The 67614-nt window shown below is 37.3% G+C and overlaps 3 protein-coding genes across 3 annotated transcripts; 2 read left to right on the forward strand and 1 right to left on the reverse strand.

Annotated features, from left to right (window-relative positions):
- On the forward strand, positions 16363-51851 carry LOC109849431 (probable protein arginine N-methyltransferase 6). The gene is made up of 13 exons (XM_020419266.1): positions 16363-16780; positions 31083-31148; positions 31271-31339; positions 31720-31755; positions 33252-33317; positions 35296-35364; positions 35535-35612; positions 46480-46558; positions 47990-48084; positions 50071-50155; positions 50965-51134; positions 51215-51333; positions 51427-51851. The coding sequence occupies exons 1-13, from the start codon at positions 16523-16525 to the stop codon at positions 51467-51469; spliced, it is 1233 nt and encodes a 410-aa protein (XP_020274855.1). The 5' UTR covers positions 16363-16522; the 3' UTR covers positions 51470-51851.
- LOC109850834 (LRR receptor-like serine/threonine-protein kinase FLS2) lies at positions 54814-56814 on the forward strand. Its single transcript, XM_020420898.1, has one exon. It carries the CDS (start codon positions 54938-54940, stop codon positions 56684-56686), a length of 1749 nt encoding a protein of 582 aa, XP_020276487.1. The 5' UTR covers positions 54814-54937; the 3' UTR covers positions 56687-56814.
- LOC109850922 (pentatricopeptide repeat-containing protein At2g45350, chloroplastic) lies at positions 57018-58966 on the reverse strand. The gene has a single exon (XM_020421006.1). The coding sequence runs from the start codon at positions 58945-58947 to the stop codon at positions 57043-57045; it is 1905 nt and encodes a 634-aa protein (XP_020276595.1). The 5' UTR covers positions 58948-58966; the 3' UTR covers positions 57018-57042.

Consider the following 67614-nt stretch of genomic DNA (forward strand, 5'->3'; position numbering starts at 1 on the left):
GGTTTGGGTTTTACCTAAATGGGTTTGGGTATCAACTCTTAATGGATACAAGTTGATGAGATGTGGGTTTGATATTATGAACTGGAGGGTATAATTATCCATTTAAGAAAAAGTTAAAGAAAATGAAATACTTCCTTACACAATTTAACACCAATTAGAGGATTAGTCTTAACATATTAAAGTGATTGGAGAGACTAATATCAAAATGTGAAGATTTGAGGGACTAATATCAAAATACCTATGATTTAAGGGACTAATACTAAAAATCCCTTAAAATTTCATTTTTTGAAATCATATGATTTGATAAGTTGTCTATCTTTTGTCCAAAATGCATATATCAATATTTGATGAGATTGAAGAGCATATAAATAAGAGTATTGCTGAGATTACTGATCCAAATCATTATTGGTGTTCGACAAGATCGAACATATGATTGTCATTCTCTTCTATAGGAATCATATAAATGATTATGCAGGGCATGAGGACAGAACACATCAACACATGAAGGTAGTGTATGAGCAATGAAGACGTAGGTAGAGATCTTCTACTATGCTTGATGATGAAGCCGACACTTCTCACCACACGCTTGATGATGGAGCTAGCACTTCTCAGCATGCTCATTCTAGGGAGAAGGATCCACATGCACAACCACCATCTACATAGTAAGATAGTGAGATCATTGAGGCTCATGCTAGAAGTCAGGGACAATCTCCAAGATGGGGTAGGGGTAAAGGAGTGAGAGCAAGGAGGGGAGACATGCTTGGACTTATGTGACTTTTTTCATATTTGGATTATGTATTATATAAGATTTGAATTATGTATCATAATTGGTTTGCGTGTTTCTAGTTTGTGGTTAGATTGATATAAGGGGGTTATTAATTATGATTGTGTATATTCTTGTATTGTGTATGTTTTTGATGATATTATGGATTGTGAAAGATTTCAATGCAAATACAATGTATATATAACAAGGTGAAGCCTCATCTACAAAGTTATGGTCTATGGCTAAGTATAACTCCACGAGATTGTCAATCCCGTAGAGTTTTTATATAAGAAGCAAACTCTATGGGATTGCCAATTCTATAGAATTTAACTACACAAATAAAGTTGATGGCATTGTAAATCCCATGGATTTTATTTGAGTAGTAATCTCCACGGGATTGGCAATCTCGTAAAGATTAATTGAATAGTTAATCTTTACGAGATTGGCATTCAATTAATCTTTACGAGATTAGCAATCCCCTAGAGTTTGTGAACATCTTTTTTCAAATCGACTTAGCTTCAATGCACGAAGCTAGCTAAAACTAGGTCAAAAGTGGTAATTATTTTGACAATAGGTCGAAATTGATAATTAATTTTGTGAAAGAGTCTATTCCAAAAGAATTTCCTTTTAAATATTAATTCCCCTAAATCTGACATGGGTTATTTAGATATTGGTCCCTTATATATTCAATATTTCCATATTAGTCCCAAAAATCTAGATTCGAATGCTCTACACTACTAAAAATATTAAGGAATAATACAAAGTTGCAATTGCATAACTATCAAGTTATAGTATAGTATAGATGTTGAACTCAAAGAAGTGCAGAGATATAGAGAGGGATTTATCCCAAATATCAAAAAAGATAGAACAAGATGGAAGAAGGATGAAACAAATAAAAAACAAAACAAAGATACAACTAAAAAGAAATGAAAAGAAATGAAAATAAGAAAAGAGGAAGAAGTAGAAAGAAGAGAAAAATCAACAAAATATAATTAAAACGAAGAAAACAAAGAGACGAAGAGAAAAATCAAATCAGGAAAGATTGAGGAAAAACAAATGGAGAACTTAGGCATCTAGAATTGAATTCACTAGTTAATCTCAATTAGAATTTATAAACTATTCTCTTTTTATCATATTTTACTTTAAATTTACTAATCGTAGACTATCAAATCACTTAAAGAAAGTATAACCTAGCAAATTATCATCCAAGCACAATCACCATTCATAAAAAGAACAAGCATCTAGAATTCATAAGTATAACATGTCTAATCACTCAAGATAAATATAGATTATCAAATCATTCTTCTACTAATTAAGTTTCTTGTTGATTATCCTAAACATGATCATTTTAAACATAAAGAGAGCAATCTATAAATATAAAAAAAATTAAACTAGTTTCATACAATCCTAGATTTCCTAAAGAGATTAGTTACTCATTTTGAAAAATAAAAATAAGAAAATAAAATGTATACTAATAAGCATAAAAGAAAAAGAAGTAAATTTGAAAATAAAATGTATACTAATAAGCATAAAAGAAAAAGAAGTAAATTTAAACTATAAGCAATAAAAAAGAAATAAAAAATCAAATCATAAAAGAACAAGAATATAAGTCTACTCCATAAAGCATGAAAAAAAATTATACTACAAGCATGAAAATAAACTAATCTACAAAACATAAAATAAAAATAAGAAAATAAAATTTTTAAAATATGTAATTCTAAAATAACAAAATTAAAAAGAAACATAAAAACTTACAAAATTAAAATATGTAATTCTAAAATAAAAACTTACATTGCAAGGAGTTGGTTCCTTGAAGGAAAATCTTTATTTTTATCGTTAAAGAAGAAGAAAAGAAATTTAAAAGGAGGAAATCTTTTTATTTATTGCGAACAAAACATTCATAATTTTTAGATGATCTTCTCAATTAAAAATAACTCTCCTCTCTAAATGGAGCTTACAAAATTATTCACTCCTAAATCCCTCACTCTCTACCCCTATTTACAGCCTACTGCAATCAATAAGAGCCCTTGGATTTATCTTGAGCTCCAAGAAATAAATCTTGACCATTCACTGTTCAATTTCAATTATGTTAGGAACTAATCGGTTGGCCAATTGGTTTGTCAATTAGTCAATCTATTGGCCAATCAATTAGAATCTCTCAAATCTACCACTCCAAATAGTTTCGTCTCGTTGAGATATTCATATATAATATACTAGATTCCCCAATCAATTAGAATATCTCAAATTTACCAATTCAGATAGCTCTATATCATTGGGATAGACAATTTTAATATATAATATGTTAGATTCTACTTTCTGAATTGGGAGATAATGCCATTTGTTTACTGTTACCATCATGGATATGACTTTGACTTGATTTTTTCATATTGGATTTCTTTTCATATTGGATCCTTGTCTCTTGGGCTTCTTCTGCGCTTCAATTAAGGGGCATTAGTCAATTGGAATATTTTCATAAGAAATAAGATAATTGTTAAAGTGTGATAATATTTTGAAAGTGAGATATTTTAGTGGGATAATTGAGAATAATTTTTTGAAGTGAGATATTTTGATAAAACAATATGGAATAATTTTTAATAATCAACAAGTATATAATTTATGCATTTTGATGATATAACTACTATTTTATATTTTCTAACTTACTATTATTTATTAGCAATTATTTAATATAATGTTAGTTGTTGTTGAATAACTTTTTGTTAGAATAGTATATATATATATATATGCTAATAATTATTATAATCATTATTTTTTATTTTTATTAATTATTATAGTACTAGTCTAAAAAATTATTTTTTTCTATTTCTCTCTTTTTTTTACTATTCTAAATCTCTTTCTATAATATCTTACACTGGTGATCTCTTTCACTATATTGGGTAGATCTTGCTTGTATTTTTGACCCCTATAAGGGTCACAAAACAGTGACAAATAACAAAAAATAGTCATAAGATTACAATAAATATGTCACTTACTGCAATTTCATAAATCTCACAAACTAAACTAAGTGTCACATCTATTGGTGATGTGTGGTACTCACTGATTAAGTGTCACCTTAATCGGAGTTATGTTGTTGCTTGATGTTACACATTTATTTGTTACGTGTATTATTTGTTGATTTATTTATTACTATTTTCGTTTTGTCACTTCTTACCCATTGAACTATAGACTAGATATCTTGAAAAACTAAGATTAGATCTCTGGTATCATCAAATTGTCAAAATAATTGGAAATGTATGATCAACATATTTTCAGATAGATAATTTGTGGATACCAATTATTTTTTGCACCCTTACTTAACTGTCAAAATGACAATCAATAAAACTTTGGGATATTAAAGTGCAAAAAACCCAAGGGGAAAAAAGAATATAAAATTACTATATGAAATTTTACATGTACATAATTTGAAGCGTACATAAACTATATCGTATTAAGATGCGTATTTAGGGGCGACCGAACTATGGTTTGCACCGACCGAACCGACTGAACCGTCTGATTTTGTACAATTCAGTTTGGATTTTGTTATGTCATCGGTTCGGTTCGGGTTGCAGTTTTTCACATAGGTATATAACCGAACCGACTGCTTAGCCCATTAAAGTCATCAAAGTTATACCTCTTTGTTGATAGTAAAAAATATATGCCTCTTCTCCACTTTATGTGGGCCCACATCTACCCTACGTGATCTTGATTAAAACAATAAAAGTTGTCATCAATTAATAATGATTTTATGAAATTCAATCAGATGAGAATCCATTCATCTTTTTCTCCTTGTAGCTAAGCTTCTCCTAAATATCCAAAGAAAGACATTAACATAACTCTATTTTTCAATCGACTCTTTCATTTCTATTCTTCTCCAGTGGTGGATCTCCACGCTTGCCTTACTTTATATATATTTCAACTAGGGGTGTCCAAAAAGCCCACGGCCCGGAGCCCAGCCGAGCCGGAACCCGACCCGGGCTCGGGTCAGCGCAAAGTCGCCCGGTTCGGAATCGGGCCCAGCCCGAAACGTGTCGCGCGTCGCACCGGGCCGGGCTGGGCCGGCCGCCAACGATCACAATTGTGACCGTTAGCCGAAAATCATCGGGCGCGCCAGCCCGGCCGCGCCGGTCGACGCCACGCGTCACAATTTGGTCCGTTGGCCGGATATGGCCCAAGCCGGGCTGGCCCACACCGGCCGCGTCATTTTTTGACACGTTTGGCCGGCCTAGTCATATTTGGCCATTTGACAGATTTGCCCCTTAAAATGGTCAAAAAACGGCTAGAATATGAGTTTTTTTGGTCATTTGCCTCTGGGGCTGCCTCTATAAATAGAGGGGGATTTTCACTTCTTCTCCTCACACCAAAACTCTTTTACTTCTCTCTAATACTCTCTTATACAATATTATACTCTCTTATAATCTCTTATATTTTCTAATACTTCTATCAAATGGCTTCTGGATCTGATTATGAAGAGCAACACATATCTCCTACCGATCCAGAAATGAGTCCTCCTACAACAACTACTCCTCCTCTTACCGGTGTTAATCCTGAATCTGGTGGCGACTAATCTACTACCCCAAGAGCTCCTAAAAGGCCGAGATCCGATGTGTGGAATTTTTTTGAGAAGATAGACATCACCAAGGATGAACACGGTAGGATCATCTCCCAGAAGGCAAAATGTGCGTTGTGCGGCCAGGTTTTCCAAGCTCGTCATAAGAGCGGCACCAACCATCTCAAACGCCATATAGAAAAACACAACAAATGCTAGAATCTTCAAGGTGATATCTGACAGTCTATGATTTCCCAATCCTCCTCTTCTGGTACACTCGGTAGTTAGAATTATGACGCTGTCCGAGGTAGGAAATACGTAATCAGGTTTATTGTTCTTAAAAACCTGCCTTTTAAATTAGTAGAAGATGATGGATTTAAAGATTTGTTTAGAGATGGTTTTTATCCTGCATTTACAAAATTTTCTCGTCAAATCTGTCAACATGATATTTTAAAATATTATCAGGGGGAACAAGAAAAAATAATTTTTTATTTTAAAAATTTAAACTGTAAATTTTCTTTAACTTCTGATATTTGGACATCTAGAGTACAAATTGGTTATTTATGTATCACAGCACACTGGATTGATGAAAATTGGCAAATGTTTAAATGAGTTGTTTCTTTTATAGCAATTGAAGAGTCACACACTGGAATTAATATTGTAAATTTAATAATTGAAGAACTTATGAAACTAGAAATTGATCAAAGAATATTTTCTCTTTCACTAGATAATGCAAGTAATAACAATATAGTTGTTGATTTTATTAAAACAACTCTGTCATTGCCATGTCATGGTGACCTTTTTTATGTTAGATGTATCTGCCATATTTTAAATTTAATTGTTCAAAGTGTATTTTCTGAAATTAAACCCATGATAGAAAATGTTAGAACAGTTGTTAATATGCATAATGCTTCTGAAATGAGAATTAAAAGATGGAAACAATATTATAAAAGGAAAAATTATAAGCCTAGACTAATTCCAAAAGATGTTGACTATAGGTGGAATTCCACATATGCAATGTTAAGTGTAGCAATAGAATATAAAGAAATTATAAATGATTTTATAAATTTTTATGCTTCTAGTTCTAGCTCTGGTAGCACTTATGAAATAAGTGAAGATGAATGGACAATTATATGTAAATTAAATAAGATGTTAAAAGTTTTTTTATGATGCTACTATGTTATTATCTGGTTGTTATTATCCAACTAATACTTTAGCTGCTTTACAAATTTTAAATATTTAAAATTTTTTGCCAAATATCGTATGGATGATATTTTTGGAAATATAATTTTTCAAATGGAGAGCAAACTTAATAAGTATTTTAGGCCTATTCCTCATATTTTTGATCCATGTTTGAAGGATATTGGTCTTCAAAGTTTGTTACAGTCATTGTTGTTAGACCCTAGAGAGGGGTGATTAGGGTCTTATGCTAATCTAATCCGATTTTATATCAATTAAAACTAATAACAAGTTATCCTAGTAAGTATGAAATACAACGAGATATATGAGCTAGGATAAGCAATATGAACAAAGAGATATACTATGAGATATATGCAAGGATATACAAATTAACACAAGAATGAAATATGTTAGACCCTAGAGGGGGGGTGATTAGGGTCTTATGCTAATCTAATCTGATTAAATGCCAATTAAAATTATATTGATTAATTTGATCTTGTAAGATATGAATATGAACAATAATGATGAATAAGAGTGCGCTAAGCAAAACACAAACACACGATATGTTTACGAGGTTCGGTCCCCACGACCTACGTCCCCGCTCCTCACCACGAGGAGATATCCACTATCACAATCCGGTTTGAAAGCCGAAACTTCTACACACTCGGTTTACAAGTTCACCGAAAACTCTCACACTACACAATCACTCAACAATCACACTTTACACACTAAGTGTAGGAACCTAGCTCGTGTCCTCCTCCTCAAGTGCTCGATTACAACCTCTCCCTAGGTTCGTCAATCGACGCCACTCCTATTGGATTTGACCCCGTCTCTCTCTCCTCACACTTCTCTCGGTGTACAAGTGTATTACAAGTGATTCTCACAAATAAAAGTTAAATACAATGATTTGTTCTCAATTAACAAGTGAGAACACAATGAAGCTCACACTCACTAAAATCACACCCCACAACCCACAATATATAATATGGAAATATCAAGCTCAATAAGTGTGTGTGATAATAGTGAATCAAACTCAATAAATAACTCAATGAATATAGCTAATCAAATGAAAGTGAAATAATAAGCTATATGGAAAGAGTTTAGAAAAACTTCTCAATGAACAAGAGGAGCTGAAGAAATGATGATCCCAATAGGATATGAGAGCCTCTTCTTGTTGTAGAAAAACTTTCTCTTGAAAACTGATTAACGAAACAACTCTTAAACAACTCTTAAACGCGATTAATATCTTGTTAAACAACAAACTTGGATTTCTTAGTACTTTTGAAGAAGAGCAGCAATGGGGTATATATAGCACCCCAAAACAACAGCTAGAAATAAGTAAAAGACCAAAAGACCCATTTGAAAAAACTAGTCGTTACACACTATCTGACAACTCGGCGGTCGACCAGTCCGGTCGACCGGTCCGGTCGGCTCAAAAACCTCAGAAAACACGAGTTCAAGGCTGGCGGTCGACCGACGAAATTTTCGGTCGACCGGAAGGCTCTCTGGAAATTTGCTCAGAAAAAGAACAACTTTTTTGAAAACTGCTTAGAAAACCTGTTTTTATATGAAAGTGAAAGTCAATATAGAACTTGTAAATATGTTTATATATGTTATGCATATATTCTATGTATACAATGAAATATTAAAGAGCTGTAAGCATGAGAGAAGAGTTATTGTAACAACGTTTGATGAGAAATCATTTATATGATAGAAAACATCAAAAATCGTGTTAAGTGTACATATATTGAGCTTAGATATAATCATACAATATATGTAAGTAAACTAAACAATATACCTAGGTAAAACCACACAATAGAACTTGAATCTTTAACGCTTGACTGACTTGTGTTGAAATACCTGAAAAGAAACCATAAACACAAAAACACTAGAAAACTTATTAGTAATAAATTGTTTGCCAAATCATCATCAAAACTATAGGGTCAACAAAATAAACATAAACAAAACAAGATAAGTGTGATAGTGTAAATAAACAATGCAAACACACAATATGATCACGGGGTTCGGACCTTCCGTCCTACGTCTCTGCTCCCCACTCTCGGAGAGAAATCCACTATCACAACCGGGTTTTCTACGCTCACCCGAATAACGTTTACACCTTACAGTATTGGTTTTCAACGGTCACCGATCAACGTCTACACTCCACACCTTACAATACGGTTTTCTAGCTAACCGAAAACTCTACAACACTCTCAAATAATAATAAATGATTTGTTCTCTAATACAAGGCGAGAACTCAATTAAAGCACACACTCAATTGTTACAACTCTCACCAACCCAAATATACTATGTATGAAAATACAATAAGCTCAAGTGGGTGTGTGTAAATAATGAGTAAAATAAGATCTAACTTAATTAGCAAACTAGCAATAATAAGAATATGAAAATCAATAATAAAATTGCTAGAGAAAAGAGTTAGAAAAACTTCTCTATAAACACAAAGGAGAGGATGAAGAAGGTTGATGATGAATCCCTCAATTGACAACGCAAGCTTTCTCCTTTGTAAACAAAAACCCCAAACTTAAAACAAACTAAACAAACTTTTAATCTCTTTTAAAACTTGTTTAAAACTCTCTCTCTTGGTTATCTAAAATAATTATGGCAAAGGGTATATATAGGCTTGAATAAAACAACTCAAAAAACCTCAAAAACCCATTAAAAACAAAAAAATAGATATTACCGTTACTGTGCAACGGTCGACTGCTACAGTAATGTCTGCCGACTATACTGTAGCATGGTCGACCGTACTGTTCACAGACGGTTTCTGTTTTTGACAGATTCTGGAATTTCACGTATCTAATTTTGTAAAATTAATTAAAAATAGTAAATCATCTCCAAAAATCATGAAATTTTGAGAGAAGGTTCTAGACATGTAGATAAACATGTTAGAGAAAGAATTTATGAAATATCACTTCCCAGTTGAGAGAAATAAATGTTTAAATACAGATATACAGTTTCTAAAAAAAACTGCTGAAAACTCGGTTTTGTAAATTCAATTAAAAATAACAAAACAACTCCAAAATTAGTAAAACTTGGGAAATATTTGTATATATGATGATAAACATGTAAACGAAGAAAATTTTCAAATCGCATTTCCCAATTGTGAAAACGCATCTGTTTTGCAAAAACATGCACGAACATGTGCACGAACATGAGCTTATTAAAAACTTGATTTTGTAAATTCAAATAAACATAACAAATTAATTCCAAAATTGATAAAACTTTGGAAAACATTTATAAATATAAAGTTGAACATGTTAGAAAAAGAATTTCTCAAATTGAGTTTCCTATTTGTGAAAACTCATGTATTTTGCAAGTATGTCCAAAACATGAAAATGTGATATACATAAAACTTGATGTTTTGACATAAACAATGTTTTGAAACCCTATGAAATAATTTTATAGACTTAATAAAATATGTATATAATGATTGTTAAGTCCATAAATCAAAACTTGTGTATATATATAACTATATATATAAAAACCAAATATGTGTGTGTATATATGATTGAGCTTAAAGTACTAACACATATAATATAAAACCTAAACTAAATATACCCAAGCTTGATAGATCTTCGATGAGCTTGACTTGGTACACTTTGTGGATGAAGCTTGAACTTAAATCTTTAACTTTGAATTGCGTAGGCTTCATACCATAATTCCGCCAACCTCCATTGGATATGATCGTGAATGCGCAATTCCATCCATCCTCCAACGCGTTGTTTGTCTACAATAAATAGAAAACTACAAACACTAGACAAACAACATTAGTAGTAAATTGTTTGTTAAACATCATTAAAACAAAGAGGCCAACAATCTGCCCCTTTTTTATGATGACAAACAATTTACAAAAAGGATATATGCATGAAAAAGAAATGAAATACAATATTATAATTATTATGCATATAAACAAAAAAGAATATACTCACAATATTTCTCCCCCTTTGACAACATCAAAAAGGGGAAAACAAAAGAAGGAAGAGAGCGAAAGCTCCCCCTATTAATATGCATGGGTGAGTATAAAAAAATATATATGGGGATTGCTCCCCCTATCAAAATATCATATAAAATATATGCAATAAAAGATCATGGCAAATATGTGAGCAAACATAAAAAAATATGCTAAATATCACTCACATACAAGAGGATAATGAGAACACATATAAATATATCAATATGAAAAAGTATCTCAAATGTACAAACATAAAAACAATGTATAAAATAGATTTATGAAATCACAAGAAAGAAGACATGAGAATCATGTAAAAAGTTTTTAAATGAAAACAAATCAACCAATGAAATCATAAATCACAAGTAAATCATATAAGAACATAAAACCAAATCATCATTGATTTTCAAAAATCAAGAGAGGCAATTATATCTAGCTCTTGATCTAGTATCAACCCATATAAACATTTTAGTATCCGGTAAATAAGATTTGGGAATAAACACCCAATAAACCCGGAGGGTATATAACTACAAACCTCTCATTTAAAATTGAAACTAATAGTCATGAAAATAAAATAATTAATCAAAGAAAAATTGTTTTCATATTCAAAGATTTCAAAGCATAATTTTCAAAACCAAGGCAAAGAAAAATAAAAATCACTAAAATACTTGGTTTAAAAAATCAATTTTATTTTGGTACCCAAGAATTCTTGGTACCAAGAGGTTTAGGGACATGACTCCTATCATTTAAGCTCAAAACCCTAGGGTTGTGAACCCTCATGGGCGCATGTAGTGCACTAACACGGTCAAAGTAATAATCACTCAAATGACCCTTTCGATTGCAATATGTACAATGAAAGAGATCCATTTGCTTTTGTGGACCATTAGCTCGTGCACGGGAATAATTTGAAAATAAAGATTGTCTTTTAAAATTATTTTACAAAGAAGAAACATTATTAAACAAAGGTGGTTTCTTTGGAGCATTTTGCAAAATATGAACTTTTTGCGCATCAAAACAAAATTTAGCAAGATGTTCAAACCTACCATAAACATCACATTTAAAAATATGTGGTCTACTAGAAACATTTGACAAATTTGATTTTCTTTTTAAATCAAAATAATATTCAGCCAAATGACCAAAACGACCACAATGATCACATTTAAACACATGAGCATGCTTATGATGAACTTTATGAGTGTGTGCATGTACACGTGTGTGTGATGAAGAAGCCTTATGAGATGCATAAAAAGCATTAACCTTAGAATATTTGTGTGCATCATAACAAAATTTAGCAATGTGACCTTTACGACCGCAAATTGAGCATTTGTAAATTTTGTTATACAAGTGTGCATAGTGTGTAGGTGATTTTGTAGCACTAAGTTTAGCACACTTGTCCATAATTTTCTTATGGTTATCAATGCATGTATTAAGAGTTGAGTCTAAAGATGAAATACGATTTTTAACAACATTCAACTCATCATTTGGCACATATGTATTTTTATTAGAAGTAGAACATAAATAGTCATTTATAAAAGAAGCAGTATCATTTTTTATGTTTTTTTACTTCTAACATGACATTATTTTTGTCATGAGTCAAGTTAGCAATATCTAATTTCAAATTATTATTTTTTAAATTTAACATATCATTGTTTTCTTGAAGAGCAATACTTTCTTGAGAAATGATATCAAATTTGGAAGCTAACTTCTCATGATCGGATTTTAAATCTTCATGCTTGCTTTGCAAATCAATAAAAATTTTATGCAATTTGTTATAGGCATACAATAATTTTTCACTAGCACAAGCAAGTTCATCACTAGATAAATCATTATCAGGTTCGGAACCGCATACCACACTAGGGCTATCGCCTAGTGGCCATGTGCATGATGAAACTCCAATATTACTTGAGGAAGAATCCGTCGGAATCCTTTGAATCTCCTCCAACTTACCATGATGTGCTTCTATGAATATCCACAATTTGTAAGCACTATCAAAATGAGCAAGCTTGTTAGAAATAGAAGAATCAAGTGCATTAAGTATATATTCTCACACAATCTTGTTCATGGTAAACAATCTTTTGTTATTTTTACTCCACTTGGATTTCTCTATAGTGGGTAACACAATCTTGTTCATGGTAAACAATCTTTTGTTATTTTTACTCCACTTGGATTTCTCTATAGTGGGTATAATATAAGCATTATCAATAACTCCCTATAAATCAATATTTTTAGATTGCACAAATAGTTTAAATCTAGAAGCCCATTGTGCATAGGAAAAATTAATGAATTTAGGAGCAACATTTGATTCATAGCCTAACAAAGGTGCACAATTCATGTCCATGATAAATATATATATGTGCAAGCAAGACAAATAAAATCTAAACAAGATTAGCAAAAAAAGATGACTTGGATCTTTAACTCAAGGCGATTAGACCTTAAATCAAAGAGCACCAAGCTCTGATACCAATTGTTAGACCCTAGAAGGGGGGGGTGATTAGGGTCTTATACTAATCTAATCTGATTTTATATCAATTAAAACTAATAACAAGTTATCCTAGCAAGTATAAAATACAACAAGATATATGAGCTAGGATAAGCAATATGAACAAAAAGATATGTCCTAACAATGAGATATACTATGAGATATATGCAAGGATATACAAATTAACACAAGAGTGAAATAAACATAAACAAAATAAGATAAGAGTGATAGTGTAAATAAACAATGCAAACACACAATATGATCACGGAGTTCGGACCTTAAAGATAAGAGTGATAGTGTAAATAAACAATGCAAACACACAATATGATCACGGAGTTCGGACCTTCCGTTCTACGTCTCCGCTCCCCACTCCCGGAGAGAAATCCACTATCACAACCGGGTTTTCTACGCTCACCCGAATAACGTTTACACCTCACGGTATCAGTTTTCAACGGTTACCGATTAACGTCTACACTCCACACCTCACAATACGGTTTTCTAGCTAACCGAAAACTCTACAACACTCTCAGATAACAACAAATGATTTGTTCTCTAATACAAGGCGAGAACTCAATTAAAGCACAAACTCAATTGTTACAACTCTCACCAACCCAAATATACTATGTATGAAAATACAATAAGCTCAAGTGGGTGTGTGTAAACAATAAGTGAAATAAGATCTAACTCAATTTGCAAACTAGCAATAATAAGAATATGAAAATCAATAATAAAATTGCTAGAGAAAAAAGTTAGAAAAACTTCTCTATAAACACAAAGGAGGGGATGAAGAAGGTTGATGATGAATCCCTCAATTGACAACGCAAGCTTTCTCCTTTGTAAACAAAAACCCCAAACTTAAAACAAACTAAACAAACTTTTAATCTCTTTTAAAACTTGTTTAAAACTCTCTCTTGGTTATCTAAAATAGTTATGGCAAATGGGTATATATAGGCTTGAAGAAAACAACTCAAAAAACCTTAAAAACCCATTAAAAACAAAAAAACAGATGTTACCTTTACTGTGCAACGGTCGACTACTACAGTAACAGCGGTCGACCATACTGTAGCACGGTCGACTGCACTGTTCACAGACAGTTTTTGTTTTTGACAGATTCTAGAATTTTACGTATCTAATTTTGTAAAATCAATTAAAAATAGTAAATTAACTTCAAAAATCATAAAATTTTGAGGGAAGGTTCTAGACACGTAGATAAACATGTTAAAAAAAGAATTTCTGAAATATCACTTTCCAGTTGAGATAAATAAATGTTTGAACATAGATATACAGTTTCTAAAAAAAACTGCTGAAAACTCGGTTTTGTAAATTCAATTGAAAATAACAAAACAACTCCAAAATTAGTAAAACTTGGGGAAATATTTTTATATATGATGATAAACATGTAAACGAAGAAATTTTTTAAATCGCATTTCCCAATTATGAAAACGTATTTGTTTTGCAAAAACATGCACGAACATGTGCACGAACATGAGCTTATTAAAAATTTAATTTTGTAAATTCAAATAAACATAACAAATTAATTCCAAAATTGATAAAACTTTGGAAAACATTTATAAACATGAATTGAACATGTTAGAAAAAGAATTTCTTAAATTGAGTTTCCCATTTGTGAAAACTCATGTATTTTGCAAGTATGTCCAAAACATGAAAATGTGATATACATAAAATTTGATGTTTTGACATAAATAATATTTTGAAACCCTATGAAATAATTTTATAGACTTAATGAAATATGTATACAATGATTGTTAAGTCCATAAACCAAAACTTGTGTATATATATAACTATATATATAAAAACCAAATGTGTGTGTGTATATATGATTGAGCTTAAAGTACTAACACACATAATATAAAACCTAAACTAAATACACCCAAGCTTGATAGATCTTCGATGAGCTTGACTTGGTACACTTTACGGATGAAGGTTGAACTTGAATCTTTAACTTTGAATTACGTAGACTTCATACCACAATTCCGCCAACCTCCATTGGATATGATCGTGAATGCGTAATTCCATCCATCCTCCAACGCGTTGTTTGTCTATAATAAATAGAAAATCACAAACACTAGACAAACAACATTAGTAGTAAATTATTTGTTAAACATTATCAAAACAAAGAGGCTAACAATTGTATGGTGGACATATTATAGACTTAGATGATGGTTCCACCCTTACTGCTACTTCTCATCATTTATCTATTAGAAATTATTTTCAAACATTATATGATGAGTATGCAGCTAGACATGGTGTAGCTGCACAACAGTCTACAGCTTCAATGCCTTCGGCTTCGAGCACAGGTCGAGGTAAAAGTGTAAGTTTTAATAGGTATGCAATGGTAGCTGAACTAACTGGTGGATCTGGAATTGGTTCAGGATTAGCGGTTTCTGAATTAGATGAATATTTTTCTGCTTTCTTAGTTAAATGTCAAGGAAATGCTTTAGATATTTTGCAATGGTGGACAGTATATGGATCAGTTTTATATCCTATACTTTTCACAATGGTTCGTGACTTACTATCAGTGCAGGTTTCGACGGTAGCTTCAGAATCTGCCTTCAGCACAGCAGGACGTTTGATCGACGACCACAGGACATGCTTAGATCCGTATATTGTACAAGCGGTGATGTGCTTACATGATTGGTGGAGGTACGAGAAGCGAACACAAGGTATCGATCGGATTGCTATAATTGAAGATAAATTTAAAGAGTTGGGACTAGCAGATAGATATAAAGATTAGATAATATTCATCAAATTGTAATTTTTATTTCTTAGCTTTAAATTTGTAATGGATTATTTCGAAAAAAGTTACAAATGATAGCGATATGGGTGAGTAGGTGCCAACCTAGTTGAGATTTACTCATCTATTGTGATGCGACGAATTTCGAAATAAATTTATAATTGTAAAGGATTTACTGATTATTAATAAAGAAATTATTTTTATCATCTTTTATTTTTATAATTTTTTGTACTTGTAATTTATGTCATTTCAAGTTATTAAAAAAATTTATGTCATTTTCTGTAATTTTTATGTATATTTTATAATTTATTGTTTTTTTAAAAATTTAAAAAAAATTAAAAATAGGAAAAAAACCAGGCCGGCCCGGAGCCCGGCCCGCTCAGGCCCCGGCCTGGGCCCGGACCCGGCCCGGGTCACCCGGGCCCGGGTCCGGGCTTCGGGCCGATCCGGATGGACACCCCTAATTTCAACCATGGGAGAGTATCTAATATGGGTTTCTAGATTTCGTTCTTGCTCCTATAGCAACCAAAAAACCGACCGAACCGAACCGTGTTTTTTCGGTTCGGTTCAGCTTGGCTCAGCTTATGGTTCGGTTCCGGTTCGGTTTGCTTGAATTTGCTTAAACGGTTAAACCCCACCGAAGCGACCGTTTGCGCTCACCTGTGCTCATTAAGCTAGCCATACTTGGGAATTAGTAGCTCACCAGTCGAAGGAAAGTAGACGAGAAGCCGCTCCCCAACAAAATAAAATACAAAACAAAACCCAAGCCCCAAATCAAGAAACTCCTCCTCTCTTCAAAGTTTCCCCCATTTCTTCTCCCCTCTCAGCTCAAAATGATGCCCGGAGACGGATCGGGTACCGTAACGGGCACGGCCATTACCCGCCACAAAGGAGGGCCGAATCCGGCGAGGCCGCGGCGGCGGCGGCGGCGTGCGGCGGGCCGTGGAGGTTCGCTTAGGGTTCTCTTCACCTCCTCGTCGTCTTCGTCGATGCCCGTCGATAGGGTTTCAGCGTCTCCTCAGTGGGCGGCGTTCGACGCGGCCTATTTCCAGTCTTACTCTCATGTGGGGATTCATGAGGAGATGATCAAGGTATTGGTTCTCACCTTTTTGGAGCTTTGTTTTTTAGGGTTTAGGGTTTTGGATGCTGAATGCGGTTGGCTTGTGATGTAGTTGGTAGTACTGGTGAAATTTCTGAAATGTGTTTTTTACTATATTCAGGATGTAATTAGGGTTTAGGGTTTTTGAAGTTGATTGAATGCAACACAGTGTTTGATTTTTGGTACATTTTTTGAAATTAGCTGGGTTCTTGATGCACTGCGGTCTACAAGACTTGAAGAACCCCCATTAGCTGTTTTCCCTTCATTGGTACAAACTGAACTTACAAGGAAACACCTTAAAAGCTTGTAAAATTGCAGAATCAGACGAATACATTAGCTTCATTACATAAAGACAGCAGACCTGAGCTTTCTTACCCAGTATAAAATAAAGAACGTGCAAGAACTGCCAGTGTACTCATAAGAACGTGCAAGAACTGCCAGTGTACTCATAAGAACCCATTACAATATGGATCTACACAGCTACCCACAACTTCTCTAAAATAAAGGTACTGATCTACAGAAGAAACAAGCGTGAACATTTAAATCTGAACTATCATCTTAGCTACAAAAGGGCAAGCATCAACTATCTAAATACCTCATCAATATTTGGTTCTACTAGTATTAAAAGCATTGACTATCTATCTATATCTATCATGGAAAATGGAAGTTACCCGTCACCATCATGTAATCTACTGTAATATTATTGTCTACCCCTGATAAAATGCATACTAGATGAAAGAGTAGCGATCATAAAGAGTAGTACTCTACTTATACTTTCCCTAACGATAGCCATGAAGAAAGGTGAAGAAGGGAACAGATGCAGTAAAGTAAAGCAGAGGATAACTAAAGACTGCATGATGAAAGTGATGGTTCTTGTCTGGAAAAAGAAAAAACCCTAGGGTTTTGAATATTTATGAGGGAACTGATGGATGTAATCAGAATTGGATTGAGATAGTGGGCTGATTAAGCTAGATATATGCAAACTTACTTCGACAACTGCAAATGAAACATAACAAATGGATTCATCTCACACTTCTCTAAATAGTTTGGTTGGACTTGTATCAACTGCTCCATCCTTCAAAACCGACCTTGCACCACTGTATAACAAGAAAATCATCAAAACAGACTTAATGGATCACATATGAGATCTCTCTAGTCTTACTAGCACAATTGATCACCTCAGCAATAGGGAGACACCGAGAAAAACAATATTTGAACAAAAAATAAAAAAGCAATATACTGCAGAAAAGTGAACAAGGTGCAAAGACAAGAGGATTTAAAAGCTTCGGCAATCGTCTACGTCCATGGGGAGAGATTTATTAGTTTAGTCCTTTTTGTATCAAAGATTACAAAGTTATAACCTTTCTTGAGTTCCTCAAGGAACCTGTAAGAAATCCTCTCTCAATCTCACCTAAAGATCCTCACGAACCTATTCACCTTTGTATTTTATATACAACTTTTTTACAATATGCAACTCTCTCTTTCTGATGACTTTTATATGACTTAATTACAATGAATCACTCAAGAGGCATTGAAAGAGTTTTCCCCTATCTTAAAATTTAAATTCATGTAGGATTCCTTCATTGATTTAGATTATCAAATCCTAACCCTCTTTCAATTGAACTTTAATTTCATTTGAAATTATTTTTCCAATCAAATTCAAATCCAATTTAAGTCCACCTAGGTTTACCTAAAATACCAGGGTTAATCCTAACAATTTTGTGTGTACTATCTTTGAAAGCAGTCAGTTATGATGCGTGTTGCATTGGTGAGTAAGATGCTGTAGCCAACTAAGGCATAGGTGAAACCAGCGTTGTGATTGAAGAAGTTGACGTGGTCAAAGAAGGTGTTGGATTTGAGTGATGCAATGGTTCAGTTCCTCCCATTTCTTTCGACGACACCCACACTTTATTGAGCTAGAAGGAGAGTTTGAGAGGTCGCCAGTCATTTGTTGAACCAACACGGTTAAGAGATTCATTTGTGAGCTAATCCCCTGCAATTGGCCACCATCAACAACATATTGTCTTTAATAAATCCAATCTAATTTGCAAGGAAGAGGATTTACTGACAACATATTTTCATGTGAGTGGAATACCCTAATGGAATCAATATCTTAACTGTGTACTTATCAGTGTTTGTTTCTACAACTATTACAAGCATTAACTATTGATATATATTAAGCTATAAAAAGAAAGAGAGAGCTACCATCACCATTATATTAGTTTATTTCCACTATTTTCTAGCCTTGTCAAAGTGCTTACTAGATGAAAGAAAACTCATCATAAAGAGCAGTACCATTTCTTATACTTTTGTAAAGATAGTCATAAAGAAAGATGGAGGGAAGAGATGTAGTAAAATAGAGCAAAGGATAACTAGTCATAAAGAAAGTAGGAGGATTTCATAATATTTTTGGTGTTATTATACGAGTTTAATTGTTTAGATGTTTTTGTTAGGTTCCATTTTGAGAAAATAGTTTCAGTTATCTATATCTATATTTATCAACCATTAGCCTCTTAAATATCCTGCCTAAACTAGAAAAGCAGTTGAGGCATAGAGCTGTAGTTTGCGAATTTACAAAATTTGTAATAGTGGTTTTGCTGTAAAATATCTCAATATGCTAACAGATAACCTTCACGTGAGGTTCTCTATCTTGCAAAATAAAAGAACAAACTGAAATCCAAAATTTTGGCAGCAAGACAACCGTACCGATGTCTAAATTCCAACCTAATACAATCCTCATTACAAGTTGGATAGCATGAAATTTCACAATGAGTTAGCTTCACACTTCCAAAATCCCTCTATGCATCATCATTAATAAACAATTACATAATTAGTGGGAAATCATACAAATTAATAAGAACTTAGGCCATGTTTGTTTTTTATCCCCGGATTAGGGGGTGTCATAACCTTAAGACTATAGTCCTATGATTGTATAATTCTGGGACTATCTTGCTCTAGTCTAGTGTTTGTTTTTACACGAACTAACAAATCTGACTAACTTAAAATAGTCTGTGTTTATTTTCAGAAAAATAAATCGTTAGGACTAATATTATAACCAACTTGACATTTTTACCCTCCAACCAATTTAATATTGCTTTAATGGGTTTGTTTGGCAAAAAAGAAATCAAAAGACAGGCATATGGTTTGCACTTGAAAATAGACATACGTCTCTATACCTTTCATAATGCAATAAATAAACTTATTCATTTAACAAAACACAATCATAGAAAACTAGATTCTAGTTAAACATAGGATTCTTCTAATAAAATATCAAATAGTATATGAATATAAAAAATGCACCCATCAAGTAGAAGACAAAAAGATAATATTAAAATGGTGATGAGCTTTTCGCCACCTAAATGGAGAAACGATGTAGGGACGTTTTTAAGCTATCGTCATTTGATTTGAGGGGTGTTTGAGGGTAGTCCTTATTATTAAGTTATATGTTTCTATGCATTGCATATTTTTGCGTTGACATTATTAAAATGTTGAGCGTCTACATGAATTGGGAGTATGGTAATTTGCTAATTTGGGAAGACTTTTCCATGTCCGAAATTATAACCAATGTTTTAAATATCGAATATCGGGTTCATGTCGGACGCCTGAAATCCTTGTCGGATAGCGAAAATCGAGGATATATCGAGGGACATAGACTAAATATCGGATTGACATATCAGGTGATACACATATGTATAATATCATATCCTAAATGTAATCTAAGCATTCCTAAATTCAATATAAGCATACTTTATAAGTCCTAAATGTAATCTAAGCATTCCTAAATTCAATATAAGCATACTTTATAAATTCTATAGACTAAACATATAAAAAACTAAATCTGCAAAGTTATAAGCATACTTTATAAATTCTATAGACTAAACATATAAAAAACTAAATCTGCAAAGTCCTCTTACTCAGCATACTTTATAAATTCTATAAAAAGTAAAGACTCATCACCCTCAAACAGATACAACTAGAATTTTCTCTCCTTTGTGATTATCCACAGAGTTGCTACCAGACTGTCACATGAAGAAGAAAAACAGAAACTCTTTGAGTATTACATGTTTATATCATTAGATGATAAACATGGATTATTACGAGAAACTAGGGATTATTATTAAATGATAAACAAGGATCATTACGAGAAATCAGCCAGATGTCTTGTTTTCCCAGCATGCTGCCCAAAACATGTGCCAAACATTAAATTCTACAAATGAATAATTTACAGCAACAAAAAGCATAGAGCTATTTGAATAATAATATAATGTAATGTAACAAAAAATAATAAAAACAAGGGGAAACAACAATTAAGACATTGAATAAGATAAACAAGATGAAATCAACACCAAAATCCAGACGATGTGAAAATCTTCTAAATCTAAAGGTTCTGAAGAAGAAGAAGAGAGAGAGAGAGTCAGACGATGAGAAAGGGTCTCTCATACCTGACGGCTGAAGAAGTTGAGGAAAGCTGCAACTTCTACTTCCCGCAGGGAAGAAAGAGAGGAGAATGTGACGCCGGAGATGATGAACTTCGATGTCGCAAGGAGGAAAGAGAGGAGAAGCCAGCGATGTGAGAAGAACGAACACAGGACGAAGAAGACGAAGGCGGCTGGTGGGTTCCCAGTCGTAGCCCTAGGTTTTTTTTGTTTTTTCTTTTGAACGGGTTCGTTTCTGTCTATCGGGTTCAAAAACAGACCCTTAACATCATAACAGGTCATATGGGTTTGGGTTTTCAAACCTAAACCTAAACCCAATAAGTAAAAACGTTTTAAACCGATAATAGAGCATATCGGCCGATTTTTCGAAGTTAAAAAGTTGGTCGATATGCCCGATATATCGCCGACATATCCGATTTCCTCCTGAAAAATAACATGCGACATAAAATTGCTCGATTCGTGTCGTTCGAACTCTAATTCGGACACGTCGGCCGACATGTCGGACACGTCGGCCGACATTTAAAACACGTCGGCCAACATTTAAAACACTAATTATAACTCTTTCGAGAGAGCTATCGAGAGTTGGAAATTTGCTAATTTGGGAAGACGTTACCATGTCTGAAATTATAACCCTTTCGAGAGAGCTATCGAGAGGTTTCTTTTGGAATTGTCAAGTTCTCTGTTGCTCATCTTCGAAATTCATATAAAACAACATGTCAGCATATGCAATTTCATCATGAAGAAGCACAATATGGATATTAACACTACCAATGTAGGTTGTCTTGTTCAATTCAAGTTAACCATACTTTGTTATATTTAAATATTTCTAAAGTTTAATAATTGGTTCAGTTTTTGGTGCTCGCTGAAAAAGTGAATTTTACTGGAACAAAGAATGTGTATGATACCTCAAGATTTACTTCCACATCGAATATTGATTGAGTGATTAAATGGTTTATAATGTAAGTCCAAAGAATCAGTGCAATATTGACTAGTTAATTTTGACAGTGGATTGAGCCAAACCACATGTTGCATTCAGTGGTTTCCAAGGCTTATATCGCACCAATGCGCTTGTAGGCTTGGAGTGTGATAAATGTTACTAGAGCAGTTAGCCAGCCGGAAATATAAAGCTAAGTGCTATATAGGATTAATTGTTACAGTGTGTGAGGCGGTGAGAGCCATCTCTAGAAGCTAGTAGGAGCCACCTCTATTGTCCACTTCACCTGATGATGATATTAGGGCAGACCATTTGTCATGCTCTAATGAGGACATCGCGTAATTAAGGTGGGATGATTGTGATACCCTAAGATTTAGTACCATATTAGATATCAATTGAGTGATTGAATGATTTATAATGTAAGTCCAAGAAGTTGAGTGCAACATTGACCAGTCAATATTTGCAGTGGATTGAGCCAAACCATGTGCTGCATTTAGTGGGTTACAGGACTTACATCGCACCAACAGGCTTGCGGGCTTAGAGGGTGACAATATGTTCGTTCTTTTTTTCTGCTCACCGAGAAGAAACCTATGGGTAAAAGACATACGGAAAAAGAGACTCGATAAAACTTAACGAGAATGTAAGGGCAATGTTGTCTCTAAATCTTAGTCCCTCTAGTTAAGTAATACATGGAGTGTAAAGGTGGGTGTGTGATGTGTTTAACATAGTCCCCTTGTTAGGGATTACTTAGTCCCTCTTTGAAAATATTCCAGACCAGATAAAAAAATAAACATTAGATAAAATGATGGGTCCAAGCTACTTTAAAACTTTACCCGGACTATTGAAAAAACAAACATGCCCTTAGATATATTTCGGCATATGAAGTCGAGACAACGAGCATGAACAAGTAAGAAGACACAAGAAATGATACGGGTGTATCTTCTCTTCGGAACTTAGCGATCCTCATGGGAGCTTGAGGATAGATGATTCTCATGATAACATGAGAATATAGGTGTCAAATAGTACAAGGGAACACAGGAGGAAGTGTGGAACGAGACGACGAGCAGAAGAATCGAAGTATCCAGTTTTCAGCCTGTGAGTCGACTCATAACAGTCATGAGTCGACTCATCAGGTTGAGTCGACTCATGACTGTCATGAGTCGACTCATCGCTGGTTTTTGAGTTTTGTCCAGTTTCTGACGAGTCGCCTCATCTCAGTCATGAGTCGACTCATCGATGGTTTTCTGATTCGTTTGGGTTTCTGTTCACACGAATTCTTGTTGGTTTTGGGTCTGGTTATTTACCAAATTACCATCCACGTTTGTACATCTATATAAAGGATTGTTTTAGGGTTTCTAAACAATCAGAGAGAGAATCAGATAGATTCAGAGAGAGATTCTAATCTTTGTATTAGGGTTTAGTGAGAATTGAGAGTTTGTTCTCGATTCTAGTGAGATTGTGAGAGAGGGATTGTAATATTTTCATACTCATAATCTAAAGAAGGTATTTTCCTTCGTCATATACTGAATTGTGCTTGTATTTCTGTCATCCTCTTCTCAACCCACCTTTGATAATTTCGCGATCAAAGGTGCTCGCACGGTAACTCCTATCAAGTTGGTATCAGAGCAATCAGATCCGGTGAAGGGGCATCCTGTGTATGATCCTGACTCGATCGTAATACAAAAAGCTTAGCGAGATCCTTTTCTTTGGAAGGAGTTCAGAGAAGAAGGAAGAAGAAGATGATTGAAGTCAACAAAGAAGGAGGGACTCGAGAGTTTCCTTAGCTGAAGTTCTAACTTGAATGAGACTTCAAGTTTCTAAAGGGGGGACCCATGATACGGGTGTATCTTCTCTTTAGAAAAACGATCCTCATGGGAGCTTGAGGATAGGTGATTCTCATGATATCTTGAGAATAGTGGTGTGAAGCGACACGACGGAGCACAGGATGGAGCGTGAAGCGAGTCGGAAGAACGAAGAATCAAAGATTTTAATTCTCAGCCTGATGAGTCGACTGACGGGTTGATGAGTCGACTGACGGGTTGATGAGTCGACTCAAGAAAACGCCTCCAGATAGTAAAATGCTTCTGCTAAGTCGACTCATAAAAATCATGAGTCGACTCGTGCAGGTCAGCACAGTTTGTGCACATTTTGAGTCGATCATGAGTCGACTGGTGATCATGAGTCGACTCATCTCAGTCATGAGTCGACTCATCGAGGTTTCCTGGGCAGACTTGGTTTCTGTTTTGAAGGAATTCTAGTTGGGTTTGGTTTTGGTTATTTACCAGATTATCACCACGTTGTAAACCCTATAAATAGGGACTGTTTAGGGTTCTAAACAGGGGGTGAGAGGTCAAGATGTAGATCTAAAAGATTTTAGGTCTAAGTGAGATACTGATCAAAAGGATTAGGATTTAGATTGTGAGGATCTATGAGATCTTAGATCAAAGAGAGAATCAAATAGATTCAGAGAGAGATTCTAATCTTTGTATTAGGGTTTAGTAAAAATTAAGAGTTTGTTCTCGATTCGAGTGAGATTGTGAGAGAGTGATTGTAATCTTTTCATACTCATAATCTAAAAAAGGTATTTTCCTTCGTCATATACTGAATTGTGCTTGTGTTTCTGTTATCCTCTTCTCAACCCACCTTTGATAATTTCGCGATCAAAGGTGCTCGTACGGCAACTCGTATCAAGTTGGTATCAGAACAATCAGATCCGGTGAAGGGGCATCTTGTGTATGGTCTTGACTCGATCGTAATACAAGAAGCTTAGCGAGATCCTTTTCTTTGGAAGGAGTTCAGAGAAGAAGGAAGAAGATGACTGAAGTCAACAAAGATGGAGGGGCTCGAGAGTTTTCTCAGCTGAAGTTCTAACTTGAATGAGACTTCAAGTTTCTAAAGGGGGGATCCATGATACGGGTGTATCTTCTCTTCAGAAAAGCGATCCTCATGGGAGCTTGAGGATAGGTGGTTCTCATGATATCTTGAGAATAGTGGTGTGAAGCGACATGACGGAGCACAGGATGGAGCGTGAAGCGAGTCGGAAGAACGAAGAATCAAAGATTTTAGTTCTCAGCCTGATGAGTCGACTGACGGAATCAAAGATTTCAGTTCTCAGCCTGATGAGTCGACTGACGGGTTGATGAGTCGACTCAAGAAAACGCCTCCAGATAGCAAAATGCTTCTGCTGAGTCGACTCATAAAAATCATGAGTCGACTCATGCAGGTCAACACAGTTTGTGCACATTTTGAGTCGACCATGAGTTGACTGGTGATCATGAGTCGACTCATCTCAGTCATGAGTCGACTCATCGAGGTTTCCTGGGCAGACTTGGTTTCTGTTTTGAAGGAATTCTAGTTGGGTTTGGTTTTTGTTATTTACCAGATTGCCATCACATTGTAAACCCTATAAATATGGACTGTTTAGGGTTCTAAACAGGGGGTGAGAGGTCAAGATGTAGATCTAAAGGGTTTTAGGTCTAAGTGAGATACTGATCAAAAGGATTAGGGTTTAAATTGTGAGGATCTATGAGATCTTAGATCAGAGAGAGAATCAAATAGATTCAGAGAGAGATTCTAATCTTTGTATTAGGGTTTAGTAAAAATTAAGAGTTTGTTCTCGATTCTAGTGAGATTGTGAGAGAGAGATTATAATCTTTTCATACTCATAATCTAGAGAAGATATTTTCCTTCGTCATATACTGAATTATGCTTGTGTTTCTATCATCCTCTTCTCAACCCACCTTTGATAATTTCGCGATCAAAGGTGCTCGCATGACAACTCGTATCAAGTTAGTATCAGAGCATTAGATCCGGTGAAGGGGCATCCTGTGTATGGTCCTTACTCGATCCCAATACAAGAAGCTTGGTGAGATCCTTATTTCATTGGAAGGAGTCCTGGTTTTAAGGAAGGAGAAGATGGCTGAAGGAGACAATTCAGCGAGGATTGATGCATTAGAGAAGCAGATCGAGACGATAGGTTCGACTCTCACACAACTCGTCAGTCTTATCCATGGAGGTGGCAAACAAGGTAAATCTTCTTCGAAAAAAATTATTGAGTCCGATGTGGAGAGAGTAGATTCAGATTCCGACGAGGAGGAGGGGACCGTTAAGACTGCATTACATCAAGGGGGTAAGAATTCTTATCAGAACCTGAAGATTGACTTCAAGGTGAAGAATCCTGTTTATGATGAGAGTGTTAACGTCGAGAGGCTTGATGACTGGATCGAGCGGATGAAGACGTATTTTACTCTTTATGGCTACCTGTCGAAAGAGAAGATTGTGTTCGTGACTTTGAAGCTTTCAGGGAACGCGTTGACGTGGTAAAAATCCTACTGCAAGCAGGAGAAGAAGGCGGTGTCGTGGAACAAGTTTAAGGAGTTATTGAGGAAACAGTTCTACCGGTGAGATTCCTTGAAGAACGTTGGTACAAGTGGTACGACTCGCGTCAAAGGATCAATCAAACCATTCAAGAATACACCACGGAGTTCCAGCAGCAGACGATGGTCCTCAACATTGTGACAGAGGAATATTCCGTGTTTATGAAGTATATGACGGGATTGAGCGATCACATCCGAAAGGAGATGAGGCTATTCACGGTGGAATCAATTACAAAGGCGAGCGTGAAGGCAATTGCCATCGAGGGTAAGCAAAAGAAGGGCAACGAGGCTAAAGGAGACTCTAAACAGACGGGAGGCGACTCAGGCGAGTCTAGTGGTTCTCAATCTAAGGAGGAGAAGAAGAAGGGTGATCTAGGAAAAGCAGGGCTGATTTGTAGTCACTGCGAGAAGACAGGGCACACAGCTGATCGGTGCTGGGAGAAGTATCCCCATCTCATGCCAAGAGGGTTGAAGAAGAAGGAGGAGAAAAAGTCATACATAATAGCTCAAGGTCCGAAAGAAGTCTCGGGGATGACAGAGCCCAACAGCAGTCTTAATCTTATGACGGGGAAACAGACCACGAAAGAGGACGACGACCCGATAGAGCAACTCTTTGTTCTTAAGTTGCAAGTGAAGACTAGTTTGGTTGATGCCATTGTTGATTCGGGCAACGAAAAGAATTTGATATCTGAGGCATTGGCGCAGAAGCTGGGTCTGAAAACGATCAAGCATCCGAAGCCCTATCTATTGGGGTGGATTCAGAAAGAGGAGAAACTGAGTATAGTTGATTAATGCACTGTCAGATTTGCGCTCCACGAGTCGTATATTGATCAGGTCACGTGCGACGTCGTGCCATTGGATGTTTGTCAGATTATACTGGGCAATCCGTACTTATGAGATAGATATGCGATCTATGAGAGGCGGCCTTAGAAGTACACCTTCACTAAGGATGGTGTAAAGTTCATATTTCGTTCAGCAACTCTTCCGAAGGAGACAAGCTTGGGGACGGTGACGCGAGCGAAGAGACTAGTGAATGCAAGCAAAAAGTTTGTCTCGCTGTGCATTAGACTTCCAGAAAAGCCATCGACAAAGGATTGCAACTTAGAGCGAACGATGACTAAGACGAGATGCGGGACGAATGAGTTGCTTCTGATCGGACGTCGAGACCGGATTCCTAGCAAGGTCAGGTAGTGCAGAAAAGATGGAGTAGCTCGAGAGTTTCCTCAGCAAAAGTTCCAACTTGAATGAGACTTCAAGTTCTTAAAGAGGGGACCCATGATACGGGTGTATCTTCTCTTCGGAACTTAGCGATCATCATGGGAGCTTGAGGATAGATGATTCTCATGATAACATGAGAATAGAGGTGTCAAACAGTTATAAGGGAACACAGGAGGAATTCAGCCTGTGAGTCGACTCATAACAGTCATGAGTCGACTCATCAGGTTGAGTCGACTCATGACTGTCATGAGTCGACTCATCGCTGGTTTTTGAGTTTTGTCCAGTTTCTGACGAGTCGACTCATCTCAGTCATGAGTCGACTCATCGATGGTTTCCTGATTCGTTTGGGTTTCTGTTCACACGAATTCTTGTTGGTTTTGGGTCTGGTTATTTACCAAATTGCCATCCACGTTTGTACATCTATATAAAGGATTGTTTTAGGGTTTCTAAACAATCAGAGAGAGAATCAGATGATTGTTTTAGGGTTTCTAAACAATCAGAGAGAGAATCAGATAGATTCAGAGAGAGATTCTAATCTTTGTATTAGGGTTTAGTGAGAATTGAGAGTTTGTTCTCGATTCTAGTGAGATTGTGAGAGAGGGATTGTAATCTTTTCATACTCATAATCTAGAGAAGGTATTTTCCTTCGTCATATACTGAATTGTGCTTGTGTTTCTGTCATCCTCTTCTCAACCCACCTTTGATAATTTCGCGATCAAAGGTGCTTGCACGGCAACTCGTATCAAGAAAGGCGTAGAAAAAGGTAGAAGAAGACATTTTGTTTGGACTAGATTCAGAAGAAAACTTTATTACTGATTTCATTAGTTCATGAGGAGGGAGGGAGCGGGAGGGAGGTATTAGCGCGTAAAATTCTCTTTGATTTTTTGTCAAGCATCATGTACATTTATATTCCACTGTTAAATTGCTTTCCTCAACCCTCCTGTAGTAGTTGTTATTGACTACTGTTTGTAACTAATCTAGTCACTTTTCACACCCTTGTCGATTTTACTTATTCCTCTCTGCTGTCAGTTTGCTCATCCTGTTTTTTATTCTATTAATGGGGGAAGATAGGCATGTTATTGGGCCTTCTTAGCAGTTCGAAGCTAGCCTTATCTGATTGAATTGCATATGGAACTTTAACATGACATGCCTTCGTATGACAGAGGCCTTGTCCTAGAGCCTGATGAAGAGAATGTAGTTATAAAGGAATAGCATTCAACTTGAATAGCTTTTGCCTTCTCCTTTTTATTCTATTTGAGTAAAACATACACTACTTTTCTTTTCTTCTATTTCATGTACCAGCCCAATATTTTCTTGGATATGACCTCAATATATTCCTACAAAGTTTAACTCGTATGTTTTATGCCACCCGGGCCCATTAGCTGCAAGCACGGAAGCATGTTGAGATGAGTCAAGTTCAATAATTTTGACAAAATTTATGTATTAATATCCATCAAGAGATTAAAATTTATACCCTCATGTTGAAGCTCAGCAAAAAGTAGAAGTACCAAGCAAGGTTAAAAAAATAAAAGCACGCTCATAGTCTCTTTCCATGCTCTCATTTTTACTTACATACACGTAAGATTATAAAAACACACATACTGTACATACCTAAATATATCAGTTGGGTTGGACTTAGCTTATCTTCGAGTTGGCTGGGTAGCCATGATCCCTCGCTGAATCTTCAAATCTATTCATGTTTGAGCCCCATGTCCAAAACTAAAAGTTCAAAAAGCCAACCACGACCATCCTGATTTGTTCTCCTCACTACTCTTTCGATAGCGTCCTGAATAAGTGCATAGTACATTCAGTTCAGTTCTGAAACATTTGTTGTTCTTGCATAATACGAATGCTAAACTTTTGAATTTCTTAGTCACATTATATGATTAATCATCAGGAAGTTGCGTATCATTTTCTTATTTTATTTATTCTTTTACATCTTTTGAATAAAGGCCATGGTCCCGGTCTTCAACTTTTAATTCCCACAACCAATCCATGTCTTTGCCTCTGGCAGAGGCCTTTGCAGCTTATTGAATTTCAATCTAATGGAAAATGATCATCATGACTGTGCTTCGCTTCATTGTCTATAATGGATGCCTAGCTTCTTGTATGGTTACTAAGCCATGTTGTCTGTCCTTGACTGCCACAACAGTGAATTGGTGCTAAGGAATATCTCGCGGCCCAGGCATGTGAACGTGTTGGCACTATGTAAGCCGTGGGGAACTACTGAGTGCAACACATGGTTTGGCTCAATCCCCTGGCAAAAGTGACTAGTCAATGTTGGTAGTGGATTGAGCCAAACCATGTGTTACTTTTAATTCCCACAACCAATCCATGTCTTTGCCTCTGGCAGAGGCCTTTGCAGCTTATTGAATTTCAATCTAATGGAAAATGATCATCATGACTGTGCTTCGCTTCATTGTCTATAATGGATGCCTAGCTTCTTGTATGGTTACTAAGCCATGTTGTCTGTCCTTGACTGCCACAACAGTGAATTGGTGCTAAGGAATATCTCGCGGCCCAGGCATGTGAACGTGTTGGCACTATGTAAGCCGTGGGGAACTACTGAGTGCAACACATGGTTTGGCTCAATCCCCTGGCAAAAGTGACTAGTCAATGTTGGTAGTGGATTGAGCCAAACCATGTGTTGTACTTAGTGGGTCCCACGGCTTACATTGCGCCAACGGGTTCGCGGGGCCGGGTCGTGATGGAATAACAGCAGTGTTTTACTTTGGGATATTGGATATAATATATTATTTCCAGAACATTCAGTTTCGCAGTGCCATAATGTGATTATAGTGTTTCATTCAATCATCTCTCTGGTCTTGAAAGGTTACATTGAGATTTGTTTAACCAACTTCTTTTTTTTCTGTGAGAAAAAGACTTTGGATCTTTCAAATTATTCTATATTGTTAGTACTTTCATGTTTTTGGTATTTCTCATTTCCTTTCTCATATACAGTTGAATAGTTATCAAATTCAGGTGAGATCACTATGCAAGCTTTTTTGCTTGGTATTTGTTTCTTGTGGATGCCTCCTTCTAAGTTAGTGAAAATACATTTAGTTTGACACCATTCTATGAGGTTATGCACAACTCAATTTCTAACTTGCAGTGTACTCGATGCACTTTTCGCAACTAATCTCTTATCTCAGATTTGTTGTTTTGAATTTTCTCTATTGATTGATGTTTTATGTGATCTATGTAGCCTTTTAGTTGGATCTGACGGTTTCTCTTCTCCTTGGGTGGTAGAACACTGATCTATCAGTCAGAGCATATAACACAATTTATTATTTCTTGTCAATTTTAGTAATTCTTGTTTATTCTTTACAGGACCATGTACGAACTGATACTTACAGGACTGCTATTATGAGGCTTCAGAATTTTATTTCAGGCAAAGTAAGATTAAAAGGAAAAAATTGATCTTTATTGTTACTTACAAATAATTTTTTTTGGCTCTTGCCATATGCCCGAAGACATTCTATATGCATTCTTGTCACCCATTGAATGTTTATTTGTAGGTTGTAATAGACGTTGGCTGTGGGACGGGCATTCTGTCCATATTCTGTGCTCTTGCTGGTGCTAAACGTGTAAGATTTATATTGTAGGGTTTTCTCTTTATTCTGCATGTGTTAATATATGTAGTTAAAGTTGTTCGCTCTCCCTGCAGTTTTAAAACTCTATTTTATTATGGCGATGGATGATTAGTAACTTTAATGTCTTTTTCTGTTTGAATGACTCAATTAAGTCATCTTTTGCATTCTATCACACATACATGCATCTGATGTGTGTACTTTACTATTTTATTCCTGCCATATCATATATTAGATTTCCTTCATGCATGCTGCAGTCTTACTATTATATTTTATCTCTGAGTTGGGATCTGGTGTAGTCTATATCATATATTTTGGATACTGGTTCATCCCGTTTCCTATTTGTTACTCAGAATTTCAACTTTCTCTGCCATCAGGTTTATGCTGTAGAAGCCAGTGATATTGCTGTACAGGTATGTTCTTCCTTGGTTTTAAAAGTTCAGGAAAGTTGGATGATGCAATTATTAGTATACTTATTCTAATTGTTTTTAATCCTTACTTTTTACTCATCTAACTGCTATGATAAAGTTCATAGTTAAAATTGTAGTTGGTAAACTTAAGAGGAACTGAAAATGAAAAGCCAATTTCATTCATATGATGGAGTATATATAACTAACCAACATCCGTACTACTGGTATATTGCCAGTGCAATACCTTAGACCGACCCCAAAAGTTTGGGATAAATGCTTTGCTGTTGACTGTTGTTGTAAAATCTTAAACCAAAAGAAACTGAATGCACTCTATTAGTCATTGGAGAGCACTCATTTTCCAGGAATCTAACCACGGAAGGAGGAGTCCCTACTTGCCTTATTATGAATGAGAACTATTCTTCCTCGCAATTTTTTGCTGATGGCTCCCATCAATTTTTGCTGACTGGTTAAAGAAGAAACCTGACTTCTTTTTCTTGTCATAATTTTCATACTGTCAGTTTTCCATAATGGAGACTTGTTAAGGAGAAGAATACATTCCTTGTTTTTTTTTTGTTTTTTTTTTTGCAATTTTCATGCTGTCCCTTTTGTAGCGAAGTAGTGTTGTGACACGTGAAAAGTAGAATAATTGGGTGATAGAAAATTCTGTTCACAAAGTGGGAGTTTATCTCAAATGAATCATGTGGCTGTCAAAACAAGATTGTCACAAGAGGAGACTACCTCAGTCCTAGGAGAAAATATTATAATAATATGGGAATAGGGGATCCGTTGCCACTAGGTTCATAACTATGACACGGAATATATATACATGCACATATTAAGTTATTAACATGCATGCACTCACGCAATCTGATGTTCGCCACACGACTAAAATTCATAGCCACTTTGGACTACTCTCTGTTTGGGCGACTGTCTGTACTTTTTTCTATCTGCCCAGACAAGTATGCATTCTATTGTCTTGAACTCTGTGCATAGAAGATTTGCGTGCATCAAAGGTGTGTTTCCATGTCTGTACTTGCAACATGCCAGAGCATCAACATAGACGTCTATGAGCATTAGATGTGGCTTGGAGCCCAAAGACTTTGATCAATTGAGGCTACTTTTGTCAGTAGTTTAAAAGAATGAAGATATACTTATCATACTGCTTCCCCTTTGCCTTTGAGTAGGTCAAATCTTCTCAAAAAGGCTGATAGAACGTTAGTTGTCACTGGTGAACTAAAAATTTTGGTCATATTTCATAACGTTTTTCCTTTTACATAAATGATCTTTTTTTTATTTAGCCTCTAGTGGATGGAATTAAACTTGACTATTTTACAACTCTGAGATATCTCCAAGTTAATTAGATCAGCTAAACCCTTTCAAAAGTTTCAGTTTTATAGCTCGATTTTTAAGCAGATTTCAGTATTTATTTGCTGTAAATCTATTACGGATTGCTCTCAGTCCTAGTAGCACATTGACAATTTTTGAGATTTTTTTTTCAGGCTAATGAAGTAGTAAAAACAAATAATCTCTCTGATAAAGTCATTGTCTTGCATGGACGAGTTGAGGTAACCTTCTGCATACCGTATCTTCAATACTTGTAATTTTTCTCTTGCCTTTTCACTGTTTCTTATCTTTGAGTTGCAGTATTTTGAAGTGTTACCTTACCTTAAAATTTTAACATGTATAATATTGATATTTCCAAGAAGAAACTGTGAATCCTCTCATTTAACCATTACACCTAAAATAAGACAGCCTTTCATATACTTATATTTACATGCGCCTAATGTCTATATTGCGCACTAATAATTATTTAGTGCAACCTTTTACTTCTAAAACATTTTACTTTTTCAGTTGTTATTTTAAATTAACATAAGACATCGTTATATAATCATAACACATGACGTAGTTTAAAATCTACATTTCTCATACACTATAAAAGAGATAAAATAAATGGATTAAGGAAATTGTACTAAACAAGATATGATTCTTGTTATATTTTTGAAATATTATATTAGTTTATGATATTTAGTCTTTGTAAAGTAAGTAGTACATATAATACTATAATAGACATAGATAAGTCAATTGTAAATTAAAATAATTTACGAAATTGGCTGTAATGAACATTCATTGTTGGAAAACAAGCTTCGAACTCAATTGTAATAAGAACACGCTTCTAAGATTCCCAAAGTTGCAATTGGCTGTAATGAACATTCATTGTTGGAAAACAAGCTTCGAACTCAATTGTAATAAGAACACGCTTCTAAGATTCCCAAAGAATAAATGGATTAAGGAAATTGTACTAAACAAGATATGATTCTTGTTATATTTTTGAAATATTATATTAGTTTATGATATTTAGTCTTTGTAAAGTAAGTAGTACATATAATACTATAATAGACATAGATAAGTCAATTGTAAATTAAAATAATTTACGAAATTGGCTGTAATGAACATTCATTGTTGGAAAACAAGCTTCGAACTCAATTGTAATAAGAACACGCTTCTAAGATTCCCAAAGTTGCACTCAACTTTTTGCTCTAAGCTCTTACCTTAGACAAGGTCACATGGGCTGAAATTTTAACCCAAAATGCCGAATTGTTTGCTCACAATGCAGTCACTGGGGCTTGAAACTTCCAGCTCCTGTGTTCCGGCCATGTGGGTGCGGATCTGCACCCAGTGTGTACCCAATACAGATATAGGTCAGGGTAACCCATTTGCTGAAAACAAACTTCTAACTCAATCACTGGAGCATGTGTTTGTTTTATTAGGCTTACACCATGTTTTCTTTTGGCATCCAATCCTAGGTGTAAGATGTCTCATGCATTGGTCTTTTAGATATATTATGCTATTAAACATGATTAAATTTTCCTACACAGGTGTGATATTGTTGCTGATATACAAGTTAAATCTGATATCTTCAATGGCAGAAAATTTTGAAATGTCGAAGATTCAATGTTTTGTATTCCTTCAATTGCTTATCTGCAGAAGTTTGATGCATTTACATTTTAAATAAAGCAGATAGACCATGGTTTCATTTTTTATAGTGACAAGGGAAACTTTGGTCACTGGAGCTCATCTGGTCAGAGAGCATTTTTGTGTAAATCGTCAGTTTAGAATTTGAATTCAGATGGTAAACTGTTTGGTATTAACCCAAAACTGAAGCCTACAGTATCAACGAAACAGACATTGTAGAAAAAGATTGATAGATGGACCTTTATGGAGCTTAATGGTGGAAAAAGATCCATATAGATGATCCTAAAAGACTTGGGGGTATATGGTTATATTATAGTTGTCTTCATTGATTGAGCAGGTGAACACTGAATATGAAATAAAAATAAAGTTCACTTAATGTGCTCAGGATACTTTCTTACTTACCATATATTTTGCTAAAGTTTTGTTATTTATTGCTAGTTTGTTCTTTGCTTATCTAGAATAACATAGTATCTCCCTTTTTTGCTTCTTAATGGCAGCTATACGTAACTTTTCTGGACTGTTTTCCTTATCTAAATTGCAGTTCTTTCTAATGAATATTAATGAATGTAGGAGGTCACCATTGAGGAGAAGGTTGATGTCATTATTTCTGAATGGATGGGATACATGCTTGTATATGAGGTATGCCTACAATTTTCTGAATTTGAACTTAAAAATTTAACTATTGCATACAGAAAATATATGAAGTTGAATAGGTGCCCGAAGTGTTATCTTGCTCTGGAGATGCCGTAGTTAAAAATTCATTTTCTTATGACTTGCATTTTCTCCTGATTATCTGAAGTTTGGTGTAGAGTATGCTGGGCAGCGTCATTTTTGCCAGAGACAAATGGCTTAAACCAGGAGGGCTAATTCTTCCTTCGCATGCAACGGTAATAAAATTTTCCTTCATTTTACTGTTATTATTGTTATGAGAGTTCATATGTAGGAACTTGTTTGAGAGGTTTGGACTTGCCAGTTAACTGTTATAATTTCATGCTCTGCCTCACTTAACAACAGTGCTGATACAGGAATCATAGTTTTGATTTTGGAGTTCTGATATGTGTCATGTAGAGAATAGAGAAAACCCTAATTGTTGTATTGAGAATAACAAAAGAGATATATATATAGCCATACAAATAGGGTTAAGGTTAACGGGTAACAGCCCATTAACCCAATACCCACTGAAGATTTGTGACGGCTAGGGTTTCATGCTCTGATACCATGTAGAGAATAGAAAAAACCCTAATAGTTTATTGAGAATAACAAGAGAGATATATATAGCTATACAAATAGGGTTAAGGTTAACGGGTAACAGCCCATTAACCCAATACCCAATATTTAACTTAACACTCCCCCTCAAGCTGGAGTATAGATGTCTACCATGCTCAGCTTGTCACATATAGTAGAGAACACCTTTGAAGAAGTAGCCTTGGTAAGAATATCAGCAAGTTGTTGTGAGGACGGAGTGAATATGAGAGATACTATCTTCTTCTTCCAAGCATCTCTGACAAAATTACAGTCAACTTCAATATGTTTTGTCCTCTCATGAAACACAAGATTCTGTGCAATATAAATGGCAGAGTGGTTGTCACAATGCATTGGCATGGGTCCAGACTGAACAAAACCAAGCTCTGTCATAAACTTTCTTAGCCACACCATCTCACAAGCAGTGTGAGCCATTGCTCTATATTCGGCCTCTGCACTAGATCGTGATACTACATCTTGTTTCTTACTTCTCCAAGTCACAAGATTACCTCCAACAAAAGTACAAAATCCTGAGGTTGACTTTCGATCTCGCATGTCTCTTGCGTAGCCAGCATCAGAGAAAGCTGAAATGTGAGTATGCTCATGCTTCTTATATAACAATCCTTTGCCAGGGCAACTCTTGACATATGCCAAAATCTTTAGAGCTGCTGTCCAATTAACCTCTCTAGGTTTGTGCATAAACCTGCTCAATACACCTACTGCAAAAGTAATATCAGGTCTGGTAACTGTTAAATATATTAGCTTCCCAATTAGTCTCCTATATCGTCCAACATCATCTAGGAGAGATATATCATCACGCCACAAATCAACATTTGCCTTCATTGGAGTTCTTGCAGGTTTGCATTCCAAGAGACCTGCTTCTTCTAGTAAATCTAGCACATACTTCCTTTGAGACAACAACAGGCCATGTTTTTGATATGCAACTTCAATCCTAAGAAAATACTTTGGCTTTCCCATGTCTTTAGTGATAAAATGACGGTTTAGATATTTCTTAGTCTAAGTTAAGGCAATAGAGTCACTCCCAGTCAGCAGAATATCATTAACATATACGACTAAAATAACCAAACCAGTTATTGTGCGTCGAAGAAAGACAGAGTGATCAGACTGACAACGTTGGAAATCAACATTAGAAATAACCTTGCTGAACTTATCAAACCAAGCTCAAGGACTCTGCTTTAACCTATAGATGGCCTTTCTCAGCCTGCAGATAATATTCTCCCCCTGAGCAACATACCCAGTAGGTTGCTCCATATAAACCTCCTTGTCCAAATCACCATAAAGGAAAGCATTCTTCACATCTAGTTAGTGCATCGCCCAATCCATATTAACAGCTAGAGAGAAAAGAATTCTGATGGAGTTGAGACGAGCAACGGGAGAAAAGGTTTTAAAATAGTCGACGCCATATGTCTGGGTATAGCCTTTTGCAACCAGGCGAGCTTTATAATGGTCAACAGACCCATTGGGGCGATATTTTAGGGTATACACCCATCTGCAACTAACCACAGTCGCTCTAGTAGGAAGAGAAACCAAGTCCCAAGTCCCTCTAGAAAGTAGTGCATTCATTTCCTTATCCATGGCCTGCTTCCAAGCTGGTACTAACATAGCTTCCTCATATGACCTAGGTATAGATACAATGGACAAGGACAAGGCAAACTGACGAAAAGATGGGTTGAGACGGTCATAAGAGACAAAAAGAGATATAGGATATTTCGGGCAAGACCGTTTACCTTTTCGAAGAGCAATAGGGATATCCAAGTCAGAAGGAATAGAGGTCTTAACATAAGATGGACCGACAGCTGGAGATGAAGGTTCAGCAAGACGAGAGTATGTCAGTAGAGGCTTCGGTGCAGGAGCAACAGGAGCAGGTAATGGAATAGTAGTAGGAGCAGAAGAATGTAGTGGTACCTGTGGACAGCCAATAGTAGTGGAACCAGACGAAAAAATATGGGACATACTCAAAAAAGGTAACATCAGCAGACAAAATATTTCCTGATAGACGGATGATAACACTTATATCCTTTTTGAGTACGAGAGTATCCAATAAAAACACATTTGATGGATCTAGATGATAACTTATCCAAACCAGCAGTTAAATCCTGAATAAAACACGTAGAACCAAAGACACGGGGAATCACGAAGAATTATTTTTTATTAGGATAAAGACAATTGAATAGTATTAAACCATCAAGGACAGAGGAAGGCATGCGATTAATCAAATAATTTGCAGTGAGAACAACATCGGACCATAAATACTTTGGAATATTCATATGTATCATCAATGTTCTAGCAACATCTAGAATATGCCTATGCTTCCTCTTAGGAACTCCATTTTGTTGTGAAGTGTGAGAGCAAGAAGTCTGATGAATAATGTCATTAAGAGCACAAAATTTTAAAACATCACTTTTCATATATTCCAAAGCATTATCAGTACGAAGAATACGAACAGAAGTAGAGAACTGAGTTTTTATTTCATTATAAAAGAGTTCAATAACGTGCGAGACCTCTGACCTCTTTTTTAACAGATAAAGCCACGTCATGCGAGAGAAATCATCAACAAAGATAATAAAATATCGAAAATCTTGCACAGAAGGAACACGATAAGGACCCCAGACATCGGAATGAACCAACTCAAAAGCAAAACTACTACGTTTATCGACTCGACTCTGAAAAGTAGCACGATGGTGCTTACCTAGTTCACACGACTCACAACCTAAAGATGAAATAGATGGCTGAACAGAAACTACCGATCTAAGTTTTTGTAGTGAAGGATGACCCAGACGTCAGTGCCACAATAAAGTGGAGTCAGATTGTGATGCAACAAGGTCAGCTTCTGGCACACTGTCGTCCAAATAGTACATACCTCCTCTCTCATGCCCCGAACCAATCTTCATTCCAGTTGCTAGGTCCTGAAAAACACAATAAGATGGAAAGAAGGTGACTTTACAATTATTTTGTTTTGTAAACTTGCTAATGGATAATAGGCTAACAGGGAATTTGGGAACATATAACACATCAGTTAGTTTTAAAGAGGAAGTAGCATGAACTACTCCATCACCACGAACTGAAGAAAGAGTACTATCAGCAATGCGTATAGAATGAAACTTATCAGAAAGATGTAAAGATACAAAGATATCCTTTATACCTATCATATGAGATGATGCTCCAGAATCTAGTACCCAGGGTTTGTGAGAAGAAGCTATGTAAGCATCCATACCTGAAGAGGATGCATGAGTAGCAGAATGAATATTCTGAGAGAGTTCTAGCTGGCGCAACCTCTCATAATCTGCCTGAGAAATCTGAACAGTAGGAGCAGTAACAGCTGGACCACCAGAAGTAGTAGCAGAAATAGATGAGTTAGTCGACTCTGTATCAGCTACCTGGGCCCACTGAGGACGACCAAACTTCTCTCAGCACTTCTCAGAAATATGATTAGTTCTCCCACAATGACCACACTGTCGTGAGCCCTTATTAGATTCACTTTGCCTCCCACCAAACGAACCACGTTCTCCCCCTGAATCACGGCCACGACCACGACCACGACCGCGGCCTTTGCCTCGATTAGAGAACATGGCAGACTGATCCATCGTAGGTGGAGATGGTGTAGTAGTATCAGAAGTAACACCAGTAGAGACCTGCATGACTCTGGAGAATGTAGCAGTCAGTGAGGGAATTGTATCTCCACCCAATATCTGTCCTCTCACTTGGGACTGTAAATTAGGGTTCAACCCAGAAAGAAATTTGGATACTGCCAGATCACGACGATACCCTAATAGCGTCGCTGCATCAGCTACTGCAGGCTGATGCATCTCTAGTTCGTCTATCAGTCCCTTCAATTCACCAAAGAATTCCGGAACTGACTTATCTCCCTGTTTGAGCGCAAACAGTCGTTCATAAATTTCAAATACGCGAGAAACATTCTTCTCGTTCCCGTACATAATCTTTAGGCTGTCCCACATCTCCTTCGCAGTGGTTAAAAACATAACGTTGCTACTGATCTGTGCTTCCATACTGTTGAGAAGCCAAGTCATAACACAATAATCAGATGAGAGCCATGAATTGTAGGTGGGATCCGAGGTTGGTGGTAGAGATGCAAGAAGATGTGGTAGTTTGCTCTGAGCGCCAATGAAGATGCGGAAAGCTTGTGCCCAGAGCAGATAGTTTGCACCATTCAATTTAATAGTAGTCCCCAAGACTACCTTGGGTGCAGAGGTCTCACCAACGACAATAGAAGGAGTAGTAGAGGAGGAGATGTCCGACATCAAAGTAGTAGTTATTTTTTATTTTTGAGCAACAATAGGAGATAAATAGTAGTCAAATAGGCAGATTAGTAGTAGAGATCCGTTTTTGAAACATAAACTAAAAGCAGATCAGGAGCAGGATTAGAGGCAGAGTGGTAGATAGTCATGCCCTCACGCTGCGTAAGCGAGATCACCTGAGGGAGAGAGCCCTGACTTTTGTTTGCACAAAGGCTCAATTTCTATATTCTTGTTTCTCGAAGGAAACAAGAATAAAAGTGAAATATCTCAACAACGTGAGATAGACACTCTTCCTCTCATCAGTTCTGTGACTGAAATGTCGAGGCTTCCTCTCATCAGTTCTATGACTGAAATGTTAAGGGATACAATCATCCTCTCATCAGTTCGAAGACTGAGATATCGAGGGAATAGGCAACACGATGCAGGGGGTACTGTAGCACGACACTGTAGCGACGGTGGTACTGTAGCAGCGGGCGGTGGTACTGTAGCAGCGAGCGGCAGCTAGGGTTTTATAGAGAAAACCCTAATTGTTGTATTGAGAATAACAAGAGAGATATATATAGCCATACAAATAGGGTTAACGGGTAACAGCCCATTAACCCAATACCCAATATTTAACTTAACATGTCACATCAGAACTTAATCCAAGTAGGAACTGTGGGGCTGATTTTGGGTTTTAGTAGTGAGCTAGAAGAGAAAAGCTTGGCAGATGATTCCAGGAATTGAGTTTCCTAAATTAAATAATAAAGTGGCCCTGGGATCTTTCATAAGGTGCAAAATGGTTACTCTTGATCTCTTGTAGGGGAGGGATAAAAATTAGAACCTCAGGTGGTGAAGGACAAAAACTGCTTAGACTGGAAAAATCTTTCTGGATTTAATGAAGGAGCCCAACGGTGTGTTTGGCAATTTCCTAAAACCGGGTTAGGATCTAGTTTTTTTATTGTTTTCTGTTTGACAAAAAGTGAGCCAAGATTGGCTTAAAGCCATTTTTAAGCCCTGAAAAACCAGTTCTTTTCCAACCCAAACCCCTTCCTCCCTTCCCACAATGGAACATTTCTAGTCCATGATAAAATCCCTGGTCCAGTTTTAAAGGGTTTTGCCAAACTGATCCTAAGCGTTGTGACTGAAAAAGAGGTGTAAGATAGTATCCGGAAGTGTCCTCTTGGCACCCATTTATAAGTCTAGGATCAGAGCCCCATAGTTAGACCCTTCCATACTCTTGTCCCTAAGACATAATCATTTTTTGACTAAGCTCAATTTGGCAGGATTTTTAAAGTGGGTGGTCATTGCCACCTGAGGTTAGAGGACCATCCACATTTTCTTGGGTAAATACAGATTGCCCTGCTTAAAGAATGGACTTGTGCTCATAGCTCTTTTGTTGACCATTCTCAGTAAAATATTATTTCAAGCAGTGACATTGTTTATAAATCTTCTATACAATAGAATTTCTAATTGTATGAATTATTATTATTATCATCAATATTCTTCTGAAGCTATATACTTTATGAGGCTGAGAGCCTGAGAGTTCTTAGTTCCTACTTATGCTAGGACTTCCTACTTATATTATTTTTAGTTTTTTGCACAATAACCATGAAATTATAAGACTCAAGGAATAAATAAATTGTCTTCAATAAATCAAACTTATATTGAAGATGAAGAACATCCGCAAAGGCTCAATGCGGACTATAGGTCCTGAAATCCGTTAACCAGGCAGATGAACAATTGCCTGTTAATCCTTCTATGCAAAAGAATTTCTATTTGTATAAATTATTATTATTATTATTATCAATATTCTTTTGAATCTATACTTTATGAGACTAAGAGCCTGGGAGTTCTTAGTTCCTACTAATGCTAGGGCTTCCTACTTATATTATTTTTAGTTTTTTTGCAAAATAACCATGAAATTATAAGACTCAAGGAATAATTAAATTGCCTTCAATAAATCAAAGTTATATTGAAGATAAAGAACATCTGCAAAGGCTCAATGCTGACTATAGGTCCTGAAATCCGATAACCAGGCAGATGAACAATTGCCTGTTAATCCTTATGTAATTATTAATCATGTTTTTTTGTCTACAAACTTCAAGACTTCAACCAATGATGACACATAAAGGTATAATCTGTTATTAAAGGTTGTAATGATCACGTTTGAATGTTGGCAATCAGGTTTATCACATGTGCCCAAAATACGCCTCTATTTGTGAAAACAAAATGTTTAGGAATAATCTGAAATGTGAGTCCACTGAAATAATTAGGATCATGGCTGTAATTTAAGAGCATTTCCATGCTTTTGACCTTGTAATGGTTGTTAAGGTAAAGTGTTGAAAATTAAGCGGATGCTTGATAAGCCAAAGGTAAAAAAGTGAAATAGAGAATGAGCAGGAAGAAAGCAAGAAAAGAACAGGTGTATCCGTGGATCATGTAGGTCCATCGATTTGGTGTATACACGAGTCAGAAATGAACTATATTATGGGGAAATAGGTAGTTAGATTCTTACAAGGTGATGACATTTAAGGCATTGTAACTGGAGGTGCAACCTAACTATCAGATATTTATATAGCTTCATTGCTGAAATTTTAACTTTCACCTGTTATGCAGGTTATAATAACCCCTCTTGCGGCTAATTCAAGTATATGCTATCATGATTTTCTATTGCACTTACATTGTAAGTTCCTTCTAGTTGCACTTTAGGGAGTGCAATTGTGATGTCAAGATGACCCAGTTCAGAATATCATAGGAAGTTGGCAACTGACACCATACTGTCACTTGGATTGATGTGAACCTCTATAGAACCACTTCAGATTTGTTAGATTTTTCCCCTAAAGGCTGAATGGTTTCTCAAAAAAATTATGAAGCGTTCCAGCCAATTCTGTAAATTTCTAAATCAAAAGGCCATTTACTATGTTTTGTCAAGAGTTTTATGGTAGACATTTTTAAAATATGAATTTCAGTAGTGTAGATGGAAGAGTCTGCACATATCCTTGATGCAAAACATTTGTTGCATACATACATTCTTTTAATCAGTTAGACACACATCAATGCTGAATTTAATTATATTTATGTTGTCATCATCCTCATAAAAAGAGGGAAGAAAAACCTTCTGACTTGCTTTTTCACCCTTTACCCTCATGGTCTCTTTTCACATAAATTTACTTTTTCTGATGTTTTCTTTAAAGCTTTGCCTGAAAAAGTATTTCACCTCATTGTAACTAGTCACTTCTATGTAACAAGCAAGGCATGGTAGATATTTATGCTTCATCTTGAGGTTTAGCATTAGAGTAGCTTAGAGTAGTATTAGTTTAGTTCCACATTGATTTATGTAATTGGATTCTGTTCAGCTTGCTATAGAGTATGACTATCCCTCTCCAGGATCAAGACAATTTTCTCAAATACAACAATGTATTTTATATTATTAAAGGCAGTTGTTGTACATGTTTATGCATAGATGTATATATTTTTAATTGTTATGTTAGTGTCATATCATTGTGTCCTCCTGACCTGCTTTTAAAGGACTCGTCATGATCTAATGTTCATGCAAGTGTCATAGTGGATGGGTATTCTTTTTCATTAATTATACACCATGTTCTAATGTTCATGCAAGTGTCATAGTGGATGGGTATTCTTTTTCATTAATTATACACCGTGAATACTTTTACAAGTGCAAGTCTAACTACAATATGGACAAGCTAATTAAACATTTAAACTAATTGGCATTTCTGTATTATCAAAATGTGTCCTCAATAACCTTGGATGGAGTCTAAATCTATACCAAAATACAGGTTAAATTATCAAATCTGTCATTGTGAACCATCAGTGCCTTTCTGTTAGCATCAACAACATCAGTGCCTTTCTGTTAGCATCAACAAGTAAAAACCCTGATAATATTTATTTGCAATCACTTGGTCACTCCTGAATGACTGCCACACTTACTGCCAGTTGACCACCTTCAACAGTATGTCCGGTTAATTGGCTCACACAAGTAGAATAACTTTTATTATTTTCTTTCTTTTTATATTTGTTCTTGATTTCTTCCTTATTCTTTGTTGTGGTATGTAAGCCGTGTATCAAGGTCAGTTATATGGTTTCCTCCAAGATATATCCATGTTTTATTCAAAGTAATGCTGTTAATATCATTTAGAAGGGGGAAGTAGGTCAGAGACTCAATAACTTAGCAGCTTGAGAAATTGTCCACTTTATTTCTTTTCCTTTTTTGGAATCATTGTTCGAGCATCACCTTCTAGGCTTCTACAAGCTAAACTCCTATGGATTCTCTTATTTTCCTTTTTGGGTGGAGGAAGGAGGCAGGATTCAATTAATTTTTTAACTTTCTAGTTACGGATTCTGAGGTATAGTTTGGAAGGAATTTCGAAAGAAAGGTAAGATGTTGTTATAGGATTGTGAGTTACAGCTTCTCTCAGTCCAATGGGGAGGCACCATATCAGTTGGAAATTTTCTTTTACTGGTAAGGGAATCATCTCCTACTGTAGAGAGATATTTTGCATAAAATAGTTCATTGGCTTTCTGAAAATCCATCCTTGAGTCTCACATCTGAATTCATTCCAGAGACGGAAGATAAATTGAAACGTACACATTTCCTTGGTGTAAAACAAGCCTGGATTTTTGTTGAGTTCCATTTTATCCCATTTGAGTTCCATGTAGTTACCACCTTGGACATTAGTTTGTCACGTACCGTAATCGTTCTGATTCCCTTTGTAATTTGAATCCTTCAGTACATTCTAATTCGATTACAGTTTCTTTTTTTAATAGTATATCCTGTTTGGTTTGCATTCTTTGTACGGTCATAAAACCTACTATTAGCCGTTAGCACTTTGCTTATCTTGTTGCGTGGCTAGGGCCTAAACTTGTATGATATAGAGGAGTATCCGTACCCATTAACCTACATATTATTATTGACTTGACAGTGGAAATTTGTTCTTTGCCTGTAGCCCTAGTCAACTTTGGTGACCACGTAAACAAAGGATTCCTGTTGCCATAGTGTATTAACTATTAAGGTTTAACCGACCGATTTAAAAGGTTCATTATGATCATTGGAAATATGTGCATAATTGGTATGCTGTGTGTTTAAGGTCCCTTCCGTTACACCCAAACACTAATGTTGTGATGAGTGTTGAGTAGATTGTTATATTTTTATAATCTAACATGCTCCCGCAGGTTGAGCGCCCTTTTATGGGCCAAAAACTAGACTCACGCATACAATTGCGTGATTCCCTAGACCCTACCTCGAGCCGTCGTATAGTTCATGTGAATTGATTCCCAGTGCATTTGCAAACCAATTTCCTCCGATACACGAATTGGTTCCCCAAAATTGACATATCGCTTAAAAGTATGCGGGCAGGCAGTGCCTTTAAATGCACATGCGCAAAACACAATGCAATGTGCAAATCGAGTGAAGGGAGAAGCACAATAGAATATACAAGCTAACAAATTTACTATAACTAAATACCTATATTAATAAAACATGAAACAAGATCATGATCTCAACACGTAATATGTGAATAGAAAAACATAATTAAAAGAAAGAACTCCATAAAAAAGAAGTATATAAATATGTTGTATGGAAAAAATATTGGAATACATTATTAGCTATCTAGTTTCTAGTTTTGTACTGTATACATTTGAAAACGATAAGTGCATCAAAAAAGATTACGACGTACCACTAACCGAACTTGCATCCCGAAGCAAGCTACCACCCTTCGAATCCAAAGACCTGCTATATCACGCACTATGCAACTATGCTCACGGAACATTACCTTTTTTCTTTCTAAATCCACTTTAAATTCATAGCCAGTGGGATTTGAACCTGGGTCGCTTTGAAACCATGTTTAAGGTCCATTGTACTACACCAAACTCCAAAGTTGTGATGACTGATGAGGGTTGAGGGTTATAATTCTATGAGATAACACTGTGAATATGCATATGCGACTTGGTAAATGATGTGGGATATAGCCATAAATCTTACCATCATAATTAGCTCATGTTTTGTATAAAACTGCACTGCACAAATAATTGAACTCTACTTTTTAAAATATATTAATGTCAAATGATGATTGTAAAACATATATTCTAGTTTTTTCTTGAAGTGCATAGCGGTTGCTGTTTAGAAATGAACCAAATGGTCTCAGCTGTACATGTTAAATAGTTATTGTAAAGTTTTAAGTGTGCTGATTGGTGATGAAAAATGATTTATGCTGGATATGCTTTCTGTCTCTTGCAGCTATACATGGCGCCAGTCACACATAGTGATAGATATAGTGAAAGCATTGATTTCTGGCGTGATGTCTATGGGATTGATAGTAAGTACACAGTACTAATCCCTTTCTAACATTGAAAACGGAATGCATCTCTAACTGAGATCCACAAATGTTTAACTGTATTAATTAGTTACTGCATCTTTGGTAAACTTTGATAAGGTAACACAAATATTGGAGCGGAAAAGGAAATGTGAACACAAATCAATGTCTAAGTTTTGTTAACACAGGCACATTTGTGCACATGCAAACTCAATGGCGGGCACATAAATGGAATTCTCATACTCACCTGCATTCAATGGTAGCGTGGATTGAAAATTCTATTGTCGATCAAAAATATACCGACATATGAATGGATACAAGATCATACAATTTTTAGCATAATTTGCACATGACATGATATTTACATTGCAGGTCATGTCATCAAGTACACGTTGTCTATCAACAAGCACAAGCACACATATTTTACACTTGGGTGATGGGCGATTTCTTACAAATATGTTTAGTTCTCAATTGAGCACTATGTGACTTGTAAACATGCTCTCCTCTTGTAAGCTAAAACATGTGGATGAATCTAAACCAAAAATTTGGAGAGGTTATTCTAATTTTCTACCACTTTTTTTAGAAGCATTCTTAACATTAAAACACCATGCAAATTATAATTATACATTGTTGGTACTGACCTCCACAATGTAAAAAGTTAAACCACATGCATGCATCTAGAACCATAAATCTCAGTCAAGATTTTTCTCTTATCTAGATCTATTTGGTTTTTCCTTTTCCTTTTTCTTTTTTTTCTTTTCTAAAATTTACTTGCGAAAAGAAAAGGAAAAAAATAAAATAAAAGAAGTGTGTTCTGAATGAGAAACCAAAAAAAAAAAACAAAAAAAAAATTGCCATAATACTTGAATAGGTATATTAGATTTTATGGATCTATATAAGCAAAGTTAAATCTCTACTTGACTTGCTGTAGGGTCTGATCGAGAGGAACTGGATTCACATATAGTAATCCACATGCCCATCAATCATCAACTTTGCCTTCCTACCTAAATTTTTTCTCTTTTTAGTATGGTATGAAATAATAGAAGATAGATGGAAGATTCTTTGAATCAACATTACCTTTACTAGGCATTTTAGATATTATGGATTTAGATAAACAGTTCACTTCGACGTAGATGACTCACTACAACATCTGATTGGAGGATTTTGGTTTGCTAACAGTAATATTACACCCAAATACGCCCCCCATAAATTCACATGAACATGCACATATCTGTATGTTATGCATAATCTATATGTTCGACCAACTGTATTGATGTACACATTAACAAATTGTACTTGACATATTTTCACATTGTATTATCAAGATAATTATAGGATTTCGCTTAAAAGACTGGTTATGGGAATTTCCAAACCATACATGGTTTCTCTGACTTGGTTTTGGTATGACAAGAAGATGTATCTTGATGTTTGCAGTGTCCGCAATGTTGCCACTTGCCAAACAGTGTGCATTTGAAGAGCCTAGTGTAGAAACAATCACTGGAGAAAATGTTCTTACATGGCCATCTGTGGTAACTCTCTAATGCTAATCTATGTTGTATGGTTAAATTTTAGTTTCTGTTGCATCTTGCTTTACTAGGCTTTGTTTCAAAATTTGTTACAATCTCCAGTGTAAGAAATCTCAATATGCTTCCCTTGAAAAGGATTTTGTTGATTATTAGAGGGTGTTTGGAAGGTCTTCCTGTTAGTAGCTTTTTGCTTTTATGATAAAAATTCTATAAAATTTGTTTGGGTAGAATTGTAAATTTTTTGGTCAAACATAGCTTATTTAGGTGAGTTTCTGAGGTATTAAGTTAGTTTTTCAGAAGCTAGGGTATACTAGTTTTTCAAAATGGGGCTTATAAGTTAAACATATTTGGTATTTTACCAAACAGGTAGATAAAAAAAACTAACTTAAAAGCTAGTGTGACAAAAAAAAAGCTCCTTCAAACACTCTCTTAATCTTGATTGAGAAAATAGTCTAGACTCCAGACAACCTTCTTCATTAATCTAGAATCTTGAATCTAGAAGTAATTTGGTCTATTAGCTACTGCTGTCTATCATTCTGATTTAGATGCATAGTCCAGTAGGTTGCTAATTCAAGTAATTTTTCTTGATGATCACTAGGATGGAGTAATTGCAATATTAGAGACAATTAAGGGTATTCCTGTGGCTTTTCTAGAAGGGTTGTATGTTGCGGTGAAATTATTGGCTTGGCATGGAAACAAAATTCTCAGTATAAAAAGAGATATACTGGTATTCACTTAAATGCAGGAAATGTATATTCATAACAAGTTATAACAGTATGTAACTAAAGTTTATAAATTTAGTGAGAGGGGGAAGGCTTTGATTCCATTGGGAAGGATTTGGAACGATACCTTTTTATGGTGAGTCTTGGGATATCAATTTTTATGGACCACTTTATTAAATTTTATCTACATCATTTAAGTGTCGATATCAAAATTCAAGATGTTTACCCATATCTCAAGTAAGCATAAATAAATGGTAAAAAATGATAGCTTTCTTAGGACTACATTTAAGGATATGAAATTTTTTGATCTAAACATCTGATTTTTTATCTACACACTAAAAACCTTTATAATTATTTTATGTTAGTTTTCAAACGCCCTACAACTTAACTAGATATTCACTTTATTTATTTCGGTATTTGTCATGCAGGTTGAAAAGAAATTTGAAATGCTTGATTTATTAGTAATTTACACTTTTTGAATTACATAGATCAACTTTAATGAAGCGCATAGCTTATATGAATTGCCAAATGCTAATTCTAAAAAGAAAGGATTGTCTCCAATCCTTCCGGAAGTAGTGAATCCTATCTCTCTATATATGTATATAGTTTCACAAGGACAAAAGTAGGATTTGAGTTTTGATCATATGAGTCATATCAGTTGGAAACTATAAGTTCCACGGCTTAACTAGAAGAACCAGATCATTAAACAGGACCTAGATCATTTTAACAGTGACAAAAATGAAAATCACACGATTCCCATTAAATGCAAGTTATATGTCATTCCAAGGCAGTGTGCTAAAACGTTTTCCAATATTACATCTACTATGTTGTCTATTTATATTAAAACATCGAGTCAATGAAGAATTCTTGTTTATAATAATTTGAATTTCACCATGTAAGGAATGGTGGTGGATTTTTAGTTTTCTCACTTTTGTTTTGTCATCATTAGAATTCACATCAAGTTGCATATTTCATATCAGTCTTTATGCGTACACACTTTTATGCGCACGCAACTACTGGTAACTGAGTTATAAACCATCTATAATTCGATCCGCAAAACCTGATAAATGAGATCATGCTGTTATAAACATAACAGTTATATTTGCCCATTTCCTAATACTTTCACTTTGAGGATTTCTCTTATCGGCTAGTGGTCTGACATGCTACTGGCACGGATATGGAAAAATAAGTAAATGTGTATCTCTATTTGTATCGAATTGGGATATTAACTCCTGCAACTGAGAACTGCCTTTGAACATCATTACAGGTGAAATATGTGGATTGTTACAACGTTTCAGCTCAAGAACTTGAAATTATCACTGCAAAATATAGATTTGAATCAATGATGCGAGGTAAATTTCCTTAAATGGCATATCTTTCATTTTAATTATTATTCTCTTATGTCAGGCTCCATTTTTTTTCCCCGTCTAGTTTTTCATGTGGGGTCGTATTACAGCATCGCTTGCTGTTTGCTTTCTCACGACATATGCATGATTGTGTCAAAACGGCAGTTATTTTGTTCTCACCATAGTGCTGCATGTATACTTTCCTAGGATATGGCTGTTTGCAGCTTGTGCACAAAAAGGGTATCAAGTATGACCTATTGGTTCCAAAACTATTCATGGTATTGTATAGGTTCAGATGGCATGAGCACTCGTCCTAGACTCATCAAATATATACATCTAGATACCATGGAGTATGTGTGCTTCTGTAAATTATGGTCAGGATAAGTTTGCAGTTTTAGTCTAATTATAAATGGAGTTCTTGTTTTCTAATATCTATATCATGCGAGAGGAATAATTCTAAGTTGATAATAGAAATATCGTCACCCCAAGATATAGATTTCAATCAATGGTGTGAACTAAAAGTATTCCTAAATGTCAATCCACCTTTCATTCATTAACATCCTTTTTCTACTCCCTAGTTTTTCCTAACATGAGGGCATATTGTATGGTTAATTATTCAAAATGATGCACTTCATCTGATGTTTGAGTTCTTGCTCCATCGTATCCATATCCGGTTAATATCATGTTCAGCATTGTAGTCCTTATGGTGACAACTTTGTTACTATTCCACAGTACAAGAAATGGAAAAGGATAATCTATTTGTTCAATTGTTCAAAAAAAAAAAACTTATATTCCACATCTTTTTTCGTGGAAAGCCCCTCTCCATGGATTTGCATTCTGGTTTGATGTGGAGTTCAATGGACCTGCAATGTTCTCCAACAGTCATATGAACGACTTATACTCACATGATTCTAGCCAGTCTAAGAGAAAAGAGGCAATTGTGCTGTCAACTGCACCTGAGGATGCCCCAACACATTGGCAGCAGGTATGCATTTGAAAGCCACTTTTTGTCTTTCTATTTCTTACTTCATACCAATTTAATTTGATTTGATTTTCTTTTTCCAGACATTGCTCTATTTCTTTGATCCAATAGACTTGCAGCAAGATCAAGTTATAGAGGGCTCGGTCACTCTATCCCAAAGCCAGGAGAACCCTCGGTTCTTGAACATCCATCTTGAATACTCGTAAGTTGCATGATCTTTCTCATAGCCTGAATCAGTTTTCACCTAATTTTCTTCTCTCATTTTGCGTTTTATTTTCTTTTTCTTTTTTTCCAGTTCAGGAGGTCGTTCTTTTGTAAAACAGTCAGTTATGAGATAGTTGTCTTGATGACTTCTTTTTATGGATGCCTTGGATTTCCAGTGGAGGTAATGACCAAAGCTAGCAAGTGTTTACTTACAATTGCTGGCAGCTGTTTTTACCGATTCATATTCGTATGACCACTCATCTAGTAACAAGTGGGAGTAGCTCCCTAGAAAGAGATCACAGTGTCCAAACGTTGTATGTTGTACTTCCATGCTGAATGACCACAGCAACCCATTGATTAGATTGAAAGTGGTTAGTTTTTCCCCCCCTCTTTTTCCCCCTTATTTTTCGTCAGGTATTTGATGGAATTGACGAATTGTAACATGGCTTATGCTTTGTAGCAACAACTATCTGATCCATTGAGGGAAAATGGCATTTATTTGCTTCAATGAAGCTATAGGTTCTCTGGTAGCAAACAATGTGTTGCACTGTTATTTCCTTTTCATTTTAAAATTGTTTATCCTAATACTTCAAAATAGAACTTTGATTGGTCTCTTGGCAACAGAAGCATTAACCTGAACCTCTCAGTCCCCTGCAAGTCCTTTTCCACGGTATCCTCTTGTTTGTGCCTAGTTATGTGGCCTGTTTGTCTGTCCTTTAATTAAGAAATGAAGTGACTGCTTCATTATTCAGTGAATACAGGATATTATATCGACTGCATGTTCGGACATATTTAAGTTTTCCCTTGCTCGCTGTGGATCTTTTTATAGAATTCTTTCTGTATGATTCCTTCCCCCGTTACACAGTGGGTCTAGTCAAAATCTAAGGGACCCAGCATAGGTTCTCTATGCACCCTGCACAATTTGCTCCGTGAAGACTCACACAGATGTGCGTTACTTTTTGATTATTTTGTGCACGTCCCTTGTTCGTCAAGAAGGAAAGTGCGGTACTTTTTGATTATTATGTTCCCTGGCCTACTCTGCCACTTGATCGTTGCCGCTGAGAAAGCTTTTTTGATCCTTCTTTTGATACTTTTCTTTGAAAATGGTGACAAATGCCAGAATATTAGCGAGCTATGGTTTTAAGATGAGAGAGCAAAGCCCTAGCGACAGCATGGATGCTGTAAACTAACTACATGGTTTTCAGTATATATTTCTGCATCTTTTGCACAGCGCTAAGATAATGCTTTGCTTTTCTTTGTGTATTTTATCAGCTCCGCGTTGGTTTTTTTAAAATAAAATATATTTGAGTTTGTTTACAACCTTTCAATTGTCTGGATATGAACATTTTGTTCAGACGAGAACACTGTGTATGGCCTTTAAGAGCATCTCCAACAGCTTGTCCATTTCCCACTTTTGGAGAATTTAGTTAGGTTTTTGGTCCAACAGATTCCTCGTCTCATTCCCCAAAATAGGGATGGAGGAGAAAAAAATGGGGAAGCTTCCCCAAATCTACAGCATTCTTTAAATTTTTGAAGGAAAAAAGAGATTCTTCAAAATGGAGAAGCTGTTAAAGTTTGTGTAAAAATTAGTTGGAGAATATGACTTTTGCTTCCCCATTTTAAAGAAAATTTTTGAGAAGCTGTTGGAGATGCCCTAACATGGACGATCTGTTTTTGGTCTCGTAATTTGTACCCTTTTTTTTATTGTTATTGTTATTATTTTGTATTTGGAATTGTTATAATAAGCAATTTAACAAATTGTGGGGAACTTATTATATAAACCGTTATTCTAAAAAGAACATAAAGGATGCAGCATTAAAGTCAGCAACAGCGACCTTGAAGAATGAAGCAAATAGACCCACAAACTTGCTTTACAGAACGTTCTTCTCTTAGTTGAAGGGTGTAAGTATAAGCTTTTTCGGCTCTTTTAGAAATTTTTGAAAGATGCCATTAAAAGACAAGAGGAAGAGAGCAAGGCTTTTCCCAAGTACGCTCGTTCATTTCATTTTAATTTAATGTTGAGGTGCTGGCAATAGCAAGGCCTTTTTATGAACCAAAAAAGCCCCTTATTTGATCAATCTTAAGCGAGGAGGAAGTAAATTGGTAAACTAGCCTCTTAAGTACTTTACTAATTAGATTTTTTCCGAAAAGAAAAATAATTTGAAATAATGCCTGCATCCAATCGGAAGCTATGATGATGGTTTCATGTCTCGTTACCAAACGGTCAAATTATATGGCCCATAGCCTTTGGTCTGAGCTCATTATGTACTGTCAGATTGGCATGGTCAAGTTTCTGTTGAAATTATTTCATTTTTGTAGCTACTTCTTTTAAATAGAAAAAAAGACGTGATGTGATTGAATCTGCATTGCTCTGATATTATTTTGATATGATTGTATCTGCATTGTTCTGATATTAATTTAAATCACGTGGACTGCATCAAGCTTTGAGATTGTAGAAAAGCTTGGGATTTTTTATTTTTTTATTTTATTTTATTTATTATTATTATTATTTTGAGAAAAGGCTGGAGATTGAGATTTATTGATGGTGAAATTTAGGGATGGAGGGATGGAAATAAACTAGAAATTCGCAAATAATTATTGATATCTATGCAACGATATGTGATCACACCACAACTCCACTTCACGTGATGCGCTCTTCTTGGTACGTTCAATATTTGAGTTGAAAGCATAGTCATTATATTCTTTCGATATGACCTAGAAAGTTTAAAATAACTCTGTTATTTCATTCATTTTTCCTATTAGTGTGTATTGCATTATTGAATATTATAATTTTATGTCGGGCTCCTGTTATAGTCGGCAGTAGCAATGCATGAGCTATCCATCAACGAAGGATAAATAAATCATTGTTGATTACCCCCTTCACTCATATGAAAACAGTATGAAAGACAAAAAGGGGAGAGAGAACAGAGACTTGCATAACAACTCATAAGAAATCATAATCAGAATAAGATCTCAAAAGTTTAAAAAAGCAAGACCGCCCACTCTACATTTGTAGCCAATCATCCCATGTTCCTTCATAGCTTTGTCAATTTCTTCAAGAAAAGTATCACCCATAAAATTGACTGGTTTATTATTAAAATTTTTCAAGGGTTACTTGCGGACAGACCCCTTATATTTTTTTCTTCCAATTGTCCCTTGATCCCTTGTAGTTCTATTGCTGCAGATAGATCCTCGGTGATTTTATTTCACGACTCCTTTACTCTCAGAGAAAGAGAAAGTTGTGTTCTCACAAATAGAACTCTTCAGGGTTGACGAGTCAGTAAAAATTCACTCAGGAAAAGCGGCAATAGAAGAATAGGGGGTCTATCCGCAAGTGGGCGATAGTACTGGGGTCTGTCAGCAATTAACCCAATTTTCAAGCGCCAAACGCTCCAACGTTCCGAAATTAACTGTAACCCCTCGTGAATCAAATAAAAAATACATGTGAACACAGTAAAAGCTAAGCCTCGAACCCCCATTCTCATTATAAATACGACTCTAGCAATGCACTTTTCATCATACAAACTTCCTCTCTACGTTAAGAAACAACCTGAAAACACCACCACAAAAAATCTCAGGCTCTCATCATCCACTTTCAGAAAATGAGGTCCCCGAAATGGAAACTTTGCCTTGCACTTCAATTCCTGATCATATCGATATCAGGCAAGATTGTGAGCTCTGCATTGTTGTGCTCAGAGGACGACAGAGCTGCGTTGCTCAGTTTTAAAGCTGGCATTGTTAAGGACACGACGGGGATTTTATCCTCGTGGAGAGCACTTGATTGCTGCAGCGGCGCTTGGGAGGGTGTTACTTGCAATCCGAAGTCTGGACATGTCATCGGCCTGCAACTCCAAAGCGCGGCAGGGAGCTCTGTTTTCGTGATGAAGGGGATTTTATCTCCTGCATTGGGCAGCATGAAATTCTTGGAGACGATGATTATAAGCGGAATGAAGATCGCTGGCAACATTCCTGAGAGTTTCTCGAATCTTACCGGGCTCAAACAACTCTATCTTGAAGACAATTTGCTCGATGGTAAAATTCCTGCGAGCTTGGGCTCTCTGCATTCGCTGAGATATTTATCGTTGAGCGGAAACAAGTTGCGAGGGCAGCTGCCTCCGAGCCTGGCAACTTTGAAAAGCTTGGTTCAGCTCACTGTCTCGAGAAATTTGTTGACAGGTTCTATTCCGTCCTCATTCATCAACCCAAGCTTGCAGGTTCTTGATCTCAGTAACAATCTGTTTTCTGGTAAGCTTCCGAGTTTCAGTTCACAGTTTCGAAATCTCTCTTACATTGACCTCTCGAACAATCAGTTCTCAGGAGAGATACCGATATCCCTATGTTATCTTCCTTCGGTTTCATCGATCAATTTGAATCATAATAAGCTCACTGGTAAAATCCCTGACCAGATCAGCAATCTTAAGTCTCTTTCTAGTCTCTCGATTGCTAATAATTCTCTAACCGGTACAATTCCAGAATCGTTAGCCAAATTATCGAACCTTTGGCTTCTCAATCTCTCAAGCAATGGGCTTAGAGATCCTTTGCCAGGTTCTCTTTCAAAAGGATTACCTTCACTCTCCTCCGTAGATTTGTCTTATAACAACCTTCAGTTAGGAAAAATCCCAGATTGGTTGAGAACAAAAAAGCTCACTAGTCTTAACCTTGCAGGTTGCAATATCAAAGGAAACCTGCCCATATTCAAACAACCCGATACCTTAGGCTCCTTAGATCTCTCAAAAAATTCAATCACAGGAACAATCAGCAATGTTTTCGCCAACATGACAAGCTTGCAAACCCTTAAACTTTCAAATAACATGATCATAACAAATATATCAGAAATCATATTGCCAGAAATCTTATCCTCACTTGATCTCCATTCGAATCAGTTGTTTGGGTCTGTCTCAATTTTGCTGCAGAAATCTTCTCTTCGAGAATTGGATCTCTCAAACAACAAGATCAGTGATAAATTATCTGAATTCAAAGAACAGTTATATCTGAAATCAATAAACCTGTCAAGGAATCGGATTACAGGACAAATACCAAGCACTGTTTCCAGGCTAACTTCTCTAGAGAGGCTGGATCTTTCGAGAAATCTGATCAAGGGCTCGATCCCTGAAACTGTTGGATCAATGAGGAGTCTAAATTGGCTTGATTTATCGAACAATGGGTTAACGGGCAAAATACCGCAAAGCTTTACAATGCTGGAAAATATCAGACATGTAAATTTCAGAAGTAACAGGCTGTGTGGAGAGATACCTCAGAGAAGGCCTTTCAATGCCTTTAAACCCGTTGCTTATGCTGGCAACTTGTGCTTATGTGGCCAACCTCTTCCTCCTTGCAAGAAGAAACAATGAACGAAAGAAACTTGTGTAATTGAAGAATAATGTTACTCATCTTGAGTAGACAATTCTAGGTCAATTGTTAATTTTCATGGAGCTCAATTGATGAGCTAATGCAATGATATTATAGTTGTTTGTTTCCATAGAGGATTTGCATTGTAGTAGTAGTCTTTACTATATAAAGAAGTGTAAGAAGAATCCTAATTCAAATTCCACCAAAAGCACACAAAAACAAAATTTAAGACATAAATTTTATGTCGATGTTTTGGCTGTTGTTAAATCTACATCTTTTTTGCATCCCTACTTAGAGTATATAAATAAATAAAAAAACTCTGAAATTTCCTATATGAAAGAATATCATGTTATATATGTCAACGTTGTTGTATACTGTACATAGAGTGTGAATCATACAATTCAAATTTACACAAATGCTCCAACATAGAATATGCTTCTTTTGCGCTAGGATGAGAATTATCTCCCACAACAAATTCATACATAACACCATCAAGTTCAATCCAACTGCATCCTGGAACCTTGATCATATCCCTCTCCTTCATCATCATCCTCACATTTCTTGCTTCTCTCCACATCCCGATCTCAGCATAGACATGTGATAATAACAAATATGAACTAGAACTACAAGAGCTCCTCTCAGTTAAAACCCTAGCAATTTTCAAGCCCATGTCAAAATCTCCATATTTTCTACAAGAACTCAACAAAGATTTCCATATCACATCATTTGGCTCGAATGGCATCTCTTCGATCAGTCCCCATGCTTCTTCTAACCTCCCTGCTCGACCTAGGATATCAACGATGCATCCATAATGTTGCATTTTTGGTTCCAGGCGATATTTTCCCCTAATTATATCGAAACACATCAAGCCCTCGTTAACCAATCCCGAATGGCTACAGGCATTGAGAACACCAATGAATGTGATATCATCAGGCTTCAAAGAAAGCCTCTCCATCTCATAGAAAAGCTTGAGAGCCAATTTTCCATATCCGTGGATTGCCAGTCCACAAATCATCGCATTCCATTGGTCGATGCTTGTTCTACATATCGCAAACACTTGTAGAGCTTCCTCTAGCCTTCCACATTTTGAGTACATGTCGATAAGACCAACACTTAGTTTTCCATTTAAAGGCAAGCGGTTTCGTTTAATATACTTGTGAACAGCAATCCCGTCTTGTATTCGTCCCAATTCTGATATAGCTGAGAGAACAATAGCCAGGGTTGTGCAATCAGGGGCCAGGCTGCTGAGTTTCCCCATTTCATTAAAGAGATGCAATGCTTCGATAAATTTACCGTTTTTGACATAACCTGCCAACATTATGTTCCAAGCAACCACATCTCTCTCAGGCATTTCCTCAAACAATATCAGAGCCTTATCGATCGATCCAATATCCATGTAACCAGCAATCACAGTAGCCCAAGAAATCACATTTTTTTGGGGCATTTTCTCAAATAATTCAAGTGCATCATTCATCCTACGACACTTTGCATACCCATCAATCATCAAATTCCAAGAAACCGAATCCCTCTCAGGCATTCGATCAAACATTTCTCTCGCAAGCCCAATCCGCGAATCTCCGCGAAACAACAAATACCCACCAATCATCGTATTCCACGTCACCAAATTCCGGTCCCCATCCCTCATCCCATCGAAAATCCCCTTCGCGATCTCCAACCTCCCACTCTTCAAATACCCATCAATCATCGAATTCCACGACACCGAATCCTTGACACCAATTCTATCAAACACTTGGCGGGCAATCTCCAAACACCCGCATTTCGCGTAGAACGCAACCAGGGCGTTGTGCAAATAGATGTTGGAACCCAACCCAGACTTTATTACGAACGAATGAATCATGGCCCCTTGTTCGAAGGAGTTTGATTTAGAGCAGGCTTTGAGGATGATGGAGAGTGTGAACTTGTTGGGGGGTACGTTGTGAGAGAGCATCAAGGAGAAGGTGAGGATGGAGTCGAGGGGGGAGAGGGATTTGAGGATGGCGTTGAAGAGGAATTGCGGGTGGGTTGTTTGGGTCGAGAGAGAGGAGAAGAAGAGGCGATGGGCGAGGTGGGGATGGGGGGAGAGGGGGGAGGAGAGGAGAGAGAGGATGAGGTTGGAGGAGAGAGAAGGGTTGCGGGTGAGGCCAGTGGTGATGAGGTGGGCGTGGAGTTGGTTGGTTTGGTGGTGGGTTTTGAATTTGGAGAGGGGAGGGAGAGGGAGAGGGAGAGGGAGAGGGGAGGGATGAGAGCTTGCTATGAAGAGCATTTCCCTTTTGGATTGTGTTAATGAGGCTTAGAAGTTCAAAGTCGTTGAGCATCTATAGCTATAAAAGGTGAGATGGAGAAAATGGTTAATTACCGTTTAGCGTTGCTTTGGTAGGAGGTACAAGTAAGAAATAACATAAGGTAGTGTAAGGTTGAAAGAGATATAACGAGTGATTTTTTTTTTTTTTTAGTTCTAGAGGGAGTAAGGAGAGGAGCGTGATTTTTTAGTTCATTTTGCATCTTTTCTCTCCTCACTCTTGTATCCCTCCAAATTAGAGAGATTTTCTCTCTATTCAGTTTCTAGTTTATTTTATGTTTTCTCTCTCCTCACCTCACTATAAGGGTTGTTTAATTTGATTTCTAGGGGCTGTTTGGTTCGTTTTTTAACTCGGTGGAAAATTTTTACACCGCCTCCACATCAGATTTTTCGTGGCCACGTAGGATATAAGCTTTCCGTCGGTTTTTTTTTCTCATCTTTGGTTCGCTAGGGTTGAAGAAGGGAAACTCGGTGAAAATCGCCGCCACATCATATTTTTTCTCTCCCCCAATTCCTTCCACAGCCTCGTGAAATCGACGAAAACTGCAGCCACGTTTTTTTCCATATATACAAAAGTTTTTCCTTTTTTTCCATGCGAACCAAACACAAGAAAAATAAATACATTGGTTTCCCACCATTTTTTTTGTGCGAACCAAAGCGAAACAATCTATTTCTTAAAAAAGTTTGGAAAACTCAAAACTTGTGTTTTTGTACATGGAAATACATTTCCCTATATCTAGAAAATGAACCAAACAGCCCCCTAAAAGAAAAAAGGAAAAAGAAAAGTGCCCAAATTTTGATTTCCTTGTATTTCTATTAAAATTTGTAGGAAGTTTATAGAACTCAAGGAATATTACTTTTCTTATATTTTGTTTTTTTATTGTTTGGTTCAAAACATGAAAATAAGTTTTTAACTTTATAGAAAATAGGTTGTTTTCTTTTTCTTTTGCTTGGTTGGATATCACTTCATTAAAAATAAGTTCCTAACCTTTTCTGCTTACAAATGCCCAAGAGAAATCACTTGGGGGTGGAGAAATGAGATACATGTGTTCTTAATTATTTTTTTAATATAAATGTCAGATTTCTAGGCAATTTCAGTCTATTTGGAGAGGAAGTTGAATTCTATTAAATACCCCCCTTTTTCCTACTTTATAGAAAATATTTCTATAAAAACTTCTTGAACTAAACACAATTTATAGAAATTTACGAAAATTCATTATTTATAAAAAATGCCATTTCCAGGTGTTTTCCCAACACTTTTCTATAAAATCGGTGAACCAAACACTCCCTTACTCTACTTCACCTTACCCTCTGAAAAGTTACTACCAAAGAAGATTTTAAATTTTGTCTCTTACCTTACTCTGTCTCCCCTCCTACCAAACCAAGCCTTAGTTACCTCATCATTTGCCCTACTTTGCAATTATATACCCTAACTTGTCTTTTAGCAATCTTAAAGTTTTTAAAATTTGAACTTTAATATCTTCAATTGTGGAATTGTTTGAAATTTTTCATGTGACAGGTGCAAGCTAATTTTTGAACTTTTCAACTCTTAATTTTATTTTTATTTTTTGTTAAATTTACTCTTAAATCAATCTCAATGAGTTGAGCTTGCTACTATCAATAGTATTCAAGATAATGATAACTTTTTATCCCTTATAAACAGTGTGAAACATGTCAAAATCATAGGAATTTTTTTATTTACAAGAAGTTCATGTGTATTAGATTACAGCAGATAGTGTGGATTTTCAATTTAGAAACCTAAAATATAAATTTGAATCTATGCACTCTATCTTATATATATATATATATAATATATATTATAATATATTATAATATATATATTATATATATATATATATATTATATATATATATATATATATATATATATATATCTAACTTATAATAGAAAAAAATTAGTGTATCTTTTGCAAATCTTTAGTACTAATTCATATACAAATAATCTCAAATCGCGTAATCTCATTTAGGCATTTATTTTCAAATGGAAAAAAAAATTAGTTTTGTAGTATTGAAGCCAATAATAAAGTGGGTGTCTCATTGTTGAACAATCGATGAAGTGGGACCCAAGATGGCGAATGAGGGCCTCAAGGTATGATGCTCAAGCAGAACCAGGGTCGACTCTGAATTCTGTAGGCATCGGGAAAATTGCCGATAGGTTCCCCCACTCACAGCTCGGTGTTCACGATCGACATCGGACGACGCTACACCCCAGTTCCCAAGAGCTCAAATGACCTGCGGTGAGCACCTGAAGCGAACGCGACGACTACGTTGAGCCGACAAATGTCAGCAAGTTCCGGGGATACGGTTGACCGAAACCCGCGATCACCGCATTGAACCAACACCCGGCATGTCACACCCCACTGATAAGCCAACCATTCGGGGCTACAGAGCTTCCGTCACCGATTCAACGAATGACCGAACTCATCAATCCGAGGTTCGGACTGAAAGTCAATCCGGCCGAGTCCAACGGCAGAACAACGCACAGCCCGGACAGCGTTGGGAACCAATGGGTTCGGCAGGCGCAGAGAACACCCGAGGGGTGTCTTGGCAAGCAAGACACCCCAGGGTGTCTCGGGCAGGCGAGACACCCCAAGGTGTCTCGGCAGGCCGGACATCCCTAGGGTGTCTCGGGGCTTGGCCGAGACACCCAAAGGTGTTCGCGCTGGCCGAGAACCCCCCAGGGGTGTCTCGCCAAACCGAGACACCCAAGGGGGTGTCCCTCGGCCGGCCGACGACACCCAGGGTGTCTTCGGCCTGGCGAGACACCGCCAAGGGGTGTCTCGGCCTGGCGAGACACCGCCAAAGGGTGTCTCGGCCAAGGCCGAAGACACCCCCCTAGGGGTGTCTCAAAACAGCCCCCCCCTCTCTTGTTTCCTATAAAGCCTCTAGCCTCCTTTGTGAAGGGCTCCCTGATTTTGCATCGATTCAATGCGAATTATCCTAGCCAAGGATTCGTTCTGGCAAGAGTGGCGGCGAAGCCGCTGTGCCGGATGAGGATCAGAGTCTGCAGGAGAGCGGCGAGCCCTGCCGGATCGAGGAGTGAGAGTCTTCATCAACGAACCCTTCGTTCACACCCCTTCTGTCCTTGGTATTTCGCGCTTCGCGGCGATACCGAAGAAGAGCTTACTATTCGTTACCGAGATTATCGCTTTAACACTTCTAGATCTCACTCACGGCGGAGATCGACGAAGTTTTCTGCTTCTATATCCCACGCGGATAATGGCAGCTCTGCGATTTTCCCGGAAGGATCTTGAAGAGTCGGCGGCCACGGATATCAACACCCCGTCACAGGACAACCCACAGCCAGCGAGACGCCAACCGGGAACCTCGTGTTTATTTTCGTTAAGTGTAATTCATTTTGTTTTCAATTTTCTTCTGTTGTAAACGAACCGAAGTTTGTAAGATTTCAAAAAAAGCGCAATGAAACAGCAACTTTACGACGGAAACAAGGCTGGCGACCACAGTGGGCCAACGATCTGCCGAGATCGCGGAACGCAAACGGTCCTACAAGGATTCCGGGTTGAACGAAGAGGTCGAGTACGAGTTCGACCAGCAGACAGTACGAAGAGTAGCCTCTCGCTCCTTCTTCCAGATCCCGCTCTCCGAGCACGGCGTAGGAACTCGATTCTCCCAAAAGGCTCGGGGATCTCCATCATCAATCCCAAGAGCCCCGCTGCACTACCCCGTACCACGCACCGTCGCCGTCGATTAGCGTGGTATAAGGCTGTAGGCCGCGGCCCTCCAATCCCAAAGGCAATGGAGATGCTGGCTCCAACTCTATCAAAAAGGGCGATCAAACGCCGCAACGCCTCGCTCACACTCGCCAGGGCGCAAGGAGTCAAAGATGGAGTTCGCATGGCAGAGGATGCTGAGTCGAGCAGCGACAAGAGGCACGGCAAGCAATACCGCCCTCCAAAACCAGAAGCAAGTGAATGATCCGGCAAGAGGAACGCGCTCCACGCTCGAGAGCGGAATCAGAAGCTGCCGTGGGCGTCGGCCTACTCGCACATGCCCGCTCCCTGAAAGGAGGAAGATGCAGGAGAAACCGGCGGTCAAAACGCCGTCCAAAGGCAGATTGGTGTGGGTTCCTAATCAAGCGCAACACTTCAGCAAGAAGGGCAAGATACGCCCAGATTAACCAATCAAGCATACTCCTCCTTACGGCACCTCACTGGAGTCAGGTAAAAAGGGGGATCATTCAAGATCCCAGGGTCCTTTGCCGGTCGCCTTGGTCCTTACGAGAACCAAGGAAGATACCTCAAAGAAACGGCTGGGACCATTGAAAGGCTCCCCAAGTTAAAGAACAACAGGGGGTCGATTCAATCCCCAAGAAAGATGAAAAAGGAAGCCCCTATCATCGACCGCACTGGTTGCGAGTCGAACTGAAGAGCCCGTTCGCTTTCTAGCGTCTCCAAAAGCGTAAAATTGACGGGCCACTCTTGAAAAATCTATAAGCATTTTTGCATTCGCCAAAGGGAAACACACTCGTCTGGGATTGACATGTTATCACCGAGGGACACCCACCAGCACTTCGTAGGTTGCTCCAGTTAATCAAATCGATGAGCTGTACTACAGGGCTGGGGTGTTGGAAAAATCTCCGAAGCTGATACATGGCAGGATCCAGAGTCCCACTGCGACGTGTGCAACATTATCAAGGCGGTACTGTCGCGAATGTTGTTGTCTCTCAGACCCAACAAGAATCTCGGTGTTCGAGAGACTTCTCCAAACCAAAGGTTTCCAAGAAGAATCGCTTCCGGCAAGAGGATAATACCCGAAGTGTAGTCAACATGACCGCAAGGGGGATAACCATCGTCTAACTTGGATCAGGCTGCCGAGGCATCGTCGATGCACTGAACATGTTGCCGGTCCGGAACCATCAGACAAAGAATTTCCCAAGAGTGCAAAAGGGAGCTTTCCTAAAGAAGAAATCAGATGCTGATCAGATACTGCTCGCCATCGCATCGGATGACACGTTCAAGTGCGGGCCAAACGTACGAATCGCTAATGATCAGTGCTTGAACAGATTCAAAGATGCTGAGGATGCCCTGGGTCGGCAGAAGAAGCTTTCAAGTTCGAGATTGGAGAATGACCAGCATGCGGATGCGAGATGACGACAACAAATTCGCGCGCTGACAGTCCACCAAGGGACCTAATCGGACCAACAAGAGGAGCATGAACGGGAAGACCAGATAACACTAATATCCCTCCCGTTAACTGAACGACAATGGGGGTCGCAGACGATGGCGCGAAGAGGACGCATCGTCACCTCTCCCGAGCCACTCGAAGGCAGAAACGAGTGAGGACAAAAGATGACAGATCTGAGACAAATGCATGCACTGATGAAGTGCTCAGGAGGTAAAAAGGTCAGGTATTACCCGCCCTACCAAGGAGTGAGGAATCGATCCATATCGCAAAGTTTAATCTGATTACTTTACGGCGTTTATGAAGGGCTTCGCTACCCAAGCATTTAATCTAGCTCAAGTCTCATTTAGGATTATTGTCCGAAATGAGCCCTGCATGTGCGGTCATTCGTCGGCACTCTTCGCGGAGTGCCTTCGACTGGTACCTGCGTCTCAAGGGCCCGGAAGTATCCACGCTGGGATGACATGGAGGACATGTTCTTTGACATTTCCTTTGATGAAGAACGAGTTTTCGATCGGCACGCTGTTCGATGAAACAGAAAAGGCGAGACGTTGAAAACTCGTGAAGAGGTTGGTACAAAGCTATGAATTGCAGGGACCCGGTCAGCGAGGAAATTTCATTCCTGCAACTTGCACGAAATTTAACCTTGGACATCCTTGAACCATGGCGACGGCGCCCCAACGACCTGGAAAGATTTGAAAGGTGGGGGGGAGAGAGCCGAGCGACTCTCAAAGGAAGAAAGGTGAAAGGGGGCCAAATACCAAACGTGTCCACAACAGAAGACTTCACCCGCTAGGGTAAAGGGAAAACACAAGCAAATGCTGTAGATCAAATCAAGTGTGAGGTGCGAACACAGCCGCAACAGCCAGCCGCAGCAACAGAGGGCGCCTCAACATCAAAGATGGCAACAAGCCTCAGAGCCAAAAGGTCGGGGAGCCGAGGTTTCCCAAAGACCTACTCATTCAGAGGATGAATCCCGTATCTCCAAATATCTCGTTCATGACAACAGATCAAGTGCCAGCCGATCAGGTCAAGAAGATGCAAGAGGGCCAACGATTCAAGTACTGTGCATTCACAGAGCGGTGCCACCACCACCACAAGTATGCTATGCTCTTAAGGACAAGATCCAGCTCTCATCGACGTCGGAGTCATCACAATGAAGCAGCCAAAGGAGAAGAAAGTGGTGCGAACGAGTACGAATCGGCTTCGGCTCCTTTCCCGTAGCCAGTTCCAGCTTGAGCCGGTGATAAAGCAGGCGGTGAAGACGGTGAATGATGATCCTGACCAACACGCAGGAGCTCGTCGCCACACACACAAACCGCCAAAGGGGAGATTCTGTGGGTTCATCCGACTTGATCACAGATGGCAGGACCGGATAATCATCACAAGAAGAAAAGTCAAAAGAAAGGGGAGATCTTGTTATGGGGTGTCGCTCTCAGGAAGATTGACGATGAAAAATTCTGCCTTCCACTTTCGCGACGATGAGAAGACCATTCGCCATCGGAGCGGGAACGAGTCAACTACAAGTACCAGACTGCTTCCGAGGCAACTAGTACCAACACTCCTCCGTCCAAAAAATTGGCAGAGATTGGGGATAGCTGCATTCCCGCTCAACGCCTATGCCGCGGAAAGATCCAACAGAAGGCAAAAAGGAAAAGAGCCTTACGCAGGAGAACCAAACCCGAGCAGTCTCGATTCAATCAATCGCGATTGTAGAGACACACCGAATACGACTCACCGCTCTTTCGACATCATGGCGGCAATTGCCAAACATCCCAGTCGCATACTATACGGCTCGTTGCGTCCTTCAAAGGACACAAGAAAGCGCTGCAAGACCTAATGTGACTCTGAGGCTTTTCTGACTCGGATCAAGCCATCTCCAGAAGGACCAGACGCTGTCAGTTCAACAGTGCAAACCTGGCGGCGCAACACCTTCTGCATCTCCTCACTAAAGAAGATATCAGACCGAGAATTCAAAGCCATGACGAGCGCGTTGTAACTTTACCGGTCACATTGGCTCCAGCGTTGTCAACACGATCCAAGCGATCCGGTTCCGTGTAGCATCATGCCATTGCCGATTGAATGCATATCTCGGATCCCGACAGCAATAGCATCCACTGGCACTACGATTTTATGGATTCAACACAGCGGTCTAGGCCCTTGGAAGATCCGAGTCCAAGTGCCAGATTGGGGATTTGAAGTCGGGAGGTCACTTGTTATGTGATTGAGCGGAAACATCCTATTTACTTTGGTCGACCTTGGATCCACAGAACTTATAGTCGCGCACTCTACTCAGTGTCTCAAAATATGTAGAACAAACAATGAAGTCAAGACGGCTGGTCGGCGGAAAGCACCTTTAAGGATTGGAGAATTACTTCACCGATTTCCTTTTATAGCGGCTGATCCGATACTGAACATCGCTCCAAGACGGACAGCGGATGAAGCGATACCGAACCGGGGCTTGATTATGATGGTGGTTTTGTTTCCTTAATGACCATTGTAACCCATTGTAATCATCTGAACGATGATCGAATCATGGATAATAGTTGTACCCTGGCAACATTGCCGAAGAACTATCAATAAACGATGATTTAGAGTATTTGATGGTGTCTGGATACGTCACTAAAGCCTTTGTGATTAATCCTGACCTTAGAGTGGGATGCCTCTTCATCATTTTTTCTAGCGAAAGCAGTACAAATCCTGCGGAGCACGCATTGTCATCGCCGCAAAATGAGTGGAAAGAAGTGTCACGGCAAGAAAAAAGATCGGCGACACGTCCGATCACTTCTTAGAGCTGAAGAAGAAGATGCGGGGAAGATAGACCGTGCCCTCTCTTCTAGGATAGACGCAGAGAGGCGCCGATATGGATGGAGACAATATGGGTATACTTCAGCACTCGGAGAGGTCTTTTTCTTTGTCCGCGCGCCCGAGTCCGACCTCGGAATGGCCTACTGTCACCGAGAGGAAACCCGGACGCTATTATGCGCTCATAAGAAGAGTCGCTACGTTCGCTCGTCTGCGACGATTTGCTCGCAATCATTGATTCAGATCGCTACAAGGCTAGGAATCGGCCGCTACTCGTCCGACTCTTCGCTGGGTTGACACTAACTTGGGCGACACTTCAACAGAAGTTGGATGTCTAATATGGGTCAACAGGGTCACTCGCACAAGTAGAGAGACGACCAGATGCCAACATGGAAGATCCTTGGTTCACGCAGCCTAAACATGCCGTATGGTGATAGGTTCGGAGCAAAAATAAAAAGAGCGCTCCTACTGAAGATCAAGTACTCCAGGTAATATGGGAACTGAGAAAATCGCTAAACGATTTCATTACGATAGTCTTCTAACCCGATGAGAAAGAAGGATTAATCTCTCTTATCCGGAGTACATGACGTGTCGCTGTGAATTATGAAGACATGCGCAGGCTTCGACCCGAACGTAGCATACTCGTCTCAATATCAAAGTGTCC

The sequence above is a fragment of the Asparagus officinalis genome, chromosome 7 (genome assembly GCF_001876935.1).
Source record: "Asparagus officinalis chromosome 7, Aspof.V1, whole genome shotgun sequence".
Classification (NCBI taxonomy): Eukaryota; Viridiplantae; Streptophyta; class Magnoliopsida; order Asparagales; family Asparagaceae; genus Asparagus; species Asparagus officinalis.

Excerpts from the sequence above, each read along its gene's own strand:
- LOC109849431 (XM_020419266.1), top strand. The coding sequence starts at position 16,523 with ATGATGCCCGGAGACGGATCGGGTACCGTAACGGGCACGGCCATTACC. Across the intron at positions 31,340-31,719 it reads CTCTTGCTGGTGCTAAACGT|GTTTATGCTGTAGAAGCCAG; the intron begins GTAAGATTTATA and ends CTCTGCCATCAG. Across the intron at positions 48,085-50,070 it reads TTCTTACATGGCCATCTGTG|GTGAAATATGTGGATTGTTA; the intron begins GTAACTCTCTAA and ends ACATCATTACAG.
- LOC109850834 (XM_020420898.1), top strand. The coding sequence starts at position 54,938 with ATGAGGTCCCCGAAATGGAAACTTTGCCTTGCACTTCAATTCCTGATC.
- LOC109850922 (XM_020421006.1), bottom strand. The coding sequence starts at position 58,947 with ATGCTCTTCATAGCAAGCTCTCATCCCTCCCCTCTCCCTCTCCCTCTC.